At 41.4% G+C, this 72,089-nt stretch overlaps 3 protein-coding genes across 3 annotated transcripts in view; 1 reads left to right on the forward strand and 2 right to left on the reverse strand.

The window, feature by feature from the left end:
- rab33a (RAB33A, member RAS oncogene family) overlaps positions 1-5,067 on the reverse strand; it is a 14,672-nt gene extending 9,605 nt beyond the window's left edge. Inside the window, exons 1-2 of the mRNA XM_034689298.1 lie at positions 4,487-5,067; positions 1,477-1,617 (exon numbers count right to left, since the gene is read on the reverse strand). Of these exons, the coding sequence (XP_034545189.1) occupies positions 1,477-1,617; positions 4,487-4,891 (546 nt within the window). The 5' untranslated portion in view covers positions 4,892-5,067. The remainder of the gene's footprint in view (positions 1-1,476; positions 1,618-4,486) is intronic.
- A 7,937-nt stretch (positions 5,068-13,004) lies between these two features.
- Positions 13,005-39,908, reverse strand: si:ch211-159i8.4 (matrix-remodeling-associated protein 5). Its single transcript, XM_034690494.1, has 16 exons — positions 39,822-39,908; positions 39,524-39,660; positions 32,987-33,116; positions 28,855-29,093; positions 28,554-28,705; positions 23,518-26,523; positions 23,134-23,423; positions 19,738-20,020; positions 19,447-19,644; positions 18,758-19,276; positions 18,507-18,678; positions 16,520-16,783; positions 16,282-16,408; positions 16,056-16,136; positions 14,708-15,854; positions 13,005-14,155 (listed from the first exon to the last, which is right to left on the reverse strand). The coding sequence occupies exons 1-16, from the start codon at positions 39,906-39,908 to the stop codon at positions 13,602-13,604; spliced, it is 7,386 nt and encodes a 2,461-aa protein (XP_034546385.1). The 3' UTR covers positions 13,005-13,601.
- A 29,069-nt stretch (positions 39,909-68,977) lies between these two features.
- hdac3 (histone deacetylase 3) overlaps positions 68,978-72,089 on the forward strand; it is an 11,703-nt gene continuing 8,591 nt past the window's right edge. The window contains exons 1-3 of the mRNA XM_034690110.1: positions 68,978-69,211; positions 69,908-69,990; positions 70,082-70,224. Of these exons, the coding sequence (XP_034546001.1) occupies positions 69,157-69,211; positions 69,908-69,990; positions 70,082-70,224 (281 nt within the window). The 5' untranslated portion in view covers positions 68,978-69,156. The remainder of the gene's footprint in view (positions 69,212-69,907; positions 69,991-70,081; positions 70,225-72,089) is intronic.

Below are 72,089 nucleotides of genomic sequence, written 5' to 3' on the forward strand. Positions count from 1 at the left end.
TAGATTGTTTAGTATGTAGTATAAATCTGAATATAAATCTGTAAATAAACGAGAAATCAGCTGTGAACAGCGTCTACCCGGAAGGGCATGAGGTGTCTCATCAGGCGCACCTGGTGCAGGTCAGAGCGCGCACTGGAGAGCAGCGGGCAGAAGCGCTGCACTTTAAAACAGACTGCTGTATGGAGTAGATCGGTGGTGCAGAGGACAATCTAAAGAAACCGAAGAGGCAGCCGGTAGGAGCTGGTTTTTGAATGTGTGTTTGTCAGCTGATGATCGCTGCTGCTGCGGTGCCGGCTCGGGCACGCGCTTCATCTGCGCGCTGCTGAAATGTTTGTTTAGTTAAAGTGTGTATTAAAAGATTATAAATACTGGGACTGTTAAAAACACACATGATTCATGAATAAATAACTGACTTATTTCATATGAGATGATAAAATATATTTATTTGAATAACTTCGTTTTGGCAGGTCTCCTGAAAGTTGAATTGATTTATTATTTATATTAATTGTGATAAAAAGCAATGAGGCAGTTGTTTAAGTTACATTGAATCAGATGCTGCTTTTTGGTTTCTTGCTCTGTGATTATGTTGCATTTGCATGTGTTTTGATGCAGGTATTTCTTTTGTCTTTTTTATTCCTTTATTTAAAGGTTTTTCACCTAATTAATGGGAACTGTGTCTAAAAAACTCTGGGGTGAAAGAAATCAAATAAAAGGAGGAAACAAGATACACGTTGACTAATTTGAGTGGAGTCCAGTCACTTTTGGTCTGATTGTCTGTCTGTCCTTTCAAGTTGGGATGCTGCACAAAAATTAAAGAACTTGACACTTAGAGTTCACTGCTGCAGTGCAATTTTTAACTTTCACTTTTTTGGAGCAGTTCGCAAAGTGGCACTTTGCCAGCTGTAGGACAGCTAGCTTACAGAAACGTTAGCATTAGCGTTGTGAACCGTCCTCTCCTCCATGGTAAGCTCTGCGAACTCTTTATCAAGTGTTGTTCCATTGTCAGTTTAGTAAAAGCCGAAGTGGGCCTAGACTTTAGATCTGATGGTGCATTTTTCAGGTGTTTTTCTCTGCTGCTAATCCTGCGCCTTGCATCATTTTATTTTTCTTCTTCTTTTTATTTCCTTTCAAAGAGTACTCTACCGCAGCACCCACTCTTATTCATGCTAAGCGCCATCATGTGGAGGCTTGAAGTAGTGACTGTAAATCAAAATTGTAGCAGGCTTTTGTGAGAGAATCTGTTCAGAACGGCTGAAGGTTTATTGTTTAAATATCGATATTTGGCGCCAGTGTATCGATGACGTATGGCACGACAAAATATCGCGATATATCGTAGTATCTATGTTTTGGCACACCCCTATTGAAAACATAGGACGAATCAATTTGTTGCATATGGTCCTCCTTACTTCAGTAGGCCATAAAGTTTCATAACCAGTATAAACTCCTCCTTGCAGGAGCTTTGTGCCAGTTACCAACCTCTATCCATGTCTGCAGGTTGCGGAAGGAAGCCATCTTGGTGACGTCGTATACAAACACCACTGCATGGACATTGCGGTAATAGTGTTCAACCATGGACTTGCGAAAGCGCTCCTGGCCCGCTGTGTCCCAAACCTGCACCTGTAAAAATATTCAAGCAGTGATTATGTTTGAATTTGAACACAGTCGCACATTTTCACTTTTCTTAGGATCCAAAGTTCCATCAAATCTTTGCATCTGCCCTAGTCTTTGAGCTTCTCTACAGCAGTCATAATCCATAATTGCAGCTTTTGATGATTCAGATGAAACCACACAGAATAGAGGAAGTAAGCCTAATTTCCTTCACATGCAACAGAGGTACTGATATTGATTTCACCACAAAACTCAGTCCTGGAGGCATGTCATCAGAAAGCAGGAAGTGACCCATGTCTTGTGCTGTGTCAGTGATTCTTTGTTTTGTGTTCAGATTGTCTGCATGGTGAAAGTCTCAATAGCTTGTGTAATGAGGAGCACTTACAAAGACGCCATCAGACACTACAGTGTATCGTCTGTAGAAAGGACAGTCCCAGGTATCGCCAGAGGGGACTGTGCTCTGTGCCTCTTATGACATGAGAGCCTGGACCTCATTGAACACTGTTACCCCTTTTCGACCAATGCGAACCTGGTTCTAGTTCCAGGCTGGTGCTTGCTCTGGTTCGGAGCTGGTTCAACTGCGGACCAACTCGGCACCAGTTTGTTTTTCCACCTGCTCGAGCCCGTGGAAGAGCCACATCATGACATCCACTACCGCTCCGGCTGAGGTCCTTTCATTGGTCCCGTAATCCTTTTTAAGCTTTTAAGTTATTTGGTCGACGCTTCTGTCAAATCCCTCTGTTGATAGCTTGTGCCGGATCTCTTCTAAAATAAATTTAGTCGTGGTCGACCCTCCAGCTTTTATGCATCTCCTGCGAGGACCAAACCGCGAGGAGACAGCTTGTTTCCTCAAACGACCACTGCTTAGCCTTGGAATCTATTAGCTTTGTTTTGTTATTTTTTCGCTGAAGGAAAATAGCAGAAACTCTTTGGTTTGTCTTTTTGGTCACAGCAATCCCCGCCCCTCGCCCCTGACGTAAGCGGTTAGTGGTTCTAGACCAGAAAAGAGTTGGTGCTGCTCTGGAACCTGTTTTCCTGGCTGGGAGCAGGTTCTCTCTTACCCCTTTTCGAGCAAGGCAGTTTCAGGACCGATTCAGAGCCGGCGCTCAATTGAGAACCGCTTTTTCTTGTTTCAACTGTGAGTGAACCGACTCCCGGCCAGGAAAACCGGTTCCAGAGTGGCTCCAACTCTTTTCTGGTCTAGAACCGCGAACCGCTTACATCAGGGGCCAGGGGCGTGGTTGCCGTGATCAATAACACAATCCAAATGTGTCACCACTGTCCTGCAGCGAAAAAATAGAGGAAGACTAATGGATTCCAGGGCAAAGCAGTGGTTGGAGGAGACAAGCTGCTGTTGTCCGCCATCGTTGTTGTTGTGAGGGAAAGTACGCGCTAGCACTGCTAAGAAAAGCGGTCACGTAAATCTGACGTCATGACGTGCCTCAGAACAAACGCGAGCACCAGCCCGGAAATAGAACCCGATTCGCGCTAGCCAAAAAGAGGTATCTGAGTTGAAACACAAAGAACTGGCTCTGAATTGAGCACCGGCTCTGAACCGGCCCTAAAACTGCCTCGGTTTGAAAAGGTGTATGTGTGACTTGGGATTTAACCGTTTGTTGATCAAACTGCTAATGCACAAAATAATTCTCACTAAAATGCTAAACAAGGCTTCGATAGACTTCATAAAACAAATACAGGAAAAAATAATCTCTGCATGTGGGCAGAATTCTGCATATAAACTGCGAAAAACACAAACATCTTATTAACATCTTGTTAGTACCCTAGTGAAGGCGCTCCACTCTATTCATCTATATTTAGATGTAGCCTGCAGCTTTCACTCCTTCTTGTTGCCAATCATTGAGCTGCTTTTATCCACCTGCTACAGGACTGGAGAGCAAAGGAGACATAATACGAACATACTCAGATAAACTAGATAAATATGTAACTATGTATAAGCTATACTCTCATCCTGCTCCCATAAAGTGTGAGTATATATTAGAGTACTATAGATTCTCTTCATGTGTCCATTCTAGAGGGTACCTTTATCTTTAACTGTGTTTATTACACATGAGTGTTTTGGCAGAATAGCAGCACCCTTCAGACAGATCTACAGACAGGTGTTGTATCAAAAAGATTACCTCTAGAAATAGAAAGATAAAATGCTTGCAGCAGCAGAGCTCAAGGGTAAATTATTTGGCACAGTCATGTTCACAAAATCCAAAGGACGTTGTAATTATTCAGGCATGCTGACGTTATAAGATGTAAATGTGTTTGTGAGTCAGCACTGGGAGGCTTGTTATTCTACTGTCAACAAATGTATTTCAGTCTCAAAGGGTGAATGATAACATTACATCATATTCAGCAATTACATGGACATCTTTACTAGAACTTACAGCTTAATGCTGTGAGTTAAATTTGTTGTGGCAGACATGTAACAGGCTACACACCTTTCCTATAATGAACTAGATTTCACTCCTGGTTTGAGAAGAAGGAAAATAAAGACAGATAAGTACAGCTATATTTAAGTCAGGGTCGATTTTTGATGTGTTAATTTAAAACCTGCAAACACTGCCAGGGCTTTGTTGTCGTTGTAGTTGTCTGACCATCAATGTAAACATAAATGTAGGCACAATATATTTAGCTTACCAGGAGAAAAGCAGTCCATGCTAAGAATTAATCAATTAGATTTAAATGTCATGTTGTCCTTTAAGGATGTGAAATAAACTCATTATATTTCTTCAGTTTTTAAATAAATAATATCTCTAATGAGAAAATAGGGCCTGTGTGATCCACCAGACTGAGCTGCATGAAAACAAGGAGAGAGGGAGAAAGGGGGGAGGAGGAGAGACAGAGTGATCAACATCTCTGTTGCGTTTACCTTGATGGTCTCTCCTTCAATCTCCACCGCCTTCTCTCTGAAATCCACGCCGATAGTGGCTTCAGTCTTTTCAGGGAAGCTTCCTCCGGTGAAGCGGAAGGTGAGGCAAGTCTTCCCCACGTTAGAGTCCCCGATGACGATGATCTTAAAGATCCGAGTCTGGATGCTCAGCTCCAGGGAGGAGGTGCTCAGATCCACAGAGGATGTAAAGCTAGGGACGGACTCGTTACCGATACTCGCTCGACCCCGGCTGGCTCGTTGTAAGTCCATGGAGGATGTTAGGATGGTGACATTGTCGTCCTCTCGGTTCCTTCTCACGATTCCTTTTCCTCCTCCTCCACCTCCTCCTCCTCCGCCTCCGCCGCTCAGAGCCAGGGTGTCCCCCTCCGGAGAATCGTTGGTCATATTGCCGGAGGAGGCGATGCTCAATTCGGCGTGTGTTAAAGGAGAGGAGAGGGAGACTGGGTGGATGTATAATTGATGGGAGGGCAAAGCAGGAGGAAGGAAGTGGGAGACCGGGGATGCAACAATACCAGCGATGTTTTCTCTCAGCACGGTGTCGTCTTAAAGGGAGAGTATGTCTGAGAGACAACACAATCACAGTTAAACCTCCAGCCCACAATAACACCATTTCACTTTGATAATGCATGCAGATGTTTAAATGTAATAACAATAATAATAATAATAATAATAATAATAATAATAATAATAATAATAACAACAGTAATAATAATAGTAATAATAATAATAACAGTAATAATAATAGTAATAATAATAATAATAATAATAATAATCACAATAATAATAATCAACATCACAATCATAATCATAATAATAATAATAATAATAATAATAATAATAATAATAATAATCACAATAATAATAATAATCACAATAATAATAATAATAATAATAATAATAATAATAATAATAATAATAAAGTAATGGATTAAGTATCAGAAAAAATTATATGCAGAATGAAGCTGTGATAAAAGAGTGCACAATGTATTAGGATCATTTTAATCTCATATTATGGATACTACAAGAGTACAAAAATAATATTTATATTTATATGAAATAAGAACCCATCATGCATAACAAGGTTACTGCTTGAGCACAGAGTTCTACAACCAGAGGAGAGCAGACAGACTACTGTCTGAGTAGGCTAGGCTAAATCTGTCAATGATTATGCTACATTATTCATCTACTTTAATTTATTCCTGATTGAACATGTGTTTTATATAGGCCCACTCTTTGGCTGTCTGTTATTTTCAGAGTAAGATTTACTTTAAATTGTTGGAAACATGCTGCTCATCTTGGCCAGGATTTTAATCTCAATGAGGTTTTCATGGTAAATACACTACCAGTCAAAAGTTCTGAAACACGTTCACTGTAGACACTGTAGATTAATATCAAAGACATCAAAACTATGAAAGAACATATATGGAATTATTTAATTAACAAAAAAGTATTAAAAAAAGCAGAATCTGTTTTATATTTTAGATTCTTTAAAGTAGCCCCCTTTTTCCTTCATGACAGCTTTGCACACTCTTGGTATTCTCTCAGTCTGCTTCATGAAGTGGTCTCCTGGAATGGTTTCTAATGAACATGAGCCTTGTCAAGAGTTCATTTGTAAAATGACTTGCCTTCTTAATGTGTTTGAGACCATCAGTTGTGTTGTTCAGAGGTAGGGTTAGTACACAATGGATAGCACTATTTGACTACTGTTGTAATCCAGATTATGGTAAAACCAGATTATTTTATAGTTTTGATGTCTTCAGTATTAATCTACAATGTTGAAAATAGTTAAATAAATAAAAAACATTAAATGAGAAGGCGTGTCCAGACTTTTGACTTGTAGTGTATATTTAAAACAATAAATACATAAATAAATTTGAGGGTTTTTATATACAAGGCAATATGGGAGGTAGAGCCTTCAGTTATCAGGCCCCTCCGCTTTGGAATCATCTACAAGTCAGGGTCCGGGAGGCAGACACCCTCTCTACTTTTAAGAGCAGGCTTCAAACTTTCCTTTTTGATAAAACTTATAGTTAGAGCTGGATCGGGCTTGGACCAGCTCTTAGTTATGCTGCTTAGTTATAGGCTTAGACTGTCGGGGGGAACTGACACACTGGGATCCTATCTCACCCCCTTCCCTCTAACCCCCCCTTACTTTAACTCTCCTTGTCCCATTAAAGTTACTAACCATAGACCTTTCTGGAGTCCCTGAGCTCCATAGTCTCATAGGTTCCTCTAAGCTGCCGTATAGATGTCCTCCTGCTGTGGACGTTCCAGACTCAAACTGGACTCTTATTCTCCTCTATCCCTCTCTCCAACATGGTCTCAGCAGATGTGTGTCTAACATGAGTCTGGTCCTGCTGGAGGTTTCTGCCTGTTAAAGGAAGTTTGTCCTCGCCGCTGCAACTATAGCTAAATACTGCAAAGTGCTCTGCTCATGGTGGATTAAGATGAGATAAGATTGAGTCTTATCCTGTCTTGATGTTGTAAACAATATAACATAGAGTATGTTCTAGACCTGCTATGTTTGTAGCGTTTGTTGTGAATAAAGATTGATTGATTGATTCATAACCGTTCTAGAATTTTAAGCCCTTAAAGACAGTTCATGTTGGGATCCTTGTGTCATTTCAGAGAAAAGTTGATCATTCTTTACTGCCTCACCATCATTTCACATTTCATTCAACTTTAGCCACCTACAGCATTAATATTAGAAAAATACAGAATTGTTTGTCTTTAGTATCATCTCAGAGAATCTTGTTACGGGTCAGTTTCATGCTGAATGATCAAACAAACATTAATGTTTGGTCCCTAACTTGTGGTTTTGAAGGTTCTTAAGTTGCTACTTAATATCACTATTTTTCTATTTTTGCATTTCTGTATACTTAATAAACAATCAGAATGCTCCAATGAGGGCGTAGAGTTAGCCCAATGGTTAAGTTGCACGCCCATGTGGGTGTGGTCCGACTTTGAATCCAGCCTGCAGCTATCATCTCTCTCTCTCTCTCTCTCTCTCTCTCTCTCTCTCTCTCTCTCTCTCTCTCTCTCTCTCTCTCAATTTTTCAATTCAAATTTGCTTTATTGGCATGAACAACAAGATGTTATTGCCAAAGCACATAAATTCATACAGTACATTATATATATTCACAACACATTACACTCACCATATATACATTAATCACACACCATATTCATTACATATTATATTCATCACATACATATCAACCATATATTACATATTTTATATGCATTAATGAACGATGGTGTCACCTATACAGCATATCTCAATGTCCTCACACGATGAGGCACGCTCACAAAACCTCCACCCAAAATCAAACCCCATGGGATGGTGCGTCCCATGGGCTCTCTCTCTCTCTCTCTCTCTCTCTCTCCTCTCTCTCTCTCTCTCTCTCTCTCTCTCTCTCTCCTCTCTCTCTCTCTCTCTCTCTCTCTCTCTCTCTCTCTCTCTCTCTCTCTCTCTCTCTCTCTCTCTCTCTCTCTCTCTCTCTCTCTCTCTCTCTCTCTCTCTCTCTCTCTCTCTCTCTTCATGTCCTTCTATCCCTCTCTCCAACACGGTCTCAGCAGATGTGTGTCTAACATGAGTCTGGTCCTGCATGGATAGATGGGACTGGGTCTTATCCTGTCTTGATGTTGGGGTCTTTGTTAATAATAGAACATAGAGTACGGTCTAGAACGGCTCTGTTTGGAAAGAGTCTGAGGAGAACATTTGTTGGGATTTCGCGCTATATAAATAAAGATTGATTGATTGATTGATTGATTGATTGATTGATTGATTGATTGATTGATTGATTGATTGATTGATTGATTGATTGATTGATTGATTGATTGGTACCAGCCTCTTATGGTGATGCAAGGTGCTTCAAATAAACCATAAACACTTCCTGTCACATTAAGCATGCTGTAAGAAGTTAGAGGAAGACCTCTGTAGGTCTGTTTTATTTATTGTTGTACAGGCAGCATAGCTTTCATTAAAATTGTACTTAGATGTATATCTCAATGTGCAGAGGTAGCTCTGTATTCCCTCCAGCATTTTAGTATCATCAATATTATATTTCAGATATTTTATTAGTTTGGCTCCAAAAACTCAAACTTTGATTTTATATCACGATATCTTTAGTCAAACAAACACTTGTTTGGTTAGAGAGAAGTAACACAACTCCTTTTATCACTGAAAATAAAACTGACCACCAATTCTCATTGCATCTCATCCAATAAGAGTCCAAATTAAAAGTAAATATCAGCCCGAAAGCTCCCTGATGAGTGGAGGGGTACGAGGATCACCAAGGTCATCAGAAGTGATCCACAAATATCAGTACAACATTTTTCACATAAGCTGTAAATTACAGCCTGACTTTGGATTACACCCATGGCAATTAAGAGTCTTCCACCATCTTTGTAGTTTTTTGCAGCAAACCTAACCAACTGCATGTTTCTTAAAGTCATGCTCACATTATGTCCCATTCTTTCTCGGGTAAAACAAAAAAAGGAATAAAAACACATCAGTGTCACTCACCATAAGTAGCCGTGTGTAGCTGTGCCGTGTGGTTGAGCCGCTACGCTTCCATTTTGACTTGCATGAGAAAAACAACACAACAATCTCTGTTTGTTTTCATCAGACTGAAATGCAGACATAAATACACAAACACCAAGAGATGCTTCCCTCTCTCAGTCAGTGTTCCTCACAGACGCACAAAATAAGAGTCACACATAAAGGCTCAGCACTCAGTGTGGGGAACAATCCCTCATACACCGACACAATTCCTTCCTCGGAGACATACACTCTCTATCTCAAAGAGACACACATAATCTCCTTCTCATACACATGCACAACAAACACACACACACACACACACACACACACACACACACACACACACACACACACACACACACTAACAGAGACTCGCTGTGTCAAACAATCCCAATGCTTGTGTCTGACAAAGCCGCCTTTTCTTCTCTGAATGGCCTGTTTGTCTTGAGGCGAGCCTCAGTGAGACATTTTAGTGAACACAAACCATCAGTAAAATATAACATCCATTTACACACATCAACACATGGCTGCACGCGTACACGTTGAAACAAACAGCCGCACAAAAACTATCCGAGGGGGTTGTGATACAATGAGGTTAATGAAGTGTGAAATAAATACAGCGGCAGAGACAAGAATGGGGCAACGCCTGAGATCACTGATCTATAGGCTGCTTTGACTCAGAGACATCAGAGACTGTTGACAGACATGACTTCATACTTCCGTTATGTATGGATGACCTGACCCTGCAGCAGCTGCCAGTCAAAAAAAAAATCCTTATATGATAACATATTCCTATACACTACCAGTCAAAAGTTTGGACATACCATCTCATTCAACATTGTAGATTAATAATGAAGACATCAAAACTATGAAATAATCTGGTTTTGCCATAATCTGGATTACAACAGTAGTCAAATAGGACTATTGTGTACTAACCCTACCTCTGAACAACACAACTGATGGTCTCAAACACATTAAGAAGGCAAGTCATTCTACAAATGAACTCTTGACAAGGCTCATGTTAATTAGAAACCATTCCAGGAGACCACTTCATGAAGCAGACTGAGAGAATACCAAGAGTGTGCAAAGCTGTCATGAAGGAAAAAGGGGGCTACTTTACAGAATCTAAAATATAAAACGGATTCTGCTTTGTTTAACACTTTGTTGTTCATTCAATAATTCCATATATGTTCTTTCATAGTTTTGATGTATTCAGTATTAATCTACAGTGTTTACAATCATTACAATAAACACAAACCCTTGAATGAGAAGGTGTTTCCAAACCTCTGACTTGAAGTGTTTCTGATATAATATGATAGGAGAGCAAATCCGTTTGTATATATTTCAATAAAAGAGAACATTAAGCAGTATCTCACATGTGATGTTAGCTGTAATGTCGGTAACATCACACTGAGGCTGAGTCAGTCATGTTGGCTGCAGGCTGCAGATCAATATGCTGGTGTTCAGAGCTTGATCTCAAGTGTGATATTACTTTTATACAGCATACCCACAGCCAGCATCCAGGACTGAGCAGGGATTAGTAAAAACTGTTCATTATTTAAATTGTTTCTTATTTATGTCATTGATTATTCCTTTAGCTCCGCCTACACAATGACTACTGGAACTGGACTGGAACCAGACTTTGGCCATGCAGCATCCAAACATTTCCTTGAACACCAGAAACCTCACCTTTAAGGCCCTCCATATACTCGCTCCTTCATACCTCTCTGAACTTCTCCACATCAACACACCCAGCCGCACTCTCAGGTCTTCTTCTTCCATTCACATCACTACACCACCCGCCCGCTTAACCACCATGCGGGTGAGAGCCTTCAGCTGGTCTGCCCCCCGCCTCTGGAACTCCCTCACCAGACATCCGTGACATCAACTCTCTTTCCATTTTCAAGTCATATCTCAAAACATATCTTTTCAATCTGTCATTCACACTGATTAAACCTCTTCACTTCATCTTATTCTGTTCATTTTATTTATTTATATTTATTATTCACACTGCATCATACCTTGTAATTTTTACATTGTTCTTTTTAAAACCAAGCCCTGTTTGGTGATCTTGAGTGCTGAGAAAGGCGCCTTTAAATAATAATTATTATTATTATTAGAAACCATTTCTTCATAAACGCTGGTTCATTTTCACCAAAAAGTCCCAAACTGGGGTCCTTCTTCTCATGTCTTTTCTTCCTTTCTATCATAAGGTGGTCTGAAATCAGTTGTTTAGTGTTCTCTCTCCTTCCCCATTTCATGAAGTATCAGCACCGTCACTGCAGTTTGCTTTCAGTCAGCACAAATGTATTAGTCAGAGTTTACTGATGTTGAACACATCATGAAAAGTTTGTGCAGGTTTCAAACTTTGAGAGTGTCGTAAACCTGAAATCCTGGAGTGAACAGGGCTTAACAGCTGCTTAAAAAAAGCAACACATTCATCACACATCATGCCAGTATTCATAATAAAATAACTTTATGTTATGATACAGATGATTGAGGTAAAAAAAAAACAAAAGTATAAATTATTTGCGAACAGTTTTTGTTGTGTGCACCTTTGATTTGTTTTGATCCCTTTACTGTTGATGAGTACAGAAAGTTTACATCCAAACTAATAATAAGAAATAACTTTATGACATAGATATATGAAACTAATACATACAGTAATTTGTTCACTTGTGCACACGGTTAAGAGGCAATACAGGATGTTTGGATTGAAACAAGAGAATGGTGAAAACATGGCAGAAAGACACAAGTAGAAAGGGAGATGAATAACCCACATGCATTCATGATGACACATCTCATCGCTGCTGCTCTTTGAAGGTTCTTGATTGAGTGCCTATTATGTAGATGTTTGTAATGTCCAGGGCCGGTATGCACATCCAGCCATAATATAAACGGGACCATTAGTCTTAACGTACCGTTATGGAACAACTGCAAATAATTGGCCAATTAACTAATTGCACCATGAAAGTGAAGCTGGCGCAAAACATCATATGTCCAGGGAACCTCCTGGAAAACCCCTATCCAACAAATTCCAATTGTACATGCCTACTACGCATAAACAACGATAAACATGGCGAGCGGTACCACTGTGACTGAGAGAACATCAAGAAAAACTGACATTTTATTAGAAGAATACAGAATGAACAAACAACTGTTATCAGCAAGTCAATCATCAAAGATAACAAACAAGGAGAAAGGGAAAGTTTGGCTTCAGATCTTGAACCGGGTAAATGTGTGTGGTGTTTCTGATCGCACAGTAGAAGACCTACAAAATAAAATAAGCAACATGAAAACAGCTTTGTGCAACAAGCACGGCCACCAACATGGTCCAGGTGGAGGACCACCTGTCCCCCCATTGAAGGATGAGGACTTGTTAACGGAGTTGTTTGGGGAGGATTCACTTCACAGTATTGCTGGTAGGTTACCTAAGAATTATGTTCTGATTCATTCATGTGAAATAATCCCTTGTCTTCGCATATTTCATCTTAAACGGTAACACATAAGCACGATGTCCTCCATCCTTTAAACAGCCCAACAGGTGTGGTAATCCTGCTGTTAGCACCTGTAATGGTGGGGTCTACCTCCATTAAATGTAATGCTTTGTTGGGGCGTTAACCTGGCTCATGCAGACCGCTAATCCATTCTTTTTGTTTCAACATCAACATTAGTACAAACGGACCGTTTTCATCGCTAATGGCTGGACGTTCATTCGGGCCCTGGTGTTATCACTGTTAACTGTGATTTTACAGGAACACAGATAATAATAATCCTTTATGTGGTACCTCTTACATTCAGATAGTCAGTACCAAAAAGAAGAAAGAGAGACAGTTTTATAAAGTTGTGACATAAAAGTGAACACACTTTTATGTTGCAAAAAATAAGACCAGAGGCAGAACTTTAGAAAGAAGATAGAATGCATTTTAAGGTGAGACGTGAAATGTAGAATTTAAAAGAATGTAAACATCTTTAATCACCATCCATACAATATCTATACCACTGATCATGACTGAGGAAACAGGAGGCAAGAGTCATCACCAGCTGTCACTTGGTGAGAGTCAGGATACACCTGGACAGGTTAGCTGTCAATCACAGGGCTTAAATGTAGAGACGGACAATCTTTTTCTCTCAGTTAACCTCTGGAGCATGTGTTTGGAGCGTGGGAGAAAGCACCCAAAGAGAGCCCACACATGCACAGTGAGACCCAGAGAGGCCGCTGTCTGGGATGTGGACTACAGGAACCTTCTTGCTGTTAGTTGATAGCGCTAACTGCTGCACCACAGAGCAGCCATCATTCAAACCATAAAACAAAAGACTGCATTAAAGAAGAAAAAAAGGCTTGAATATAAAATCCACATCTGTAACTCTGAAACACTGTTCAGTGGATGTTTCTTTCCAGGGTAAACTAATCCAAGCCGGCATTCAGGCAGTTTTTAAATTCTGTGATGTATGTGAGTACGTTTCCTGTGCTGTAAATTAAATCCTTACAAAAACAAAGTCCTCAACATGTTGTCCTTTTTCTGGTATTATACTAAAAACTGTCTTTCAGACCACTTGTAGGTACGTGGATTTAAAGTCTGTTCCGAGTGCGTTTTTAGCGTTGCATTTGTAAATGCCAGAGTTCATGAGCACAGGGTTCTGAATGACCAGGTTGCCCTCCTCTGTCATGTGAATCCCTCCTTGAACAGTGAACCGGTTATGTGGCACCAGGGTTGTGCGTCCAGGTAACGTCCATGAAATATCAGGCTTGGGGATACCTGAGGCGACACACTTCAAAGTCACCGGTGATCCTCTGCTGACTCTGGTGATGGAGGTCAGGGTGTTGGTGATGAGTGGGGGGAACACCATCACTGTGACTGGGAGGGAGAGCGTCGACGAACCAAAAGAGTTGAGGGCTCTGCATGTGTATGTTCCTTTGTCGAACGTGGACACCTGCCTGAGGAGGAGGGTCCCGTTGGAGAGGAAGGTCACCCGGCCCAGGGTTTGAGGTTTGTCCATAACAAGCCCGTTAGGTAGAGTCCATGTGATTGTTGCCTGAGGCCAGCCGTCCACAGCGCAGGGCAGGTTCAGATTCAGACCGTAATTGATCTTGATTGCCCCTGGAAGCACAAATAACACAGTCAGTGAATTCTGACTTAATTTAAGATACAAGTACAAAATTACAGACAGACCTTCTATCTGTTCTTTTTATTCTGTAAAAGCTTTTCAAACATGAGTTTTTTGGGGACTGCATTGAACTCTGGTTCTCTGGTTTTGGGAAACCTCTATATTGTACAAAGACCAACAAGATCTTCATAAGGGTTTAAGTCTGATCATAAAACAATTCTGAACCATTTCACCTGAGTTAAAATGGAGCGACCTCAGTCAAACTCAATATCAAGATGAATCATGCCTGCGGTTCTTTAGGGCGCTTTGCAAATCTGGATGCTAGGTAGCAAAATGTGTAGCTCAAAACAAATCAGGGCTGAGAAGCAGCAAAGTATGTCGCTCTCTTGGAGAGATAAGACCTTTTTCAGGACCTCTTACCTGACTTTGCCATCCAATTAAAGGATTTGGAAGAGCCAACAACCCCCCCTTGTGTCATAAAACACCTTGAGTCTTTCAATTGGCTGAACTTTAGACAATTCAAAGTTTCCAATGCAGAAACATACCTGTAGATCCTCTGATCACTGGCTTCCTGCCCGTCTCCAGTGCGTAACGTTTCTCCGCCTGCCCTGCCACATTTTTTGCAAGACAACGGTACACTCCCTTGTCGCTTGCAACCGCATGAGAGATCTGGAGGGATCCATTTCCAAGATGATGTGTGAAACGCTGGAGTCGAACACCGGGCGTTAACACAGTCCCGTTCGGTAGAATCCAGGCAAACTCAGGCTTTGGTTTGCCCCGAGCAGGGCAGTCTAGGATCAGTGCACCACTATCCTGCTTTAATGGTAGGATTTCAATATTGGGGACAGCAAAACTTGGTTTCTCAGCCAGTGGCACCACGTCTAGTTCAACTAAAAGTGAAGCTTCACCGAGACTGTTTCTGGCCTGACACATGTACCTCCCTTCATCTGTTTTCCTCACGCCCCTCAGCTCCAGGCTTCCATTCAGGTGCACCTGGAAGCGACCGCCCAGGTAAGGTGTTGGTAGAGAGTGGCCGTGAGGAGAAACCCACCAGAATCTTGGTTTGGGTTTCCCATCCACTCTGCAGTCCAGAAGCACAGTTTGGTAAGAAACAGCCAGAACCCTGGAGGTGCTCCTCCCCTTCATCCTGTTGATGAAGGGTTCCTGTGGTTCTACTTCAAGCTTCATATTTTTAACATCATCCCCCGCCATGTTTCGTGCTACACAAGAGTATTTACCTTCATCAGCCAGGGTTATTTTTCTCACTTCTAGCATCCCATCATCCATGATCTGAAATTTATCTGATGGCATTGTTATCACATCGTTGCTGGGTGAGACCCACATGATCCTCGGTGTGGGTTCACCCGTCGCCTGGCAGCTCAACCTGGCTGATTCTCCTAACTTCACCGTCACCAGAGATTGTACTTTTGATCTAATCTTTGGAGCACTGGGTCCCACTTTGACACTGACTTTCTTTTCGTCCTTCCCTAGTTTGTTCTTGGCGTAGCACGTATAGTCGCCCTCGTCTTTTTTGCCCATCTGCTGGAGAAGTAACGTCCCATTGCCAAAAATGATATAGCGTCGGTTGCGATGGCCGCTGTCGTCGGACTGAAGTGCGTTGTTTATTAAAGTTCCATCAGGAAGACTCCAAGACACATCTGGATCAGGGAGGCCTGTGGCAACACAGTCCACCTATGAGGGACAGGAAGTGGCAGAGAAATACGTGTTTAAAGGGACGCAAACTCATCTCTGAACCTCATTCATTCTTTCGATGAAAATGTGTTGAACTTTGACCCTTTGAGTGACATAAACATAAAAAGGTGACATGATAAAATCCTTTGCGTGGCTGCGGGTCTATTATGCTCAGTGTGTGTGAGGTCTCCCAAATGTTACCTGGAAATTTTCTCCAAAGGTGACGCTGGTCTGTGCAGTCCTCACGTGTTCGATTCTAGGAGGGGTCATTATCACCTCCACCTGACAGAGCAAAGACATCAGGAATCAAGGTGAACACTTAAAGGCATATGAAGTAACACAGACACAGACTTCTGTCAGGTCAGGTATTGATGTTTGTGTGTCAAAGGCTAACAGAGATGTGAACCAGCCGTGATCCGGTTCATACTTGAAAGAGCTCGATTTCCTCTCCATTGGGCCGCTGGAAGACGCACTGATAGTTTCCACCATCCACCTCTGTCAGCTGGAGAATCCTTAACGTGCCATTGCGGAAAACTTTAATTGGCCTCTCTGGACTGCAGGTAGAAGATCAAGATAAAGGCGCTCAGTTGGGTGTGTTGAACCTTTGAATGTGTTTATAAAATTGTCAGCCTTGCATTGATTCATGACATCATAAGGTGAGGTACCTGTACTGATGTTCCATCATGGTCTTGGAGGGTAGTTGCCAGATCGTTCCCCTCGTGGAGCCAGTCGACTCTGGGCAGTGGAGGTAGACGGCAGAGCCGTACATTGCTGAGACGGAGTGTTGGCGGGATGGAGCACCATGGTGGCGGGAGTGTGGGATAGGAAGAGGACGAGGAGGCTCGAGGAAGGGCGGGGAATCTACCCTAACCACCAGCTGGACGGTTCTTTTTGCAGTGCCCACAGCATTCGTAGCCAGACACTCGTACCTGTGGAGGGACCGACAGAAACATCATGAGCTTTTTTAAAGAGCTTGGTATTGTTTTAGTTCAGACATGAATACTTTGTCTGATGGTTTACAAATTCCAACACCACATCTAGTATCCCTCCCTGTGTTTAATTATTGTTGTAATAAGAAAGCAGGACTCCTCTGCTCTGCATTAAGAGTGTCTGTGCAGTATGTCACTGATTTATTGAAATATTCCAGTGTTAGCTGACTAACAGACCATCTTGTTAAAACTGCAGTAAAAGTTGCCATAAAGACAACTTCATGCTGATATAACTTGGGTTAAGAAAGCTTTGAGTACCTATAATGTCTGCATATAACGTATGAAAAACATTCAATGCCTTTTAGTTTTGATTTAAGGCATATTTGCAGACGTTTCATCGTCACACTTCCCTAAGATTAACAGAGTTTCTCTCTCTTGCATTCTGAGACAGAGTCTGTCCCTCCACCTCGGTCTCTGTGTTCGTTGGCCAAGTCTCCCCTCTGTGCTGCTTTTGCAACAAGCTCATCAACACAGCCGGCCTGCAGCTAAGATACACTTCTCTGACCTGGCTCTAATTTCCTGAACCTGAACCCGTTTATAGCAAAAACACTCTTAACCCACATTCCATCTGCTTTAAGGTCTGCACTTGTGATTCCTCTGCTGTGTGACTGAAATAAATAACACATACCTAACTGAAAATACACTGCAGTTTTTAACTAATGGTGAAATGGTGTCATTGTTATTCTGACGCCTCTTTATGACCCATTGAATAAAACAAGATTATAAGCAACAACATTGATTACTGACTCAATCACAGACACACCAAAGTGTCTCTGTTTGGAGCTCTGCTGGTAAAGTTTGTCAGAGAGAAGTAAGTTATCAATCAGGGGGAGTTTTTCCTCTTTAGATACTTTTCTAGATACATGATGTTTTGTCCTCATGTCTGATTCTGGAGCAGGATTATCAAACAGACGTACGTTTCCTGTTTCAGACAGAGAAACTCTACAACCAGTGCTCTGCTAGCTACAAGAGCTAAATGTCTATGAACAGGATTTATGTTTATGTGTGAATGCTCCACTTCTCTTTGAGAACTGAACTGTGTGCATGTTTACATTATTCAGACATTTATTGGGACACCGGAGCTCACATCATGACACCGGGGCTGTGACAGTAACATTAAACCGGTACGTCTGCTCAATTTTTGTAAGCTAGCTAATGGTAATAAATCAGAGTTAATAAAGTTTAGTCGTTGTTATGTTATAGTTCATAATCTGATGTAGCCATAAATCAACACATGACCTCATCACTCTCTTTCCTGTAAAAAGTTGCCTTGGACAGAGATAAGTAATATTGAAAAGCTCTGTATTCATTAATATGCTTCCACAACAAATGCACACTTTGACATGAGCCACATTGTTACAACAGTGTGTGATGGCACTAATGAGAAGAGTAGCCTTCATCTTAAAAAACATCACAGATTTCATCCAAGGAGGCCACCAGAATCTACACAGTTTGAAACATCCTCACTCTCCTTAGTTTAGGTTTGATGTCCCTCTGTAGCTTCATGTCAGATGAATTCAGAGAATTCATGGACAAGGTGATCAGGAAACATACTTATTAAACTCAGTGAACCAACTAAAACCAAAAACATTACTTCAGTAGCACACAGTGGATAGAAAACAGACTAAATCATAGGAAAATATGGAAACAGAATCACAAATACCTTCCAGCATCAACAGGTGAAATGCTCTTCATAAACAGTGTCCCATTGGGAAAGACAAAAAGCCGGCGCCCAAGAAACTGTGATGGTTTGACACTGACTCCTGTAGGAAGCATCCACTTCAGAGCAGGCACTGGTTCCCCAATCACAGAGCAGTGGACGTACACACTCCGCCCTGTGAAATGAAAGTTTTTAGATCACTTAGTTTCTACTGCAGGATGTTTGATGTGTGATTCTGAATTCTTGTACCGTACCTGGCTGGATGATCACAGTATCCGTTCCTCCTTCACTGATGGTTGGCGGCAGTGCTGCCACATGAAGGTGATACGTTATGGTGTCAGCACCTGCTGCATTGCTCGCTATACATTTATAATCCCCTTTGCTTGAAAAATTGGAAGAATGAATTTGCAGGGTTCCATTTTGAAGCAGAGACATTGGAGACAGGAGAGTGTGCACAGTCCCGACTTCACGGACAAACACCCTGTCAGGTAGAATCCAGGAGATCTGGGGAGGTGGTTTTCCAGAAGCAAAGCAGTGAAAAGACACAGTTTTACCTAAATACACAGCTATCTGTGTTGACTTCTGGGGCTGGATCTTGGGTGCTTCAGTCTGGATAGCTAAGGTGATGACCATACGGTCTGATCCAAACCTGTTCTGGGCCGTGCAGAGGTACTGGCCTCGATCCTGAAGCTGGATGTTTCTGATAACAAAAGATCCATCTTTCAATACTTCAAAACGAGAACCATGTTTGGTGTTGGCTGGGATGGTGGCGCCTGAGAGGGACCAGAAAGGGTAAAATCAGAGAGTGGATCCAAATCTGAGCTTGAGTGCTGTGACTGATTATACTGTCTAATTATTTCCTTCATTTCCCAGCATTCAATAACTTTCCTTCTGTCTTCACACTTCCCCCGCCTCTCTCTTTTGTTTTATCTCTGCCTCTTACCAGTAGAAACTTTAGTCCAGGCAATGTTGGGCTCAGGATTCCCTGTTGCTTCACAAGGTAGGAGCACATCACTCTCTGCCAGTACTGACACACTGGCTCTGGCTACAGTGGTAATTTGTGCTTTACCCCCACCACCTTTTGCTCCCAGCACCCACGGAAAAGGAGGAGCAGCTGTGGGCCTCCGAGAGCTGATTCGTCCTGGAACGTAGTTTAACATTTGAAAAAACGATTAAATCAAAGACACTATATTACTCTAATTCACATTACATGGAATATGTTGTTCATCTTTACCTCCAACAGGCCACTGACCTCCGTACGGTACCCCGTGGGTGGTGGGGCTGTAGGGACGAGGGGTCGGGATGAAACCAGAGAATGGTGATGATGAGGGTTTAGCTGACTTTGGAGGTCTCAGGGTGTAGGAGTAAGAAGCTGTGGCTGCTGGTTTGGGGATGTAGGGTCTTTGTGGATATGGATAGTTGGTCTTTGGTGTGATGGAGGATGGGGGATTATGGAAGATATAAGGAGGTCTGGGTGTCACCATCCTCCCTAGCTGAGCAAGGCGATCTAGCTGTGCCTGAAATGTTGAAATGATCAATTAGAGGAGGGGTCAGGGCTCCCTGGGGAATCACGAAACACTGATAGGGAGGTCAAAAAATGTCTTGCAGAAACAAAAAATTATAGATAAAAAATACAGAATATAAATGAAAATAGTGGTTAAATTGTGAATAAAACCATGCAAATAAAAATGTTTTTTATCAGTTTTCCACTGATCTTTGTTGCCGCATGACCTCTGAGGTGACTGACAGAAACACGTTGGTATCAGAGTCAGCAGGTTAATTTACAGCAGCTCAGGAAACACAGCAACACGAGCACATAGGTAGTCTTATTGACTACCTAACATCTAAATGAAGTACCTTAGGCCTTTTGTTTTCATTTGTGGAATTGCCTATTAGTGTACTCCCACAGCAGTGAGGAACATTTAACCACCGCAGTGGACACTGGGGGTCTCCTGCCCCACTTTTTTGGAGTCACTGAAAAGTTTTAGTCAGAGAAACTAACTGATTTACCTGGAACAGTATCTCATCTCTGGGACTGTTCTTATCCTCATTGACATTAGTGCAGTTTTGTTGCAAGCAGAGTTGAGTAGAGACACACAACAATCTGCTAAAACATCATTAATCAGTTCAGGAAGGATAGCCATTTTAAAAAGAGAAGACACTTGAACACTGAGCAGCATTCAACAAAAAATAAAGCTACTCCTGCCCCACAGATCCTTCACTGGAATAAATATGATATATATGTGTTTTGCAACATACATGGCATGCTTTAACCCTGCAATCCAAAACATCTGGCTTTCAATTCCTCTTTTCTTTCTCCGCCCTCTTAATATATGTACTGAAAACAGCCCTAGTATTTGTAAAGCTCCACAGACATCCAAGACTTCCAAATCTGACATCACATTCTCCACGAGAGACTGGGTTTGAAACTTGATTCTGAGAAATGACAAAGTAAGTCTGAACAGATGCAGCACTGTGTAACACTGCAAAGAAATACAGGTTCATTGAGGTGATATGTCAGAAGAAAAAATACATTTCATGAAAACTAAAAAAAATGGGAACACAAACACACACACACACACACACACACACACACACACACACACACACTCACACACACACTCACAGGACTGAGAAGTGGTATGGGGGTAATTTGTTTTGACTTTATTTGCAGCTAACGTAGTAAATATAAATAGATACAAATTAAATTTTCAAATCATCGAGATGATCTCTGAGCCCAAACTCAGACAACCTTTGAGCTAAGAAGGAGTCCATTTCTCTTGATATCACACATGTCCTCTTCTGTTTTGCTCTGTGGTTTCCAGGTGAGAGAATCTTATCACTGTCTGAATCTGAATTCTGAAGCTTAAAAAAGCTCAGATAACATTATAAAACTATATATATACTTTCTATAGCAATTTAGTGTTTATAGATTAGAATAATTAACTATCATGTCACCACACTGCCATCTATTGACCATAATAGACTTTTTTACTCCTTGTTCTATATGCTTCTATATGCTCCCGAGACGGAGCTGAGACGCGCCGCAGCCATAGACTGTAAATAAAAATGGACAGCGTTGCTCCGCCTCTTCCCGTTGTACGGTTCTGAAGCCAAAAAAATCCCCCTCCTGGGGAAAGCCATTGTGCAGCCAGAGCCTGTGAAGCCACTGTAACAAGCTCCGCCCTACAGCGTACAGCCGCAAGACGCTGTGTGTCCTTTGAAGTTTCCCTCTACGGCGGCTGTGAATCAAAGGAAACCTGGAAGTAAAATCCTGTTTTTTAACCTCTAATAACCAAGCGTGCCGGATACGGCCCTGGTGGTGAGGCTTTCAGCAGAGTGTCTGCCCCCTGGTGGCTGGCTGCAGTATAGGTCAAAAAATCCGTCTCCCACATTCATTTGAATGGGGGAGCAGTCAAACTTTAAAAAATAAATACACATCGTACGAATGTTTCTCCCCTCCATATGCTGTGGTTATATGTAGTTAGTATTTGACTGTTTTATGTCCAAGGCCTCTTGTTTCTGAAAAGTTCCTTTTTAGTTATTAGAGTTTAAAAAACGGGGTTTTACTTCCGGGTTTCCTTTGATTCACAGACGCCGTAGAACGAAACTTCAAAGGACACACAGAGTCTTGTGACGTCACGCTGTAGGGCGGAGCTTATTACAAAGGCTTCACAGGCTCTGGCTGCACAATGGCTGCACCCAGGAGAGGGATTTTTTGGCTTCAGAACCGTACAACGGGAAGAGGCGGAGCAACGCTGTCCATTTTTATTTACAGTCTATGCTAGTATCTAACCAAAAAGAAACTTTTCAGAAAAAAGAGGCCTTGGACACAAAACAGTCAAATACTAACTACATATCACCACAGCATACGGATGTGAGAAACACGTATGACGTGTATTTATTTTTTAAAGTTTGACTGCTCCCCCATTCAAATGAATGGGGGAGATGGATTTTTTGACCTATACTGCAGCCAGCCACCAGGGGGCAGACACACTGCTGAAAGCTTCACCACCAGGGGAGCATCCGGCTCCCTTGGCTGCAGCGAGCCCTGTGGACCTAAGAGCATTGACTAGAATGGTAACGTATCGGCTCTGCAGTGCGCGGCGCACCCATAACACAACACAACGCATCCTGTGGACTTTGGGCTTCAGGCACGCAGTCAGTGACATCTTTAAAATCTCTTCTTAAAAAACATTTTTACAGACTTGCTTTAATGTGACTTCATCCTTCTAACTGCTTTCACTTCTATTTTATTATTATTTTTAATTTTTATCCAATTAATCTATTGTTTTAAAGTGTATTTGATTATTTTATTTGATTATTTATTGTTTACTTTTTTTTTTTTAATTTTTAATGTTCCTAATTCATCCTTTCACTTTTTCTAATTTTCTTGGTGTGATGTCGTCCTCTCATTCTGAAAACCTCTTCTATTGTCCTTTTAGTACTTTTATTTACTTATCCATTCTTATTTATTGATTTATTTTCATTTATTTATTTATTTCTGAAAAAACTCTTAAATAATGATTTATTGGTCTATTGTCACACCACTTCATTCTGTTTAATTTACGTGGAAAACTGTACTTCTTACTGTTTGTGCTTTTGTCTGTACAGCCGGACGTCATCATACCTGTCTGTATCTGTTCCTCAGCCTTGATAGAAACATTTGATCTCTGGTTTGGGTCCTGGTGTCCACATGATGATTGTGATGATTGTGATGATTGTGATGATTGCGATGATGATGCGACGGTTGTGGATGAGAGATTTTCAGTTTGGAGTTTACGGTGGTTCCAGGAGAGGGAGATGTGGGCCTCACTGTCTCAGCTGTGATTTCTGGTCTGTTGGTAACAACTGGATCCTTAATCCAGGGGTGGGGGAGAGGCCAGGGTTGGTGCGTGGGCACAATTCTCTGCACAGGGCCTAGATAGGAAGAGCAACTGTTCATTTAACCTGCAGACTGACAGGGATCATACTTCACAACATGAAACCAACACGTTACTGATTAGATGTTTACCTTGCCTTGGATGAGTGAATGTCCTTTGACCTGGCCGGGAGGGGTAGAAGGGGTAGTAGTGATGCTGATGATGATGGTAAGAAGGCCAGCGGGAGGTCGGGGGGACACTGGGAGGCTGGGGATGCCTGCTTGAACTCCCTCCCCCTTGTCTGTGTGTGTTTCTGTCTTGGTTTGCATTTGTTGATCCAGAGGTAGAGATCACTTTCCCCTGATTGCTCTGATGGAGCCAGGGATGAACCGGCTCCATCACAGGGAAACTGTGGGTCTCTTTCTTTGGTTCTGGTTTGTAAACCTCTCGGTCCTCCCCCTCTGTTCTGCCTCGTGTTGAATGTGAGGGAGCAAGAGTACATGTTTGAGTTGGTGTGTGTTGTTCTTGTGAAGGTGTGGCTTTAGTTGTTTGTCTATCTGGGCTTTTGTTGCTCTTACCCCAATCACTTTCTTTGGAGTCTTTCTTGTTGCTTTTGTGTTTTTCTTGCTCTTTCCCTGCAGTTATTACCTCCCTCTCTCTGTCTCCTGCTTTGTTGTCTCTTTCTTTGTCTTTGGTTTGCGTTCTGATCTCAAACCTTGTTAGTTTCTTTTTGCTAACACTATCTCTCTCATTTTCTTTAAACGCTTCATCAGTTGGATGGGGGGTACTATCTAGCTTTGGAGTAAAATTTAAGTTTGGATGAGGTAAATGATGTTTGCTCTGAGAGCTTCCTTCATATGAATCTTGTTCTGGTGGAAATGTTGTGGTTTGACTGTTTAAATCTCCCCTAGAATCCAAACCAATCATAGGCTTGTTATCGTATCCCTCACTGTATTCATCTTCATCCTCAGTCTCTGCTGAAAAGGTTTCATATGTTTCCCCTATGGTTGAATCAGGTGTGGTAGTAGTAGTAGAAGTAGTAGTAGTAGTAGTAGTAGTGGTCATAGGTGTTGTCGGTGTGGCGGTGGTTGTTGCAGGAGTCGTTCTGTGAGGTTTGTTTGGACGATGGAACGGGTGGACCCTCCTCAGTGGTGGTTTCCTTCGTCTGTAAGGTGGCCGTCTCCTTTGTGACGGAGGAATGGGGGTGTATTTCCTTCTCCCCTCTCCTGAGTGCTTGTTTTCTGACTGTCCGACAGAGGGATGAGTTCTAACACCGGAGGAGTTAGTGACTGTCTCTGCCTTTTCTGTGGTTTCACCAACAAAGTGTGGCGTTGATTCTGGAAATGGATGTTGTGAAACCTGTGATGGACTTTCTGACGTCGGGTCTTTTTCACTTCCTCTTGTTTTCACTGTAGAGTAGATGATACTCACTGCGTCTGTGTTTGTGGGTGCATTTGTTTGCTCTATACTTGTATCAGGAGGGGTTACGGTAGGGTCTGGGTTATGATGATGAGAAGCTGCTGTAGTTGCAGGTTTGGATGTACCTGTGTGGAAGGAAACAGTGCTTGGCTCTGGTAGTGACGGCTCTGTGGACAGAGGAACGCTCGGTTCAGCCTTACCTTTAGCAGGTATCTCTTCCCACTCATTCAGCTCTGATTCTTTAACAGATTTATCTGGTTTTCTTTTCAGATCTTTGGTTCTTCCTTTTGGAAGACCATTGGGATTTCTTGGCTGTGCTGCTGGTTTCTTCGGGAACTGCGTAGCAAAAGGACGTATTATTTCCTGGTAATCTCCCCCTGAACCCTCTCCTTCCTCCACATGTAATGGCAGGAGTTGCTGTTTTTTGGATTGCTCAGAGGCATTTTTTCCTGTGACTTCCACCATGTGTGACAGCATGTCAACTCCATAGAGATTTGAAGCTACGCAGCTGTATTCCCCTGCATCTTCTTGTGTCAACCTTTTCACCACCAGAGTCCCATTTTCCATCACTTCCGCCCGTCTGGTCCGCTGTGTGGGGAGAAGAATCTGGTTTTTCGGCAGGTACCATATTGTTTGACTGGGCAGGACTGAGGTGACTTCACACGGGAGAGAAAAAGAGCGTCCTTTTTCTGATACAATCTTCTGTCCGTTGAATGAAGTGGGTCCGAGTGAGCGTTCCTTTATAGTGAGCCTCAGAGGCATCAAGTCCACACCGGCCCTGGTTCTGACCATACAGTGGTAAAGACCTGAGTCTGACAGCGTAGCGTTCAAAATCTCGAGCTCTCCTCTTACAGAAATATCTATTTTATCAGTTGTTTCTTCAGCGATGGACAAATCTGGAAGGATCCACTCTATGTTAACCTCTGGATCTGAGGCGACAACACGGCACTCCAGCTTAACCTTTGAACCATAGAGAGCCGTCTGGACCCGCCCTGCTGTCCTTCTGTGAATCAGAGCCCACGTCAGGGAGAGGTTATTGTCATCGTCCCTCCCTTCATAACTGTTCATGTGCCTGGTGATCACTGCAGTGAAATCCATAACCAGCTTCTTGGTTGTTGTCTGCTGTCTGTTGAGCCTCAACGTGACTCTTGGTTGAAGCAGCCAAGAGGGTTCTGCCGACAGATATCCTTTTAAATCTGTGAAATAAGGGGAGTTTTCATTCACTACCTGTGAGTACTGATACGTAACTCCGCTTGCATTCCCTCTTAGTTGTCCTCTCTCCAAAATAGCAGGGCTTTCATAGTAGTATGCGACCAATTGCCACAGATTTTGCAACGTCTCCCGATCAATCTCACATTCGAGGACGGTCACGAGTGACACATTCACAGATAATCCCCCGGGGGAAAGTGGATTCATGGTCCAAGCCATCGGTGAGCTGTCTCCAGGCTGACGCACATCACACGGCAGGTGAGCGTTGTTCCCGTGGCTGTCCGATAGAACTAAGATCAGACGCCCTAAAGGCTTCTCAAAGTCACGGATGTACGGTAGGTCGGGCTCTGTTTCCGATTCAGCCCACACAGGACTGTCCCACTGTTTGAGAGGAGAGCGAAGAGCTGGGGGTGCACAGGTAAGCTTCTCTGCAGGTAATCCGAGCAACAGAGTCCCATTGAGAGGCTGAGGAGAAGAGCACTGGGGGCAAACCTCACTGGAGCCACGGTCCTTCTTGCACTTAATTACACCTGGGAGAAAGAGGAGGGGAGAGACATTAGATTGAAACGAACAGCTGGAGGGAGGAGGAAGGATGTAGAGGATGAACAGAAGGCGGAGAAGGGAAGGAGTTAAGGGTGAGGGGAAAAAAGGGTGAGACAAAGAAATGTGGACAGTAGGTATTAGGGAGAATGCTATGACAATGCTTTATGAGTGTGAGTTCAGTGAAGGTTCATGCATCCACTCATAAAGATCTGGCAGTCACAGTACTTTCTTCAGCAGAGGCCGTAAACATGATTTATGACAAACGTCTCTGTTGATCCAAACAATCAGCATGTGGGAATGATTTAAGATTATCTCTGAACGTTCGACAAAACAAAGAAAAAAACACCTAATGAGGACAAAGAATAGCTAGTAAACAATTTAATCCGTTTTATTCCCTGCATATGGATCAAATATGATTTACTGAGACTGTTTGTGTCCTTCAGATGTTGTGCAGAAAGCTGACGGCAGACATGAAACAGTTGCTGCCAAAACTATGTGAATCTTTTGGTCAAAAACTCTTTCAGTAAAAAATTGAGTCTATGCTAATAAGATGACTCTTCTGTTCTATTTTCATATACCTCACTACATCTATCTGAAATTTGACTTTGAAGATGCACGATCTTGTCATAAGTTTTACATTTGCTGGAGCTGTCAGCTGGAAGCCGTTAACCAGATTAACCCACGTCTTGTTTCTGAAGCTTCATTGGAGCTAATGTTGGTTCTCAAGCTGTTTCTGGTGTTTTAGAGGCTTTAATCCATTCTTGTTATCTGTGCTTCATCAATAGATGCCCTTTAATGACATTTGATTGCAATTTGCATACTAGGGTGAACTGGGTAGTGTAGTTTTTCATACATGCTAGTGTTTTTTCCCCACAAGTTTTAGCATAGTTTTGTTTCTTTTTGTTGTTTACATAATTGTTTCTTTTGTTTGCATGCTTTAATGTTCATTTTGGCCAAATCAGTCAATTCTGTTTGCAAAGGTGATTACACTGTTAGCCTGTACTGAATGCTGCTAAAACATAAATTCATTCATATGCTGTGATACCTTGCCAAAAGGGATTTGTGCAATAACTATTGAAAGTAGATGTCTGTGTTTTTTTTGTGGTTTTTTTGTGGTTTATTTTAGCACATACTTTCTATTTTAATAACTCAGAAACATCTTGCACTTAAATATGATTGCATGTAATGTTGTTGTACCTGTTACAATGACAATAGAGATATTCTATTCTATGTTCTACTCTGAGTGTTCCTTTCTGTCACTGCAAGCAAGTTTCATGGTCTTCGACAGGACTCTGCAGATCGATGGTAATTGGATTCTCAATCCACTCCAGATGACTACAGAGGAGAAGAGTCAAGCTTAAGTGCATAACTGTTTGCCAACATATTTGCAAGACAAACTGAGTAAAGTGAAAATGTGGCTCCTAATGTTGAATCTGGTGATCCTTGCAGCAGGTCTAGACCGTACTCTATGTTCTATTATTAACAAAATATGATCAAAACAGGAAACAACCCAAACAAGCACAGATTTACGGCTGTAAGGAAATAGGTCAAAATAACGGCAAATCCCAACAAACATTATCTTCAGACTCTTTCCAAACAGAGCAGGTCTAGACCGTACTCTATGTTATATTATTAACAAAGACCCAACATTAAGACAGGATCAGATCCAGTCCCAACTTACAGACAGGACTCAGTCTGATCTCATCTTAATCCACCATGAGCAGAGCACTTTGCAGCATTTAGCAAGTTACAGTGGCAAGGACAAACTTCCTTTAACAGGCAGAAACCTCCAGCAGGACCAGACTCATGTTAGACACACATCTGCTGAGACCGTGTTGGAGAGAGGGATAGAGGGAGATGAAGAGAGAGAGAGATGATAGTGGTGAGTAGTAGTTGTAGCAGCTGGAGTCTGGCATGTCCACAGCAGCAGGCCGTCTATGGCAGAGATCCAGTTAAGGAATTGTGTGAAGTTTCATTTTAAGTGCTGGAGCATTAGACCCTTTCTTTGTGTCCTTGCCTTCATGAGAGGAGCTCCACTCTACCAGCCACCGGAGCTGACAGTCACAGGTCCAGGGATTACCATGTAGAGTGAGAAGTTCCAGCCTGGGAGCAGTCTTCAGGGCTGCAGCAGGAAGCTGCTCCATGAGATTGTCTGACAGATGTAAATGTCTGAGACAACAGAAATACATTTAGTGCGTCGAATTCATTCATCTGAAGGTTGACAGGGAAACTGGGTTCACCCTTGAATGCATTGTGAGCAGGACAAATGCAAATGAAAAATGAAAGTAAAAGTAATATCCATTGATTTTATTTCTTACTTGAGTCCAGATGTCCAAAATGTCCCAAGCAGTGACACCGTTATAAAGGTATGAGGGTGGACCTCTTGAAGAAGGTTTCCTTCAAGCTGCAGGAGTTTTAAGGAGGTCAGTCCAGAGAAGGAGTACGGCTCTACGAACTTGATGAGGTTGTGGTCCAGATGGAGACGAATCAAACCAACAAGACCCTCAAACAGGCCGGGGCTCACCGATGTTAGCTTGTTGTAACTTAACTTCAAAATCTAGATGAGAGAACACAGACTGTAAACACATTTATCAGACATCAAAGCTACATGTATTCATTATCCAATAAGGAGACATGGTGTTCAAAACTAAGACACACTGCTGTTAGCAGTTCTTGATAGAATGAGCAAAGTGTGACGACTAGCTTCAAAACATGCAGAGCTGCAGAGAAGGAAGCTCTTTCATGGTCTACATAAAGACATTTAATGTCCAGCCTTCATTCAGTAATTCTAACTTTTTAAAGGTTCACTGTGTTTTTATTTCCTTTCAGAAACTTGGGCCTAACTTTATCAGCCCACTTTAGAAACTGAGACTCCACCAGAAAAGGGAATCCTATCCTAGTTTAAGATTTAGGATTAAGGAGGTGACTTAGGTACTTGATACGATTCTGTGCATGGGACCAATGGTTCATCAGGTTGTGATGTAGACATCTGGACCCCACACTACTTCATGCCTCTGCGGTCAAGCCTTCGGTGAGCTATGTTATGATTAAATGATATCAGGTTATGGGTGATCTCCCTCTCTGAACACAGTCATTTTGGTCTGTGTGTGTAAATGAAACTTTTTAAGATAAGAAGGATTCTTGTCTGATCAGGCCAACCCTGAAAGCATCAATGGATATGGTGAGTGATTCATTTTAATAACAAAACAATATCAGGTTATTGAAGATATTTCTTCCAGTGCAGTCTCTCTTTCCCTCCGTCCTCCTCCCCTTTTGTCCTCCTGCACACAGCGAGTTAAATATGTAAATGAGGGACTGTTTCTAAAGTTCATAAGCTTATTTTCTAACCCTGGAAAAAGTCCTGTGTGGCCTGTTCAGTGAAAAGTGACGTCACTTGCAGCAGCCGTCAAGCAGCCAACGCTCAGTGGATCTGAAACAGCTGTGAGACAGACCAAGTGTTGTTCAGTTTGGCACGGAGATAAGTCATTTTCACTTTCTTGTCTGTCTAATATATTCTGAAAAATACATGCCACGCTAAGAAGAGTCACATTTTTCTGTCCCATATACAGTGGTGAACAGTAACAAAGTAAATTTACTTAAGTACATGTTTGGAGTATCTGTACATTACTTGAGTATTATTGTTTGGGGAACATATTACTTTTACTCCACAACATTAAGAAGACAGTTATTGTACTTTATACTCCACTACATTTCTATCAGTGCTCTAGTTACTCACTAATTAAGCTTTGAAGTCAGCTCATGAATGTCCTTCTCTTTTCTGAAATCTGATCCTAAGACAGTAAACTGTGTTTGTGTAGTTCTGTTTGTCTCAGTGGTTTTAGTCGTACCTGTATATCAAACACAGAGCAGATTTCACTCAGATCAGGCAGTTCGTGTAGAGGTGGTAATGATGGCTTTAATTCTCCACCTGAGCACCCATGGTCATATCTTCAGCCCATGTTAGAGGTTTTTGAAATGAAGAATGATACGTATGGTTTGAAATGTTCTCCCTGTTTCCCACTCTACCCAAACAAACAAACATTCACTGTCCAACCTGAGAGAGCGTGTTGAGCTACGTCACATTTGTTTCATTCCAGGTGAACATTTCAAACTAAGGTGTCTGTGCTTGGAGTAACTTAGTCTCTGTTTTTATTCCATGGTGTAGTGTTTAGAGATTTCAAGTTTCTAAATAAACAATGTAACAGAATGTACTCCTATGTATTCTTGACTGCCATCATGCTTTGTGAAAATACAACATTTTGAGATATTTTAAGAAGTACTTTGAATACTTGAGTATTTTTTAAAAGAAAGTACTTCTGTAGTTTAACTCAAGTAATAATCTGACAGAGCAACTTTCACTTGTATTGGAGTTATATTTGACCAGGAGGATATATTGTCTGACTTAAGTAATGAAGCTTTGTACTTTGTCCACCACTGCCTATATATAATGGAGGTACGCTCTTAGCTATCATCATGTTTGCAACAACATTAGAGACAGCTTGAGGAAAACATTAGACGCAAAAACCAAAGAGAGTTTGACACACACTGGATCACATCTGCTGGGATAAATATTAAACCTCTTGGCTTCTTGGTCACACTCCTTGGCGTACTTCTCTTACAAACAAGGGATCCTTTTCGTACAGATGAACTGAGTAGCATCTGCTTTCTGTTAGTCTAACACGTGTTGACATGGAACGATCTGTTTGGTTAGGTGGACGCACAAAAACAACATTACCCAGATCGGCAAAAACCTCATGAATCACTCGGCACATTAACCAATCCATTTTAGTGTGTTTCACTTACAGGAGCTGCTCAGACCTTATTTAACTACCCCATATTTATCTACATCTGAGGGAGCTAAAAGTTGACTAGGGGGTCTCATGCAGACGATCAGGGGGTTTGTATAAAACACAGATCCAATAAGTCTTTGGTGATAACAAGAATTAAGAATTCCATCTGTTTTATTCAGTTGAAGGTGCAGCTTCGCATGCTTCCAGGCTCATTATAGAGGTGTGAAAAAATATCGATACAGCAATATATCGCGATACTATGACCTCCGATATAATATCGATATTTCAACTCTTCATATTTTATCCGAGTTGGAACTAAAATACAACTTCAGTCTTTCAAAAACAGTAAAGTGGAAAAGTTGTTTTCAATCAAATAGTTTTGCCTTTCAATTTTGAGTAATATAGTGTGATATACATTTACACCATCTCTACTTTTTCTTAGTTAACTGTGTAGAATGTAGCAAAATGACACAATATTGTGATATTGTGATACGTATGGTTTCGTGAGGTTCTTGCCAATACTCACCCGTAGTCCATTAGGGGTGCACATACACAGAAAAAAACGCCCCTCCAAAAACAAGAAAATCAATTATTTCAAGGTACTTTTACCTTGAAATAATTCTGCCAATCTGCCAATAGAACAAGTTAAAATTTGCTTGGTAAGATTTCTTAAAATAAGACGTAATATTCAGAAAACTGTGATCTTAAAATTAGCAGGGAAAACTTATTTTAAGTAATATTTGACCAGTGTTTTAAAGCTTAGTGTCTCAGAATAAGACAGGAATGATAACAATTAATATTTCTTCACTCATAAAAAGATTTCTGCACAAATACATTTCATGCAACTTCTTAATTTGAGATATATTCACCTTAATTTGAGTTAAATTATAGTGGCCCTTCTCTAGGTTTAAGACCATCTTGAACTTGAAATAAGATGACAAAGTTTAATTTGAGCATTTTGAGATATAATGTCTTCTCATAGTGAGCTGGATATACTAATATTCAGTCATGATGTTTTTTAAGGATAAGCCACCCATTCTCTGAAGTAGGTGTTTCATTGTGTGCATGTAGTTTGAGGATGGATATTTTGATCTGATTTAGAAGAAACAGTGTCTGAAAACTGAAACCCATCCTTAAAAACAAACAACTTCTCTTTCTTTCTTTCTTTCTTTCTTTCTTTCTTTCTTTCTTTCTTTCTTTCTTTCTTTCTTTCTTTCTTTCTTTCTTTTATCAATGGAGCTGTTTTCTGATAGATTCTCCAATAACATGCATTTACTTAAATCAAGTGAAGTGTTTGTTTTAAATCAAGATTATCTGTCCTCTATAAATAAGATCTCAGCTTGAAAAATGTAAAATAAACCTTGTTTTTTGTAAATTACAACTCAAAACAAGATCATTTCAAGATTGTCTGACTTAACAAGATATTAATCATGTCTTAAAACAAGTTCCTCTATCTTGCTCAAATCTTACCTATTAAGTAAATGTATCTTAAATCAAGTGGGAGAAGACATTTTGATTAAAAATGAGACAATTTCACTCGGTAAGATTTTGAGTTTTTGCAGTGTACAAACACACACACACACACACACACACACACACACACACACACACACACACACACACACACACACACACACACACACACACACACAAACTCTACCTGTAGCGATCTCAGGCTGTAAAACGCTCCAGGGTGGACTGTGCTAATGTCATTGCCATGCAGCATGAGCATTTCCAGTTGCCGCAGTGACCTGAACTCTGACCCCTCCACCTCTGTCAGGCTGTTGTACCTGTAACAGAGAGAACATAAACAGAGCCAGTCACAGGGGTGAAAGAGGAACCAAGGGTTAAAAATAGGGGCAGGTTCTGTTGCAAGTGTGTTTTTCACATTGTGGTCTTTCTTAGTGAAGGGAAAACAAAAGCTGGAAGAATGGATGGAAAAAGGAAAGAGGGATCATAAAGCACCTCAGATGACCTTTGACCCCCAGAGTTTATCATCTCATTACCTCAAAGGCAGAGAAAAGGTGCACACATACCAAGACTTACTACCACTACATCTTATTTTCAATCTTCTTGGGGTATGCAATGTCTCGGCATAAAACTGTAAATCAAGCACTGCAAAGGTCTTTTGATTTCCATATTGCCTCGTCGTAGCAGCACCAACATAGCGTGTAGGAGTTTGAGATCTCCGTCCAGGCCCTGAGTAACTATATGAGATATATATAGCTCATATAGCTGACAGGACTGCTGAACAAGCTTTCCTAGAGTCTTCATGTTTTAGCACATGAGAAAAAAAAACATCTGTCAAATACTCAAACTGAAAGATAAAACAACACGCTGCAGAGCCAACGTGAACACAACAGATCATGTTTGGCAAGCACCGACAGCATTAATAGATTTCAGTGCTTGAGGATAGTTAGGCCTTCTAACAACATGAATAAGCCCCATAATGTCTGGCAGAGTCTCCTGCCTGGTTGTGAGTTCCTGTTAACATTCCCTGTGTGCAGTTACCCCTACCCAATTGAACACATATGGGAGATCCTGCATTTTTCCACTGACATCAATAAAACAGCCAGCTCACAGTATATCATCCTGGCCTTTCAGTAGAATAATGCTCTTATTTTTAGAGTCAGTTTCCTCTCTGGGAACTCAAACCCTGGCAGTGTTTCTTCTTCGCTCACACACTCTTACAGGAGTTGTTGCCTTCCTTTAGTTTATTGGATTTAAAAGTGTTTGCAGAAAACACGATCAGCAAACTAAAGCTGATTCAAGACTTCAGTCTTTGATTTTCTGTCAGGCTAAAATCACTGGACAGTCTGAATGCTCTTCCTCGCAATGAAACTTTGGTTTGCATCAGCAACAGTGCACTGATTTTGATGCACTTCATTTGTTGTCCATCTTGACATTCTTGATTTTAGGGATCAAATCTCTTGATGTTAGATGATTTCTGTGTGGACTATCAGTGCTGAATGTCTCCTGCCTTACATTGTATGAATACAAATAACAGCTTACTGATTAAAACACATTTACCTGTGGAGAGGGGACATTCGCCAGAGAAGCAGAATCCTTAAAGCTACGTTTTAAGTTAAATAGTGACTTATTTGTTGATACATGTGATTTAAAATGTGGTTAAACAGTTTGAAGCAAATCAATCAAGTTTAAACCTTTACATTATGCTATATTTTCTTTGTTATCTCTCAATCTAAAATGATTAAAAGTGATTTCTGCACCAACATGTTGCATGCACTCAAAATGCATCTTCAGTCCCCATAAAATCTAGACTAGAATTTAAAATCCCTCTTCTGACCGACAAAGCTCTTAATGATCAGACACCTTTGTATCTTAAAGAGCTCATGGCGCCCTATTACCCCTCTAGAACACTACGCTCCCAACATGCAGGCCTGCTCATCGCACCTAAAGTCTCTAAAAGTAGTATGGGAGGTAGAACCTTCAGTTATCAGGCCCCTCTCCTTTTGAATCATCTACCAGTCAGGGTCCAGGAGGCAGACACCCTCTCTACTTTTAAGAGTAGGCTTCAAACTTTCCTTTTTGATAAAGCTTATAGTTAGAGCTGGATCAGGCTTGGACCAGCTCTTAGTTATGCTGCTACAGGCTTAAACTGACACAGTGTGATCCTGTCTTTCCCTCTCTCTCCTCTCTTTGCCTGTCTCTTACTTTAACTCTCCCTGTCTAATTAAAGTTACTAACCATAGACCTTTCTGGAGTCCCTGAGCTCCCTTGTCTCGTAGGTTCCTCTGGATCTCTGCTGCTGTGGATGTGCCAGACTCCAGCTGCTACAACTACTACTATCCTTCTCATCACTATCATCTCTCTCTCTCTTCATCTCCCTCTATCCCTCTCTCCAACACGGTCTCAGCAGATGTGTGTCTAACATGAGTCTGGTCCTGCTGGAGGTTTCTGCCTGTTAAAGGAAGTTTGTCCTTGCCACTGTAACTTGCTAAATGCTGCAAAGTGCTCTGCTCATGGTGGATTAAGATGAGATCAGACCGAGTCCTGTCTGTAAGAGGGGACTGGATCTGATCCAGTCTGGATGTTGGGTCTTTGTTAATAATAGAACATAGAGTATGGTCTAGACCTGCTCTGTTTGGAAAGAGTCTGAAGATAATGTTTGTTGGGATTTGGCGTTATTTTGACCTATTTCTTTACAGCCGTAAATCCGTGCTTGTTTGGGTTGTTTCCTTTTTTGATCATATTTCTGATAATTCAGCACAAGACAAACTCTAACTAAGAAACAACAAGAAATTTAACCCCCCTCCAAAAAAATCTGCAGGCTTGATAATTTCCTTCCTACTTTTAGTAAAGCTCTATGTCACACATGAAGAAACAACAGTGAGAGGTGAACTTGAAATCAGGATGAAAAGAAGAAAAGAAAAAAGTGGTTTTCAGGAGACTGAACCCTGAAACACCTGACCTACTGTATCATGTTTCATTGTTTCAGCTCCCTCTAAGTTTCTGACAGGACTTTTTAGTGTTAGCTCAACATCTGTGATCTCGATATGAGATGAGTGAGGACTTTAGTGAAGTGTGAGTGACGTGTAACAGCCATTCATGTTACCCGATCCTATCTTAACGAATCTAGCGCACTGTTAGTGTCACAGTACCATTTCTTGACTCGGTATCATATTTCAATTCAATGTTCCTGCCATTATGAAACTTAGAATAAGAGTTACAAACACTACTTTAAAGATGAACAGAACAGTGTGCCTCTCTGTTTAATGTGAAGTAGTTGTTCATTTCACTGCTTGCTTCTTTTCTTTCTTTCAGTCCCATCAACCAGACATTGTCATGTTTGTTTTGTTTTCCTGATCCTTAGCTCCACACCAAAGTTGTTCAATTTGTTTGGTAAATGCTTTGTTTGGAAGCTCTCTGTGCTTTAGTTGTACCAGCTGTGCGATACCACCTTCCAACTCTGACGTGTAGTAAACTTGTTATATTCTTCAGCTCTGCAGTGTCAATGGAGTTTTTATTTATTAATATATCTTCTTTTTTAAAAAGAGGTCCTCAATGTTTGCTTTCTGGCGAGCTTCTAGAACAGCACAGTTAGGTTTCATGATGACGGAGGTGAGTCTGCACACTTTGTTTAGCTGTGGCCTGAATAAACGATGGCTCAAGACACAGCCGGTCTGTAATCACTAATGTGTATCTATTGCTGTCTCTCTTTCCATATGTGTGTGTGTGTGTGTGCATGTGTGTTTAATGTATGCATTTTTACTTGTGTGATATTCTGATATGTTGGTCCATGTTTAGGTGGTTCAACTCAGGACATATCTCTCGATTATGCTGAACGGCACTTCAATGTGTTTACTTGCACTGTTGTATAACTTATATATGCTCTTGTGATGTATTGTTTTCTTTGTCATATCTACATTGATGCAACGCTGAAATGTTCATTAATATGCACTGTCCCTTTAAATAAATGAATAAAATAAATAAATAAGTTTGCACAACTTTTAAATGATTGAGTCCCAAAATAAGTTAATAAACCTGTGACCACTGGTTGGAAATACCTATCACAGTTTAGATATAAGTTGTCAGCAGAGGTCTGGAGTTCATTCCCTACAGGTCTTCCTACAGGACTCCTCCAGTTCAAGACGTAGATTCACTGAAAGACACACATTGTACAAAAGGAAGTCACATCTGAAGTGATTACCTGCTGCATGCAGAGCTAGACTGTGTCTGTTCATGGCGCACGCACAGACGGAGTATGCATGTGTGTTTGAGAACCGTAGTCATATAACTGAAAAGTTAGTTTAATAACCCTAACAATCCTGTTTGTGGACTTCAGCTCTGCGTTCAACACCATCATACCAGACATCCTGCACCAGAAACTCACCCAGCTCACAGTGCCGGCCTCCATCTGTCAGTGGATCACCAACTTCCTGACAGACAGGAGACAGCAGGTGAGGCTGGGGAGCATCAAATCCAGCACCCGGACCATCAGCACTGGCGCCCCACAGGGATGTGTTCTCTCCCCACTGCTCTTCTCCCTCTACACCAATGACTGCACCTCAGGAGACCCCTCGGTGAAACTCCTGAAGTTCGCAGACGACACCACCGTCATCGGTCTCATCCAGGACGGAGACGAGTCTGCTTACAGACAGGAGGTGGAACAGCTGGCTCTCTGGTGTAGTCAGAACCATCTGGAGCTGAACCCGCTCAAGACGGTAGAGATGACAGTGGACTTCAGGAGAAGCCCCCCCCCCCCCCCCCCCCCCCCCCCCCCCCTCACCATCCTGAACAGCCCTGTGTCTACTGTGGACTCTTTCAGGTTCCTGGGATCCACTATTTCCCGGGACCTGAGGTGGACCTCCCACATAGACACAATCAGAAAAAAGGCCCAGCAGAGGATGTACTTCCTGCGTCAGCTCAGGAAGTTCAACCTGCCTCAGGAGCTGCTGATCATGTTCTACACCTCCATCATCCAGTCTGTTCTGTGCACCTCCATCACTGTCTGGTTTGGCTCTGCAACCAAACTAGACAAACACAGACTGCAACGGACTATAAGGACTGCAGAAAAAATCATCGGTGTCGACCTGCCCCCCATCCAGGACTTGTACCGGTCCCGGGCCAGGAAACGGGCAGGGAGCATTACCGCTGACCCCTCACACCCTGGACACAAATTCTTCAAACTCCTCCCCTCCGGCAGGCGCTACAGATCACTGTGCGCCAAAACAACCCGCCATAAGAACAGTTTCTTCCCCCAGGCTGTCACTCTGATGAACACTAAACCATAACAGTGTCATACCTGTCAGATAAATACTCTCTGTAAATATACATGTAGATATACAATGCAACAATTCTCAAGCAGAATTCCATATTTCTATTTTTTGTACTATTTAACTTCTATATTTTATAATGTAAAAACTACCTCTGCAACTCACCACTGCACTTTATCATATTATTTTAGCCTGTACATATTAGTCAAGCTATTTGTTGTTTCTTTGTATTTATAGCTAAGGTTATTGTTATTATATTTTCATTTTATTTTTTATTGTAGTTCTTATTCTTATTCCTATTCTTATGCCTTGTACAAAGAGAGCACAGTTTACCAAAGTCAAATTCCTTGTGTGTTCAAGCATACTTGGCGAATAAAGCTGATTCTGATTCTGATTCTGATTCAAAGTCTCAGCAGATGTGTGTCTAACATGAGTCTGGTCCTGCTGGAGGTTTCTGCCTGTTAAAGGAAGTTTGTCCTTGCCACTGTAACTTGCTGAATGCTGCAAAGTGCTCTGCTCATGGTGGATTAAGATGAGATCAGACTGAGTCCTGTCTGTAAGAGGGGACTGGATCTTATCCTGTCTTGATGTTGGGTCTTTGTTAATAAAGGAACATAGAGTACAGTCTAGACCTGCTCTGTCTGGAAAGAGTCTGAGGATAACGTGTTGTTATTTGGAGCTTTATAAATAAAGATTGATTGATTGATTGATTGACTGAAGTTATTTCTTTATGTTTTTGGGGCTTTATTTTTTGCTTTGTTAAATAGAATAAGTAGTAAATCCTGTGGTTAGCTTGATGCACATAGCTTCAATGATGGTCAGACCGTTACCCATATTTCTGTTTGAGTGTTAAATGCTCTGCCACATTCAAACATTCGTAAAGAGCTGCAGAGCGTCGCTGTAAACACAAACTTTGTAGACCTGAAGTGCTGTAATAACTGTTCCCATAACAGATCCCTATACGTGCATCAGAACATGTAGCTCTGGCTGATGTGCTCTCATTTGTCATGTAAATGGTTGTGAGCCAATTAACATACAGGGCTTAAAGCAGGAGCTGTAAGCTTCTCTCTGCTGTGCCTTGGGGTACAAAAGCCCATTTCACAAAACACAGCCCCACATGGAAGTGATTATTGTTCCCCTCAGATGTAAGTTCAGTGCGATACCATGTGCAACCCTCATCTTTTCAGCTTAAAGCAGATGTTGCTCAATGAATGCAGTAAAATGCTTTATTATTCCTCTTTTTATGCCAAGTCAGATCTCAGTTAGATCCACTGCGTAAAAAGGGAGTTAAATAAATGACATCACTAATGATGAAAATAGCCGTCACGTCGAAATTCAGTTCGAGAGTTGTCCACTTCACTCCACACGGCTCCTGCTGAGTGTTTGTATTCCCCCCTTCGGGTGTATTGTTATAAATGCTCCTGTTTCATGTGTGTGTTCAGGCTCAGTGACACACTCACCCCAGGTTGAGCCTCTCCGTGTCTTTTGGAAATGTTTGTGGGACAGTGGTGAGGTGTCTGAAAGTACAGTGGACCTCTTTAACTCCTGGGCAGCTGCAGCTCTGTGGGCAGGATGGGCTGGCATGTGTGGGGGAGATCTGCAGACAGAAGCAAGTGAAGATAAGATAACAGGAACGGATAAACTAAGAAATCACAAAGAGATGCAGCAACTTTAATATAATTTCATTCTAGCTGCAGTGATGTAGACTGAAACCTCTGACTTGCATACATTTCAAAAGCTTCTGCAATGAAGATTTACCGTTTGCAGCAGCAGTGATGAGAAGAGCAGAGGGAACCACGCTGCAGTCAACCTGCAGAAGATGTTTGCACACCACCACAGCAGCATGACTGGATGGCTGTCTGAGCGCTCACGTCATTAAAGCACCTGCAGCGAGGGATGAAGAGATCAACATCAACGCAAACAAACAGTAGAACACATCACAGGATTTATCGCATCGCTGCTCATGTAGACTTTGTTTTGATAAACTGTAAACTCATACAGTGATGTAACTCTACATCTGTGTGCATAACAGATATGATGGAATGACTCTGGACAGAATAACTACATATTCACACAGCCTGCCTGATCTGCATGTGATAGCTGCCATGCTAAGTTGCTGCTGCTGCTGCTGCTGCTGCTTACAACATTCTGATGTTTAATGATGTTTAATGCTGTCTCAGCTGCAACGCTGCTGATGTCATTGAAAAGAAATCAGAAGTAGATTGAAGCAGTTTAGAGTTACAACAAAGAAAATGTATCTTTTATTAGTCCATTACTTTTACACCAATAAAGACATTCAAAGTGCAGGTAAAGGTGTAGTATTCCTGGTATAATGTTAATATCGCCACATTTCATTTCCATGTTCTGTTTTGGCCGTGAATCGTGCGCGAACAGTAAAAATAGCCTCGCCTGCTCTCTCTAAGGCAGTGTGAATGCTCTAATCAGTTATCATGCATGCTTGGATGAACGCTCTGTGCCCAACACTAATGTGTGAATGCATCAGCAGTTACAAGATCGGACAAAGTGAAAACTATTCTTTGGTTGTTATATCACAGTTTTTGACAATTACTGAAACACTAAACCCTTTTTTCTCTGTATTACAGTGGTTCCCAAAGTGTGGGTTGGGAGTGGGACCCCCTGGGGAGTCGTGAGGCACTATAGCCTGATTTACACTTCTGCGTTGATCGACGGCGTACCTACGCAGAGGCCTACGCACCTAGCTGACGTGCACCTCCTCCATAATGTAACTATGCGTCCAATCAAAGCGCACCGCAAGCCCTGTGATTGGTCGGCTCAGCAGTATTGTATTTCCCGCATTAGCAGCACTTCCAGGATCCCGGTCATGGGACGCACATCGGCCGTGTATTTCATCTCCTCCTCTCTGTCCTTCATGTAATCATGTCTGTATGATAAACAGTATGTGGTGCTCATGGCCGCGTCGACCACTGCTGTGCAGGCGCAACGCAGGAGTATAACCAGCCTTAATGGGGGGTCGTGAGATGTCTTCCAGATTGTTTGGATTTTTTAATAATCCAAAACTGCATATTTAACAGAATATATCAACTAAAACAAAAGTTACATTTGAAATAAAACCTTGCAAATGAAAATGTTCCATTGGTTTTCTTCCTCTCTGTGTTGCCAGATGACTCCTGAGGTCAGGTTTAGGGTTAAAGCATCAGTAGCAGCATGTTAATTCTCAGCAGCACAGAAAACACAGCCACATGTGCATGTAGGGCTAATTTTCTGCAGACCAGCTAAATGAAGCAACATTTAATCACCTCGAGGGACCGCGGGGGTCTGAGTCTTTGGCACCTTTATTTTGGGGGGCCGTGGGCTGAAAAGTTTGTGAACTCCTGCTGTACTATTTGGCTGATGGTCTGAACCCATGTTTCAAATCAATGACACATTCATCAAATCTGAAACACATCCCTGCTCTCTAAAACACAACTCAACATGTCATTCAGGTTACTGGACTGGGCACGGAGAAAGAAGCAACAGTTCCAGTCTTTGTAGGATTCACAGCTTTCTTCAGTGTTGCTTTTCTAAACAAAATTGTTTCAGTGCAACACTGTAAGGGTCAAAGGTCAATCATTTCAGCATGTGCAAGTAAGTGTACGCTTAAACATTCCCTTATGAGGAAAGCATTTAACAGTACAACACTATACTACTGCTGTCATACAGGACTTTGTTGTGCTGTATATCAAACCTCTTTTCAACATGTGTTTCATGTAGACAAAGCTTTATAATCAAATCCAATATGTTGGCACGAGTAGCCAACGTATCACTGGGGGTCCTGTGAGCGCGTCAGAAACCTGACCCTTTGTGTAGCCATGAGAACGTGTGGGGTTCTGCAGTGTCACGCCTCCTCAGGGACACATAATACAAACATTTTCTAGCGTTACAGAGCGGCTTCAATGTTTTGTTTCAGTCTCAGCAGCACGAGCTGGGCATCCTGTTTATGTCACGGTTCAGCACAGGGCCCGTTTCTCTCATATTTTCCAGATGCAGGTGTTGTTGAACTATTACCTGTGTCTATCTGCACTATAATCTTCTTTCCTGAACATTAAAGAGTTTAATCTTTGTTTAGACGCAGTGTTAGGTCTATGAACAAAACCACTACATCGTGGAAAAGCTCAACAGTGGGCATGTTCATGTGGAGGTCTGCAGGACTCAGTGAGTGGATCATTTCTGGGTTTTACTTGTACTCATTCATCTAAACTTTGTGATACAGCCAGTGTAGATGCAGAGCATACACCAAGTACATACAGCATCTGTGTCTCCACATTTAGAAGTGCCCATTTCTGCACAGAGCAGCACAGTTACATAACTTCATAGACTGTTTATATGAAGTTAAAAGAACCTGCAGTTGATAAGTTATTAGGCCGTCTGTCTCAGTTCAACAACAACCACATGTAACGACTACAGTGACATCCAAATCCTTCTACTAAATGACAAGTCTGATAATTAGAAAATACTTTACTTTAGCCCACACAGTTCTCTGACTGCTTGTGAGCAATGGGGATTCATTACAGAGGAAGTGCTTCACCTCACAGTCTCAGTTTGGTAGCTCCAAAAAAAAACAGAATTCCTTGCTTAAGAATCAGTTGTGGAAAATAACCACAACGATTTCCGTTTGGTTTGCTGCCGTGCAAGGAGCTGTTGTTGTGCTGGAATAGAGGTTTAAATTGACTCAATACATCTACATCTACTGAAAAATAACACCCCACCACCTCAAAACAAAGCCATACATAAAGGAAGAGAAAAGGGAGGAGATAAACGGAAGCATTTCACAGGTAGAACCACGAAACACAGATACACAGATACATATCTGAAGTCATCAGAGGCCAGTTTGGGGTTTCTGGCTTCCACTTTTGTTCCTGAGCTCTCTCCCCATAGGAAGACTAATTCACTTAACAGCTGCTAATGTGTGTGTGTGTGTGTGTGTGTGTGTGTGTGTGTGTGTGTGTGTGTGTGTGTGTGTGTGTGTGTGTGTGTGTGTGTGTGTGTGAGTGAGTGATAGGAAGTGCCCTAGATTCTGACCTGGACTGTGTGTTGTTTATACTATTAGAGGATCAGGTATTCTTTCTTCCTCTCTTCTGTCTGTCAACAGCTGTTAAGTGAATTAGTGATGCCTTCACGAGCTGTCTCACTATAATGAGTTCAATTAGATAATCACTAAAAAGACACTTCAGCTGAGGATGAACAGAGTTGGTTATGGCTGTAGGGTTAGATAAGAAAGTAAACAGTCTAATAATAACAAAATAACAACAACAACAACAATAATAATAATAATAATAATAATAATAATAATAATAATAATAATTAGAATAATAATAATAATAATACTTTTATTTGTATAGCACTTTTCAATACAAGTAACACAGTGCTTCATAAAAACAGTAAATAGACAATGAAAGCAGAGGTAAAACGTTAGAAATTAGAATAAAGTCACAAAATAAAAGTTTTATTATAAAGGTATGTCTTGAGTGGAAAAATAAAATCAATCACTGATTCTGCAATTCTGATCTCCTCTGACTGACAAGCATTGTTCCTGACGCTCTATGTACTGAAGACTGTGCAGAAGTGAGAGGCGTTGGGCTCTCAGTGAGGTTGCATCCAGTCCAGCAATAAGAGAGACCTGCACAAGAGCCAGAGTTTGGTTTGTTCATACTGGGCTACATGAAAAATGAAGATTCCACTATATGATGTAAGAAACAGGTAAACATAGCCACATCACCCATGTATGCCTCATGTGCAGCGTGCTGGCTGCTGCCTTCTAAAGGCTGGTATATACTTCTGCGTCGCCCCTATGCAGCAGGACCTGACGAGGACATGAGCACCGCAAACTTGTGCGTTGATGTGTCCGTGTCGAGCAGCAATTCTCCTCCGAAACGCTTGAGGGTACACTTACTTGCACATGCTGAAATGATTGACCTTTGACCCTTACAGTGTTGCACTGAAAAAGTTTTGTTTAGAAAAGCAACAATGAAGAAAGCTGTGAATCCTACAAAGACTGGAACCGTTGCTTCTTTCTCCGTGCCCAGTCCAGTAACCTGAATGACATGTTGAGTTGTGTTTTAGAGAGCAGGGATGTGTTTCAGATTTGATGAATGTGTCATTGATTTGAAACATGGGTTCAGACCATCAGCCAAATAGTACAGCAGGAGTTCACAAACTTTTCAGCCCACGGCCCCCCAAAATAAAGGTGCCAAAGACTCAGACCCCCGCGGTCCCTCGAGGTGATTAAATGTTGCTTCATTTAGCTGGTCTGCAGAAAATTAGCCCTACATGCACATGTGGCTGTGTTTCCTGTGCTGCTGAGAATTAACATGCTGCTACTGATGCTTTAACCCTAAACCTGACCTCAGGAGTCATCTGGCAACACAGAGAGGAAGAAAACCAATGGAACATTTGCATTTGCAAGGTTTTATTTCAAATGTAACTTTTGTTTTAGTTGATATATTCTGTTAAATATGCAGTTTTAGATTATTAAAAAATCCAAACAATCTGGAAGACATCTCACGACCCCCCATTAAGGCTGGTTTATACTCCTGCGTTGCGCCTGCACAGCAGGGGCTGACGCAGACATGAGCACCACATAGTTGTGTCTCGATGTGTCCGTGTCGCACAGCAATTCTCCTCTGAAATGCTTGAGGGCAGTGTGGTCTCTCTGATAGCCGGTCGCCTGCTTCCGGCCCCGCTACCATCTCTGTTTACTTTTCCACAGAGATTCAGAGCGTGTTCTGTTAATCTACAGCTGATACATGTTGCTGTTTATCATACAGACATGATTACATGAAGAATAGAGAGGAGGAGATCAAATATATAGCCGGTCTGCGGGGATCCTGGGAGTGCTGTAAATGCAGGAAATACAATGCCGCCGAGCGGACCAATCACAGGGCTTGCTGTCCGCGTTGATTGAGCTACGAGTGTAAGTCGATCTTTACAGCAGAAATAAACATGTTTACAGCCTGGTACAAAAAACGAGTGTAGTCTGGATAGCTCATTTCTCGATCAGCACACACTGTACGTGGATGATTTTTTTTCTAACACGGCAATTGCGAAGATATTAAACTTATGAGTTTCCCATTATCAGAGGCACAGCTGACTTGATTGACAGGCGGGAACACTGGAGGCTCAAAGCCCGACTCTTTACTAGTGATGGGAATTCCGGCTCTTTTTAGAGAGCTGGTTCTTTTGGATCGGCTCATTACAAAGAGCCGGCTCTTTTGGCTCCCAAGTGGCTCCTCAGATTTTTTCTTGTTTAAATTAATGTGTGACCTAAAATAATGTAAAATTATATTTAAAATGAGTAACTAATGTAAAAACATACATTATATCAAATGTGTATTATTTATGAGGCTTTATTTATATACTCAACATGGAGCAGTGTGCTACAAAAATGTATTATAAAGTACAAAAACAAGACTCATCACAATTAGACAAAAAGGTCCAATCTCTGATTGCATGTATATTATTTATAATTTTAAACACCTTCATTAACAGCAGGTTCCCTTCACTGTCTTTATTCTTCACTTCTTGCACTGATGGATAAACAGTTCTAATGTCCATGACCTGGATGACTGAGATCCTAGACACTTCTAATGTGCCTTTGCAGGTTCTTTGTGGACCCTGATTGATGACACTTTCACCTTGCACAGTCCACACTCTGCCTTTTAATAGTCTATGCTGTTTCAATGTGTCTAAAGTTTACTGTGTTTCCTGCAGTCACTCGTTTTCTCACCTTTCCAGTGTGTTCTCTGTGTCGCGCACGTTCTCCCTCTCGTCTCCCTTCTGTTGGTGTTCTCACTGTGCTGTGTTTCTGTAACCCCTCCCCTCCCCGTTCTGCTCAATGTAGACACGTGAGACTTTAACAGAAAAAGAAGAGAAAAGTTAAAAAAAACGGCTCTCAGTCAGGAGCCGGCTCCCGTAGTTCACTTCAAAGAGCCGGCTCTTAGAGCCAGATCGTTCGCGACCGACACATCACTAGTCTTTACCTCGACAGAAGTTATGTTGCCTTCAGCATTTCCAATATGGCTCCCTTCGCAATCGGCTTCAAAACAACGCGTCAGAAACAGGTGGGTGACGTCACGGATACTACATCCATTATTTATACTTACCTATTTATACTATACCTATACCTATACTTATTTATACTTATCAGTCTATGGTAGGTACGGGAGTTACGCGGACCTCCGGCGTAGGCTATGCCGTCGATTTGACGCAGAAGTATAAATCAGGTTAAGTTTGTGGTATAAGGAGTGATTGTATTCGGAGAATAAGATGGATGCAACATTTGACATCTGTTCCCTTCTTGTCACTGCAACGATAGTGACGTGTCGTTCACGCTTTAAAGCAGGGGTGTCCAAAGTACGGCCCGGGGGCCAATTGCGGCCCAAGGTCCATTTATTGATGGCCCCAAGCTTCCATCTTAAAACGTGTTATTTATAGCACAGATATTAATCACATTCTGAATCATCTGTACATTTGCAGTTTCTTTCAAGCGCACAAAAAGACCAAAGTCAATCCAGAAACGTCTCAAAAAGCTTCATATGGACTACTTGTGTAAAGCCAATGCACTTGGAACTCTGCAAGACGGCAATAAAGAAGAAACACAAGAACTCTTAAAGTTGAAAGGTTTTCAAATGAATGTTTTTATCACGATGTGAAAATGTTCTTGACACAAAAGAGGACACAAGACAAGATCAAAATTATGAAATTGTGCAGAAAAGGCAAAATTTGGTGAATAAAAATAGTTTAGAACTCAGGAAAATAATTATTTAGTTCTTAAATTGTTGTCTGCTTGTCAGAAAAGTCTTAAAAACAACATGAAAAAGAAGTGTGGTGAAATCCAGATCATGACCATTATTTACAAAACTTATATCATCATATGGAAGACACCATAAAATTAGCACTTAAGGTAGCAAACCAAAATAACTAAAACATGGACGTGTTTTCTCCCACTCCTCATATGTTTAGACTTATTCTGTTGCCTTTAAGAACCTTTAGAGCTGCTAACCATTCTGATATACACATGTGATCCACTCCCTCTGAACATACAACAAGCTTATTATTAGAAAACAATGACACATCTATCCTCATTTCATGGGATTTTACACCTTACTCACTCTCTGTTCCCCTAGGCTCACTCGTGACCTCCATTTGTGCCACGATCATAAACATGTATTCTGATCACATGTCAGGAAGTCAGTGTTTGACATGACCGCTCAAAAGAGACACTAACTCTTGGGGTTACTCTGTATCCATATTTTCCTCATGGCCTCTGAACATTTGTCCATCAGTCCAATAATAGACGACATGTTTAAAAGATCTTCCACAGTCGTTCAATCACCCTCACTCGACACAGCTGATTTTACTGAGCAATAAAGGTGTCCCTCAGTCAGCGGTCAGGACTGAGGGTCATGATGATCACAGGTAAACACTGTCAGCCTGCTAGTGCTCTGTTTCTTTCCACCTCTAATGGCTTTAGCAGACTGACTGTGTTCACACTTTGGAGATGTAAAGAAAGAGGAGGGGTGAAGTAGGAATAAGAGAAAAGGGAAAATATTAGGAGATGAATAGATGAAAAACCACCTAAACAACCCTCCTACATCTTCACCTACCACACATTAGCTGATGTACTTCAACCAGTATCACACTTAACCTCCTCCTTTTTCTTAACCCTACAGAAATGCATCCTCCTTTTCTTTGTTTCTTGTCATGCAGGCTTCTTCAGGATATGAGTGAAGACATACCTTGTGTTTGGGGCTCTTAAGGTTTCAGAAAAAGCCTTTTAGAAACGTAAATGCTTCGTCTTCATTCATGAAAAATCACTCATTAGTACTTTCACTGCCAAAATAATCATAATCAGATTTAACCATGAAGTAAAACTCTGGGTTCAACTTGGAACGACCTTACAATCTCCTCTGTGTCTTTTCTGCTTTTGTACACAGGCGTTCCCAAACCATGCTGTACCAAAGCTCTGCAGCTTCCTTTATACTCTCACACCAAGCCAGACAAAGCAGTCCTGACATCTACACCTCTGTTACCCTCAGAGAAGTCTTGTGCCCATCATCTGTGCTGTGCTTTGTGAAGATTGCTGTGAGTGTTAATGTTACTGCTAATATCTGACACAGCAACCAAAAGCTAACTGTAACCTTTACTTATAGTTATCAATACCTGTTATCAGTTACTGCTGCATTGTACTGCTGCAGCCAGCTCAGTTTAATAAAGTCTGGTGTAGGGCTGGGCGATAATCGATAACAATAAAAATTGTGATACAGTTTTTCTTAATATAAATAAGACAAACGTGCGATAGAAATTCGATAAATTTGTGCCTGTAATTACACCCTCTAACCACTGGAAATGGAGGGGATGCTACAGTGCCTTAAACACGGGTTACCACCCAGCATTCAACAGAAGAAGAAGACAGCATTTAACAGCCAATCATGATGCAGGGTGAGAGGTAGGCAGGGCTTAAAGACGTATGCAGCAGAATGTAAACACGGCTAACGAGCGAAAGCACCACTGAAGAAAACTCAAGAAAACTCAAAAACTACCAGCTCAAAGCAGAGTCGTTAGTCTGACACTGAGTCGACTCTGCATTAACTATTAACTTATTCCAAGATACTTTCAGGATGTGGGTAAAGGAAGAGCACAGAGGCAACTTCTGCTGTGCATTTCAAACACGTTTAATGTCCACTGTGATCGAAAGACAACTGAACACTGAATAAGTGATGCATTCACTGCACTGCAAAATAAAACTTCACAAAAATCTCATCTTACACAAAAGACCTGCTTCCTGTTTGCACTGTAAAAAATGATGGATTCAAGACGCTGATCACAGAACTAAATCCAGATACAAGCTAACAAACCATCCAGTTTCTTCAACTTTTCCTCAGGACCAAAAATCTGCATTTAGATTTAAATGAAATAATGATCTCATATTGATTGTGATAATTTTATTGATATCGACTGATATGAAAAATGTTTGCATGATAACTCCTTTTTCAATATGGCCCAGCTCTAGTCTGGTGTAACTGTCTGAAGAGGCACAGTGATCTCTTTGAAACACGGTACACTCTTTAAAGAATGTTTGAGTGAGTCCAATACATCTTTATATCAAAAGCATTAGGCTGACTGCCAGCCCAGTCACAGCTGCTCACTTCAAGATAACACATGTCATGAGAAGAGTACAATATCACTCCCACATGTTTTCCTGGCTTGTCTGTTCGATCACATGCTGCCCATATATCCTCATTCAGAAATGCATGTTCAGTGTAAATGTGTTTGCAGCTCAGTCTGAATGTGTGTGCAGTTCAGTCTGTGTGTGTGTGTGTGTGTGTGTGTGTGTGTGTGTGTGTGTGTGTGTGTGTGTGTTTGTGTGTGTGTGTGCGTGTGTGTGCAGTTCAGTCTGTGTGTGTGTGCAGTTTAGCCTGTGTGTGTGTGCAGTTCAGTCTGTGTGTGTGTGTGTGTGTGTGTGTGTGTGTGTGTGTGTGTGTGTGTGTGTGTGTGTGTGTGTGTGTGTGTGTGTGTGTGCAGTTCAGTCTGTATGTGTGCAGTTCAGTCTGTATGTGTGCAGTTTAGTCTGTGTGCAGTTTAGTCTGCATGTGTGTGCGGTTTAGTCTGTGTGTGTGTGTGCGGTTTAGTCTGTGTGAGCGGCTCAGTCTGCATGTGTGTGCGGTTCAGTCTGTGTGTGTTTGCGGTTCAATCTGCATGTGTGTGCGGTTCAGTGTGTGGAGTTCAGTCTGCATGTGTGTGTGCAGCTCAGTGTGTATGAGGTTATTAAAGAGTTGAAAGGGTGTGTTGCATGGTTGGCATTCACCACCTCATAGAGAGTCATGTGATACAGTTATTAACATTAGCTCTGCTCATCTTACCGTTGTGATTGAACTTTTTCAACTTTAGAGACATCTGCAGGTTTAAAGAGTGGACTCTGGATTATTTATTGATGTCATAAAGCATGTCAGTCCAGGGACAGAGCATGGAACACATTCTCCTTTCTTTTTGTGTCATAAAGAAAAGCTTTTGACAAAGTTCATAGTCAGATTCCTTCTCTTTGTCCTGTTCCAAGTATCTGCTGGTAACCTGTCAGTCTGTGAACGGCTGTCTTGTGTTGTAAAAACAAAGCTGCATGCATCTAAGGATTCAATATTTAGCGTCTGTTTGCCTGAAGAGTTCATTGGAACCATGATGTCTTTAATGCACATTGCTGAAGGAGCTGGTCGTAGTAAACAAACTCACCCAGCAGCAGTCTGTGTTTGCATACAGAATATCAAGCATAAATATTTGTCATTTCAGATTCTCTTTGAACATAACTTCTTTGGGAACTCATGCTCATTTTCTTTTATTGTGCACAGGTCAAGGTCACATCGAGGTCAGAAAAGAAGACAGGTAAGATGGGCTGTGTGAATAAATGACCCCGGTGTGTTGTCTGCTGTCACATTCACTCAGATGAAGACATCAAGAAATGATTTACTTCCACACTAACACATCAGTCAGTGCACAACTGTGAGCAACAAGTTCAACATCAAGGTGACACAGCCTCTCAAAGCTACAAAGACAAACTAGAACTGTCACCTTTACAACAGCTCACTGTTCATTTCACTGTAAATAAGGAGAGTAACACTTAGCTTCTGCAAATGTTTGAAATGCTAGTTAAACACTTATTAATGAGAGTCTCCACAATAAAGACAGAAAAAGCAGCCTGTTAAAGTTGACATCAGAACATATGAGAGCTCTTAACAAGCTCTCAGAGTAAACACCACAAAGACTCACCTGGAAGTTTCTCCAGAAGAGAAAAAAAGTTCAGCCAAAGGAAAAATAATACCCCAAACTAGTCCTTCAGGCTGGACCGCAGGCTGGATGGACAGATTTTAACCAGAGAAACATTTAAAAAAAAGTATCCAGATGGTGTTTAAGTCCAGTCGTTGTTTGGAGTCTGTAAATCCACTGAGGTCTGCAGGAGAAGGAGCCGGATTGAGAGCTGTGTGTGTGTTTGTGTAGACAAGTCCGGCCGCCTGTTGGTCCTTAAAGCATCTGGATTTCAGATTAACTTCTTTCTTCTTCCGTTCTGTAACTGTGCAGTCAGGAATGCTGCTTCTCCATCCCCTCCTACACCTACGCTCCCTTCTTCACCTCCTACATTCATCCCCTCTCCCTCTCTAACCTCTTTGTGCTGTGCAGTGTTTCCCACCTCTTGCTGTCCTCTGATTCTCTACTTCCATTTCACACACGCTGGTGGAGTCATCCTCACTTTCCCGTCTTCTCTCAGTTTATTCTTTCTTTCTTGTCCCAGCTGTTTACCGCTCCTCTCACTCTCTGCTTCTTTCTGTTTTACCACTTTGCCTGTTTTTTCTCTCTCTCTCTACACAGTCTCATATTTCCAACTCTTCACCTCCCTCTTCCTTTCTTTTCAGCCTCTTGAGGTACATTACAGCTTTGGAATACAGATTAGCCAATTATAATGATCTTTCTATAGATGTCAAGCCTGTGCCGGCGGCTACACACACTGACACATACTTTGCCAATGTTGGCAGGCAGTCTGTATTACTAATGTGATCAGGCCAGAAATATTTACAGTGAATCAACTAGGATGAGAGGGTTTTGACAGTACAATTGCCCTGAAAGCTCTGATACTGTATGTAATACCTGCAGCCCTCCAACACAAAATCTTGGCTTTATTGACAAAGCAGCTTGCAGGCTTGAAGTTCTTTATTTCATGCAGGAATGTAAAGTCTGGGCTATTCACTACACATAACAGCTTCAAATGAGCATGTTGGCGATGTTTGTTTGATCTTGTTACCCTGCAGAAACACTTTACTTTACTCACCTGCACATTTATTTCCAGATTGAAAACAAATCTAAAGAAAAGATCTTTTGTCGGCTCAGAGCTCTTTTGTTCACGTGACCTGATTTTTCCTGTTCTTTCAGATTACATCCCTCAGGAATGAGAGAGTTAAAGCTATTAATGTGTGGTCCTGCAAGCTGAAGCTTGAGAAACCTTAGGAAGAGACACTAAATGAACCTTGAGGTTGCTTTTTTGTTCCCTGAAATCAAGTCACTTATCATTGCAGCCTGTTTCAAGACCTCAGAATCACACCTCCTGTTCCAGAGATTCAGATTAATCTGCTGATGGGCTTATTGACAACTGCATAAATAAATGAAGCATCTCTGTGAAACTCTCAGTGTTTCATATCTAAAAATGAAAAAACAGACATGACTATGTAGTGGAAATCACTGCATTAAAAACAGACATGACTCTTTAGTGGAAGTCACTGCATTAAAAACAGACATGACTCTGCAGTGGAAGTCACTGCATTAAAAACAGACATGACTCTGTAGTGGAAGCCACTGCATTAAAAACAGACATGACTCTGTAGTGGAAGCCACTGCATTAAAAACAAACATGACTCTGTAGTGGAAGTCACTGCATTAAAAACAGACATGACTCTGTAGTGGAAGTCACTGCATAAAAAACAAACATGACTCTGTAGTGAAGATCACTGCATTAAAAACAGGCATGACTCTGTAGTGGAGATCACTGCATTAGAAACAGACATGACTCTGTAGTGGAGGTCACTGCATTAAAAACAGACATGACTCTGTAGTGGAAGTCACTGCATTAAAAACAGACATGACTCTAGTGGAAATCACTGCATTAGAAACAGACATGACTCTGTAGTGGAAATCACTGCATTAGAAACAGACATGACTCTGTAGTGGAGATTACTGCATTAAAAACAGGCATGACTCTGTAGTGGAGATCACTGCATTAAAAACAGACATAACTCTGTAGTGGAGATCACTGCATTAGAAACAGACATGACTCTGTAGTGGAAATCACTGCATTAGAAACAGACATGACTCTGTAGTGGAAGTCACTGCATTAGAAACAGACATGACTCTGTATTGGAAGTCACTGCATTAGAAACAGACATGACTCTGTAGTGGAAGTCACTACATTAAAAACAGGCATGACTCTGTAGTGGAAATCACTGCATTAAAAACAGACATGACTCTGTAGTGGAAATTACTGCATTAAAAACAGACATGACTCTGTAGTGGAGATCACTGCATTAGAAACAGACATGACTCTGTAGTGGAGGTCACTGCATTAAAAACAGACATGACTCTGTAGTGGAGATCACTGCATTAAAAACAGACATGACTCTGTAGTGGAGATCACTGCATTAGAAACAGACATGACTCTGTAGTGGAGGTCACTGCATTAAAAACAGACATGACTCTGTAGTGGAAGTCACTGCATTAAAAACAGACATGACTCTAGTGGAAATCACTGCATTAGAAACAGACATGACTCTGTAGTGGAAATCACTGCATTAGAAACAGACATGACTCTGTAGTGGAGATCACTGCATTAAAAACAGGCATGACTCTGTAGTGGAGGTCACTGCATTAAAAACAGACATGACTCTGTAGTGGAGGTCACTGCATTAAACACAGACATGACTCTGTAGTGGAAGTCACTGCATTAAAAACAGACATGACTCTGTAGTGGAAGTCACTGCATTAAACACAGACATGACTCTGTAGTGGAAATCACTGCATTAGAAACAGACATGACTCTGTAGTGGAAGTCACTGCATTAAAAACAGACATGACTCTGTAGTGGAAGTCACTGCATTAGAAACAGACATGACTCTGTAGTGGAAGTCACTGCATTAAAAACAGACATGACTCTGTAGTGGAAGTCACTGCATTAGAAACAGACATGACTCTGTAGTGGAAGTCACTGCATTAGAAACAGACATGACTCTGTAGTGGAAGTCACTGCATTAAAAACAGACATGACTCTGTAGTGGAAGTCACTGCATTAGAAACAGACATGACTCTGTAGTGGAAGTCACTGCATTAAAAACAGACATGACTCTGTAGTGGAAGTCACTGCATTAAAAACAGACATGACTCTGCAGTGGAAGTCACTGCATTAAAAACAGACATGACTCTGTAGTGGAAGTCACTGCATTAAAAACAGACATGACTCTGTAGTGGAAGTCACTGCATTAGAAACAGACATGACTCTGTAGTGGAGATCACTGCATGGGCTTAAAAAAATCACCTCTTAATTGAAACCAGTTTTCATGAACACAGTCCATTGCTGCATCCACAAAATCAGTTTAAAACTGAACCCTGTAAAAAGGAAACCATATATAAACCTGATCCAGAAACACAGGGTCTTATCTGAACCTGAGCCCTTAAAGATGGACTGAGGTGAAGTGGAAAACTGTCCTGTGGTCTGATGGATCAAAATCTGACATTCTTTTTGGAAATCATTGACGCTGTGTCCTCCGCTCTAAAGAGAAGAGGGTCTGCCCGGATTGTTATCAGCTCACAGTTCAAAGCCAGCATCCCTGATGGTATGGGGATCATCAGAGTTCATGGCATGGGTAGCTTCCACATCTGTGAAGGCTCCATTAATGCTGAACTATATATACAGGTTTAGGAGCAACATATGCTGCCATCCAGACAATGCCTTTCTTTGAAGTACATACAACAATGGAATGGTTTTCTGCCTGTGGGATGACATATTCCCACAAACATTGTCAGAATGAAGATCAAAATCTAGCCGTGAATTTACACCAGTGAAGTAATGCTACATGTGATATCTTTTCAGAGTTTCCTGAAGCTGCCTGTTTGAGTTTATGGCTTAATCTGCAGCTTAGAAAGAAGAGACAGGGATCTGCCTGATTTCAAAGCATAAATTGCCACGTATCAGTTTCAACAACAATCCCTGCACAAAGGAAAGGGGAACTGGTAGACACACCTGCCGAGTTTGAGACTAGTCATGGAAACAGAAGCTGACAGGGAAGAAGGGCAAACAGAAACCATGAAAAGGAAAGCAGGAAGAGAAAACATTAGCCAAACACATCAAGTAGCACTGTGTCCTGTAGCTGCTTCAAATGAATAATTATCATTTAACTAGAGTCTGTTTAAGAAGGTTCCTGTTCTCACTCTTTAAATCATTTTAAACTGATTTTGAAATACTCTTGTGAATGCTTCTCTGCTTTTTGAGGACTAAAGAGTTAAACCGTGCGCATATTTATGTTATCTAGACATTTATTGGGACGGTGCTCATGGGAAATGTGTCTTCATCCTGCAAAGACACTACCCACTTTAGGGGATTCGGGAGTTTATATATTATTTTTCACACAGAAAGTGAGACAAACTATGCCTAAGAAAGGAATAAACTGTTTGTGCTTCCTCATGGCACTTTAATCTGCCTGCCTGAAGGTTTTCATTTATTCTTAAGGTTTTTTGACCCTCATCTGAAAGTTCAGCCTACGGGTCTATTGATCTGTCAAACTCTAAGTACAGTTTTCTACGGATCTCTTTCTTCCAGTTGTTCAAGGTAATGTTTCTTTATCCTCTTGATCTCACAAACTCTTCAGTGCTTTGTCATTGTCCCTTTGTGTCTACTGTTTCATATTTCTATAAACTGCATGGTTTCTCTTTGTTTCTTTGCAGATTTAAAAGCCCTTTCAAAAAGAAAGCATCTTGTTTATTGGACGTTGCTGGAGTGAAGGGGAGGATAACTTTAATACCGTACTTTTGTAGATTGGACAGTTGTGGACAGTAGCTCAACTAATGTCTTCATCGTAAACAGGCGGAGTAATGAAGAGGATGCTTTTAGACAAGGATGAAAGGTGAGCAACATAAAAGTTAAATATATTTATCCCTACTCACGGCCAAATTCCACCAGATCCATGTCCGGTCCGTCTCTAATCCATCATGGCACCAGATCTGATAGGTTTCTATTCTAGTCAATGTGTTAACTTCCACTGGAACCGCTCTGTTGTGTTCCGGCTGCGTCTCTGATCCAACAGGTCGGAACACAACGGATCAGATACACAAGACTTCTATTTTTGCCGTATGCCGAAGCAGGACGCATCAATCTCAACAGAGCAGATGGAGCGGGACAGGAAGTCAGGCATCAAAACAAAATGAAAACATCTGGTTAATTTTCAGATTAAAACACTATGGGCCCAATCTACTAAAGGTTTGCGTGTATAAAAACACATGCAAACTTGATAGCGCATGCAAAGCTGACGTACTAACCGGGGAGCACCGAGGATTGCATTTGTCAAATGAGCAAAGTAGCACTCGCTATCCATTTAGCGCGTTTGCCTTCATGAATATGCAGAACACATGTAGATCATCAGAATGCGCAAAATACTGGGAGGAGGAGATGCAAATGTAATCATTTAGCACACGCAATGTGATTTATCGAACCTGAAGCAGATAGCGGGCAGTGTTTTTGCGTCTATATTTAGCACGTTTGAAAGGCAGGTGCAAACTGGCACAGCGTTTCGCCAATTTGGCTGCGGGCACTGTGGCGATAAGGAGGCATAGGTCCAATGACAGATGATGGAGAGAGAGAATCCTCCATGTGTGTGTCAAGATGTTTGGACTGTCAGAAATAAAAATAGTAGAGACATACTGTATCGTCTATCCAGCAATGCCATTTTTTAGCTCCTTGCAACACTGCATTTTCATGCATCTGGATCATTCCAGCGCACCATCGCAGTTAGTGCCGGCGTGTCCCAGTGTCTACCTGTGCATAATGAACGTTCATCTCCTGTGCTCGCCCCTCCCTCTTCATTTCCCAGCGGCTCAGTTGAAGGACTGCCGCTGAATGACCTCCCGACTGTTGCCAAGGCATTGACGGCCATTGTCAGCCCAGACAGCACTGACCAGCTGCCTCGTGTGCCCAACGATGGTCCGAGTGTCACGGAGGAGGGCATGCGCCACATTGGACACAGCTCTTGTCTCCTGATCAATGGCCTGTAACCCATCCGTCTGATTTCTTTGTTGCTGCAGCAACTCCTGATCAATGTCATCATAACAATCTGGACGCCTGCGTGGCTCTGCTGAGGTGTCTTCAGGTCTGAGCTGATTTGAGGTGTGCGGCGGGGATTGTCAGAAACCTGATAAAGATTCTCCATTTAAGAAAAAAAAAGATTTTTATTTTTTTACAGTCATGACGGACAATTTACAAAAACATTTTTCAAATAATGAAATCCTTTTTTTTCCATTCTCCCAAATCCCATTTCTTCTGGCAACGCTGAGATGTCTCTGCTGGAGTTCATCGATGTGTTTATTTGCCTCCGCCACCAAGACCTCCAACTCCATGACTTCAAACTTCATTTTTCGTTTCTGGGTACTCTGCTCTCTCAAACTCTCTATGGTGACAGCCGGTAGCACACGCAAAATCCTCATTTCAGGGCGGTCCGCACCACTTTTGCACCTGTTATCAATTGCGCACGCAGTCTTAGTAGATCACCCGCAATACGCCCACTGATAGCACGAGCAATTGTTTTGTTTCCACATGCAATTTAGCTCTCGTTATTTAGATCAGGCCCTCTGTGTTATAACAACACAGACGACAACAACTAACCCTCATGATGAGGTGGTACGACATTTCAAATTGATAAAGGATGGTATATAACAATCAAAACAATCCAATTTAAAAACAAAAATGAAGTCAATAATGGCTCTGGGATGAACAATGGCTGAACACAATTAATAAAACAAACCATCTCTCTTTACAAACTAAATCCCAATGAATAAAAAGACATTCATTGAACCTCACAACCCAACTGAACACAAACAGGAGAACATGCGGACAAAAGAAAAAGGCAGCTCACTCCTTCTGGAACTACCCAAAACAACCACACAGATAAACCCTTATAAATAAGAAACACACTAGATATAAGTTTTTACATAATGTTTAGAGGCTGAGGAGAGGATTGAACTGCTGCTGTCAGGTGGGATGCCAATGAATGTCTGCAAGCCCGGTCTTTTCAAAAAGAAGGAGAAGCTGACGAATTCAGCAACCCCCTCCCAGCTGACGTCAGCCAATCACTAATCCCCACCTGCCTGACTCACAACAAAGATACGCACACTGACAAAGCACTCACTCTCACACAGTGATGCTCTTCCCCTCTTGGATTAGAGGGCTTCAGTTTCAGGACTTCTTCCTGCAGGCGGAGAAACACCCCTATGAGTCGCATCTGTAAATAGTGGTTGAAGAAAGAGACTTTTGGACAGCAGAGGAAAATTATGACTTTTTTTTTTGATAAAGCATACACTTACACTGATATTAAAGATGACATATTATGCTCTTTTCATCTAAATATATTGGTCTAAGAGGCCCCAAAACATGTCTTTAAAGTTTATACTTTAAAATATACTTTGAAATCAGATTTTGGTCTGCCTGTAAACCCCTCTTTTTCAGCCCTGCTCAGAACAGGCTGTTTTCTGTGTCTGTGCCTTTAAATGAGAATGAGCTCTCTGACCACGCCCCCTCAGGAAGTGGATGTGCCCTCAGCTCTCCAGCATGTTGATCTAATGTTTACATGTTGGCTGAATATACACGGCTGCTCTCAGACCCACGTTACTTCAACCCTCTGAATCTGATCCAGAATCTGATCCTGATGGAGAGGTGCCTGCAGCAGGACCTTTCTGAACCATTGGTCACAGATTTAGTGTTTCTTGTTGTTCTATTTGTCAGTATGTTCGACGTGTGTCTTGGTACACAGCGACGAACATGTAGCTATGTGGCTATGCTAACTAGCGCTAGCACTTATCCATGGTAAATAAAAATCATCCACTAGATCTTCAAATCTGCAGACGTGGGGAGTAAAACCGACGTTTGTGTTTATTAAGACAGCCTACAACTAGCATGCCTCCCTCCTAAGCTCCTTGTTAGCACACATGTGTGCAGGGAATGAAAAACGGAGGAGGGATTCAGTATTATTTTATACAGTCTATGGGCTGAACAAGCTCCGAGCTCCGACTCCGTTACAGACAGATGTCGTTGTGACGTATAAAAAACACTGAAATCTTAAACGGCTCGTTTCACACACATTTACAGAAAGGTGGAGAAATCAGAACAGGGGCAGAATGGATTTTTTTTTCATTTTCGGGGGGTTTGTAGACATAGCATGATATGTCACCTTTAATATTTGAGTTGGACTTCTTTGAAATCAACTAAATTATATGTTAAAATTGTCCACAGTGGTTGATAACTCTAACTTTGAGGTCAGTTCTCTGCCTGGTTTCTTAATAAGAGGGGTCGAGCTGTTTGTAATATACTTACATATGACAAATATTCATACCACTCCATTTCACTACAACCAAACTATCATTTCAAACTGTGAAAGCCATCATTGAGGAGCTATTTGACATTACCAAGACAGTAATACAATAGAATAACACCAGAGAAACAGGCTTTACATATTTATTTTTAAGTTGACTGTGACATGAGGAACTACTATTATTATTATTATTATTATTATTATTATTATTATTATTATTATTATTATTATTAGTGATTTTCGTGATTGACAAATATGCAAAACAACAGTTAACAAAGTTGTACACAGCACATGACACGGAACAGCGAAAAAACTAATAGAAAGTATACTGGTAGAGAGTTGAAGACAATTCTGCCCCATTTACAATTAATATAAATACAAAAATGAAGCTGGGACAGACACACCAGCTTTATTAAGATTCTTCTTGGTGGGGAATTCATGAACATAACTTCAGGTTTCCAACGTTTCCTTTAAAAGCTTCAACCATAGAATACCTCATCTTTCTTTAAGAGCGCCCAAAGAAATGTAAGTCTCCTCTCGTTCCAGAGTTATTTTATGTGGTATCTCTTGTGTCCATTTTCCTCTCTTTACTCTCACTGATATATGAATCCCAGCTGTGTTGATCTGTAAGTGATGGGATGGGAGGAAACCGAAGCACCTGTGTGTCTTTCATCAATCTCTCTCACCGGCTCTTGTCACGCATTCTCTGTCTCTTCCTCCCTTACTGCTTTAGAGAGCCAAGAATCCATCAACTGAAGACTAAAAAAGTACATCTATATCTATCTATATTTATATATATAACGTTAATTATGTCCTGTGAAATATCCTTCTTTCTTTCAAACCTGCACTCAGACATGACGGCCAAGTTTCTTGCCTGTCACAACAGGTTTCATGAAGCCTGATGTTACTCATGCTCGGGGTATTTTCAAAGTATTAACAGTTTGTTTTCATTTCATTTCCTTTGTGCCTCTCTATCAAATACCAACCATACTGTTTTAAAATTCATGCTACATCTCCTGGTTTGTTCTTTGCTTTCCCCTGAACAGCAGTCAGTGAACAGTTTCTTAGTTAACTCCTGTGCTGAGAGCTGATATCAACGTTTTGTTAACATGACAAAATTACGACAGGCCCTTCACTTCCTCCTGATTTTGCTTTAAGTTATATTTCTCACATAGCAGAGCTATGCAGCACTACGAGCAATGCTAGACAAGATATGTTGTTTCATGGTCGAAATGTATAAAATCATGAGACGGACAAGAAGACAGACAGAGCGCATCAAATCAGAAACATCCCTGAACACATCTGTGTTTGTTTGCGTCAAACTGTTGTCATGATGTTAGAGATCATCAATCAGTAAATACATGACTCTGAGTCTTGTGCTGCTGTTACAGTAAGTTTAACTGTCTATCCACGGGGTGATTTGTAGCTTGAGTGGTAGGTGATGTTACTGGCTCAACAGTGGTGGACAGTAACAAAGTAAATTTACTCAAGTGCATTTTTTGAGTATCTGTACTGTACTTGAGTATTACTTTTTGGGGATACTTCTTACTTTTACTCCACTATATTCAGAAGACAGTTATTGTACTTTGACTCCACTACATTTCTATCAGTGCTCTAATTACTCACTACTTTAGCTTTGAAGTCAGCTCATGAATGTCCTTCTCTTTTCTGAAATCTGATCCTAAGACAGTAAACTGTGTTTGTGTAGTTCTGTTTGTCTCAGTGGTTTAGTCGTACCTGTATACCGTGCGTCTCCACGCTTGAACGTGGAGCAAACACAGAGCAGATTTCACTCAGATCAGGCAGTTCATGTAGAGGTGGTAATGATGGCTATAATTCTCCACCTGAGCACCCATGACCATATCTTCAGCCCGTGTTAGAGATTTTTGAAATGAAGAATGATACGTATCGTTTGAAATGTTCTCCCTGTTTTCCACTCTGACCAAACATACAAACATTCACTGTCCAACCTGAGAAAGTGTGTTGAGCTACGTAACGTTTGTTTCATTCCAGGTGAACATTTCAAACTAAGTTGTCTGTGCTTGGAGTAACTTAGTTTCTGTTTTTATTTCATGGTATAGTTTTTAGAGATTTCAAGTAATGGTTTCTAAATAAACAATGTAACAGAATGTACTCCTATGTATTCTTGACTGCACTCATGCTTTGTGAAAATACGTTTTGAGATATTTAAAAAAGTACTTTGAATACTTCAGTATTTTTAATAACAAGAACTCCAGAACTTTAAAGGTGACATATCATGCTTTTTTCATCAATATATATTGGTCTAAGAGGTCCCCAAAACATGTCTTTAAAGTTTATGCTCAAAAAAACACTTTGAAATCAGATTTTGACATGCCTGAAAAGCACTCTTCTTCAGTCCTCCTCAGAACACTCTGTTTTCTCTCTGACCACGCCCCCTCAGGAAGTGGATGTGCCTCGGCTCTCCAGCACATTGATCTAATGTTTACATGTTGGCTGAATATACACGGCTGCTCAGAGATCGCGTTACTTCAACCCTCTGAATCTGATCCAGAATCTGATCCTGATGGAGAGGCGCCTGTAGCAGGACCTTTCTGAACCATTGGTCACAGATTTAGTGTTTCTTGTTGTTTTATTTATCAGTATGTAGACGTGTGTCTTGGTACACAGCTACGAACATGTAGCTATGTGGCTATGCTAACTAGCGCTAGCACTTATCCATGATAAATAAAAATCATCCACTAGATCTTCAAATCTGCAGACGTGGGGAGTAAAACCGACCTCTGCCAGAAAGGCAGCGGGACCTTTCTGAAGGATTGGTCACAGATTTAGTGTTTCTTGTTGTTTTATTTGTCAGTATGTCGACGTGTGTCTTGGTACACAGCTACAGCTACAGCTATGAACATGTAGCTATGTGGCTATGCTAATTAGCGCTAGCACTTATCCATGATAAATAAAAATCATCCACTAGATCTTCAAATCTGCAGACGTGGGGAGTAAAACCGACCTTTGTGTTTATTAAGACAGCCTACAACTAGCATGCCTCCCTCCTAAGCTCCTTGTTAGCACACATTTGTGCAGGTAATGAAAAACGGAGGAGGGATTCAGTATTATTTTATACAGTCTATGGGCTGAACAAACTCCGAGCTCTGACTCCGTGACAGACCGGATATTGTTGTTACGTAACAAAAACACGGAAGTCTGAAACGGCTCGTTTCACACACATTTACAGAAAGGTGGAGAAATCAGAACAGGGGCAGAATGGATTTTTTTCATTCTCGGGGGGTTTGTAGACATGCCAGGGAAACATATTTCAGGTGGAGAACCATTAAAAAGTCCATTTTGCATGATATGTCACCTTTAACCCAAGTCATAATTTGACAGAGCAACTTTCACTTATATTGTATTTCACTGGAGTATCTTTACTTTGACTTAAGAAATGCACCTGTGTACTTTGTCCACGGCTCAGCAGCTGAAAATATCACAGCAGAAATGACTCTGCTTTTTTGCTCAAATTACTCTAAAACTTGTCCATCATTTCCATCCATACATTTCACCCTTCAGTTAGCTTTGCAAGAGCTCTGATCTAATCAATTAGGATTAAACCTGCAAAACTGACATCACCTCGAACAGCCTCAAGTGTTGTCACTTTTGGTGTTAAAAGTCAAACTATTTGTGTTGTTTTCTTTATTTTTCAATCCCAGAGAAGTATTTGTGGAGTAGAAAATGAAAAATAGTAGAGTTGTTAACCCCTCTTTTGGATTTTTTGAGCTTTTTTGTGAGCTCACTGATTTGGAGGAGGTTATCCTTAACCAAATCTTAATGAAAAAAGCTGGACCATACAGGATATCAGAATCAGAATCAGAATCAGAATCAGCTTTATTCGCCAAGTATGCTTGAACACACAAGGAATTTGACTTTAGTAAACTGTGCTCTCTTTGTACAAGGCATAAGAATAGGAATAAGAACTACAATAAGAAATAAAATAAAAATATAATAACAATAACATCAGCTATAAATACAAAGAAACAACAAATAGGCATGACTAATATGTACAGGCTAAAATAATATGATAAAGTGCAGTGGTGAGTTGCAGAGGTAGTTTTACATTATAAAATAGTAGTTAAATAATACAAAAAATAGAAATATGGAATTCTGCTTGAGAATTGTTGCATTGTGTATCTACATGTATATTTACAGATTGACAGCTTGGGGGGAAGAAACTGTTCTTATGGCGGGTTGTTTTGGCGCACAGTGATCTGTAGCGCCTGCCGGAGGGGAGGAGTTTGAAGAATTTATATCATTTGCTAATCAGCACAAAACTTGAAGTAGGTTTTGATTGTGGGAACACAGCAGAATGAATGTTGAAGTGTGGGTGTCCTTCTAGTTAACTGGGCACTTTAGATTTGACTGATGAGCAGGTTATTCTTCATTGTTTTCATAAGAATGCCCCAGACCAGACCAGTCCAGCAGAGCTGCCAGTGACTTCATTCAACATTAGAATCCAGAGTCACTCAGGCTACACATCTGTGTTCTCATATCAAATGTACACCCACAGCGCTAACTCTCATGTTAGTGCTGTCTTGCGCATGTTTACGTTTCATATCCTGTTCATCAGTTCACACCATGATCATACACAGAGGCTGCTATAAAGCAGTTTCCAGCTTGCGGATCTTACATGTGGATAGCAGGACTCAGGATTGAACCTGGGCCTTTGTTTTGGGACCACAGACTAACATCGAGTCTGGTGTGGTCAGGATGCTGACAGAACATGCTGATATAGCAGAGTAACACTTTAGACCAGGAACACATCATTGATTTACAGTGGTGTACTCAGGGGAGGCCGACCCCCCCCGGTGCCATCATGTCCGAAAGAAACGCGCTAAAGTGCCCTCTAGGACTCCACTTTAGTCGATAAAACATTTAGAATTGACTTCTCTGTTGCCCTTTCAGAGGAAAATGCATGAAAAAGTGCCCTTTAGATGTCCCTCATTTGTATAATACACAAAAAAGTGCCGTCTGTAATATCAATAATATAGAAATGAATACTTTTGTGTTTTCCTTTTTCATAATTCAATTTCCAGCACAAATGGTCATATAATTATTGATCAGAATCCAGGAAATTAAGTGTTAGCTGCTCAAAATGTCCTGGGGGAAGACCCTCAGACCCCCCTCTTGTTAACGTTGCCTCAATACATTTAAATTCACCCTAAACCAGGGGTTTGAAAGGAGGTGCCCTTGTTTTTTTGTTTTCGCCCCTGCCCCTGAAACAGCCTGAGTACTCCACTGTTGATTTATGTCTTTAGTTTAGACTTTGAGCTTTATTGCAGTGCTGTATTTATGGGTACAAGCTTAACTACATGATGCTCTTAATTACAAAATACAAGCTGACTGAGGAGTGTGAGCAGTATTTAAAATTAAATAAATGATATTAAAAAGTTCTTCAACAATTTGAGGTTAAAATTACATCTTTAATTAAAGGTTGTGTGTGTGTGTGTGTGTGTGTGTGTGTGTGTGTGTGTGTGTGTGTGTGTGTGTGTGTACCACTTACCACTTAAAGATGCGTGTCATTATTAATACCTCAGTCTGTATAGTGTATATATCTCCATGGCAATGTCATACAGGAACAAGTTGGTGAGGGCTTAGTGTATGTGTGTGCGTGTGTGTGTGTGTGTGTGTGTGTGTGTGTGTGTGTGTGTGTGTGTGTGTGTGTGTGTGTGTGTGTGTGTGTGAGTGAGTGTGAGGGAGTGAGTGTGTTCCAACAAACAGGCAGAGACAGATGCTCAGGCCCTAGGGCCAAAACAAGCTGTCTCGGGCAGGGATGAGGCCCTGGCACATGTGCACGCTCACACACACATGCACAGACTGGTTTCATAGCTATGCAGATGAAGAAGGAGACAGTATCTAATATTTTTCATCAAATATGTTGACTATTATTTCTCCTCAGAGAGCAGACACAACGTCTCTGAAAGTGTGCAAGAGTAATGACACGTAAGGATGTAACTGACAGAAGAGAGCACTGCTTGATTCAATAAGACCGTGTGAGACTTGACTCTGAGGTCATCGATATAATCACTGTTAGTTAGCTCACAGACAGTGACGGAGTCAGGCCCAGCTTTGTCTGATAAACTGGGTAAAAAATGAGCTTCCACCATTAATGTTTAACAATTTTCTGAGTAAAGACTAAAAGATGAGGTGAGCTGATGAACTGGTGATGGATTCTTATCTTCCTGTTGCGGTGGATTGAACATGAAACTGTCCTCATTCAGCTCTCCTTCTTCTCTGAGCTCTGTGGTTCACACACCTTTAAAAAGAAACTAATGTCACAACTTTGAACCCTGCTGCTATCATCACCACCGCTCATGGTTTAACTTTCTTTGTAGAGATCACTAACCTAAAGTTTCTCTCACCTGCTCCACTCCTTCATCATATTGATGGACAGGATCCAAGATGAAAATGTCTGTAGCCTGCAGATTTAGCATGCTAACTGAAACTAGAGTTTTAACCACATTGTTTTAATGTGATTAGAAGCTAATGGTTTTACCCATAGACTGTATAAATAATGGATGTAGTATCCATGACGTCACCCATCTGTTTCTGAAGTGCTGTTTTGAGGCCAATCGTTGGCGGGAGCCATATTGGAAATGTTGAACTCAACATAACATCTGTCGAGCAAGTATGACGTAAAGAGGCGGGCTTTGAGCCTCCTAGCCAACAACTACAGAGTTCCCACCTGTCAATCAAGTCAGCTGTGCCTCTCATTGGAAGACTTGTAATCTAAATATCTTCAAAATTACCACGTTATGAAAAAATTCCCCCCATACAGTGTGAGCCAATCGATAAATGAGCTATCCAGTCTACACTCGTTTTTTGTACCAGGCTGTAAACATGTTTATTTCTGCTGTAAAGATCGGCTTCTTTGAATTGGTGTTTATGTGGTTTCCTGTACCTCCGGAGCCAGCCTCTAGTGCACACTCAATGAACTGCAGTTTTTAACACTTCCACATTGGCTTCAATTCTCGCGGCCATCACCTTATGGTCTATGGTGTCAACAAGCAGAAGCTAAATGTGTCTGAACTCTTTTCTGTGGATTGATTTGACATGACGTGTGATCAGTTTGTCTCTGGTGTTGCTCATGTTAGTGAAAGTTAATAACCATTGCCAAGGGGTTTGACCAATCAGAATTTAGCTTCTTACACAACCAGAAGATCAGTAAGAGAGCCGGGTAATAAATATATATATATAGATGTATTATTATGGCACACACTCACTCTGACACAATCCATTCCTACTGCTTCCCCGCTGAACTAAAAGCAACCTTCAGGAATACATCACCACTCAACCCATGTAAGCTCTGCCATTTAGCTGCAGGCAGAGAGACATGGTGTGGGGGTGTGGTCGTGGAGGGGCGGAGGGGTCAGGTGAGAAGAAGCAAATAAGCAGGAGATGAAAGGTTAAATGTACATTCAGACATTCCAAAGCAAACAGCCGACAAGCCATCACACATACTGTCGTGAGGATGAGCCAGTGTTGCTCTTTAAAGGATGAATGCCAGCTTTTCATTACACTTTCTAAACTCATGGAGGGATTGTTGTCTCATTGAGCTCTTCTGGAAACTGCTTAGAGTCGCCAAACTGTACTAATAACAAATGATAGTTCACACACACACACACACACACACATGCACACACACACACACACACACACACACACACACACACACACACACACATATACACACACACACACACACACACCAATTACAAGCTTTAACAGTAAGTTAAAAAATCTAGCGTTTGTCTGATTCCAGTGAAAAAGCCTGCAGCGACCTTCTCGTGTCTGTATCATCTGCTTTCACTCATTTAATAATCTGGAAGATCTCCATCAGTTTCTTGTCCAGACAGTTTTTAATGAACAGGTGTTCAAACACAGTTCCACTCAGGTAACTCTTTGGTGCTGTTTTAAATTCATATTCGAGCTCTTTATGACTTGGCTTGTGGAGACATGTTTTTCAACCTGAAATCACCAGAAGCTGTCAAAATCAACAGTTTAATGAAATATTTAATCTGTTTCTGCCTTAATCCAGTACTCACTCTGTCATTATAACTGAACTGAAGAGTGGACCACACCTGAGGGACAGGACAGGTTGGATAGCCACACGTGAAAGAGTTAAACAAATGTTTACGTCACATCATACTTTGAGTCTCTCTGCCCTCAGTCACTGGAGCAACAATGCGTCTTGCTCCCTGCACATACCACACTCTTCCCCTGGCTGTTTCCCACACACACAAAGCTTCAGCTTCACCTGAGACCCAGAACATGGTGGCTGTTTGATGCAGTTCTTTCTCAATTCCCACAATAACTCAGCCATCCTCTTAGTCAGCAGGGAGCTTGATGTGCTCTACACAAAGTCTGTCTTTTTTAAACCTGAAAGACCACATCCAGGGCATACTATTTTATTGCGTAGGGATGATTCAGTATCACATTAGACTTACCCTTGAGGTGTTTTGGAAAGCCAAGCTGAAAAATTATTCACTGAATAAGTGTGAACATATCAGCTTTGTTTTCCCACCCTTTTACAGCAAATTTAGATGTGAACCAAGCGGCAACCTCCAGACTAAAAGTGCTATAAACTGCAGTTCATCTAGGATCTGCTTGACGATCTTTACAAAAGAAATAAACATGTTTACAGCCTGGTACAAAAGACGAGTGTAGTCTGGATAGCTCATTTCTCGATCGGCACACACTGTACGGGGGATTGAATTTTTCTCTAACACAGCAATTTCAACGATTTTTAGATTACAAATCTTCCAATGAGAGGCACAGCTGACTTGATTGACAGGTGGGAACACTGTAGCTGTTGGCTAGGAGGCTCAAAGCCCACCTCCTTACGTCACAATTGCTCGACAGCAGCAATATTCCGCCGACGATTGGCCTAAAAACAGCGCTTCAGAAACAGATGGGTGATGTCACGGACACTACATCCATATTTTATACAGTCTATATGGTTCAAAGCAGCCTTTAGAACATACTGGGATTACTCACAAATAACAACCTTACAATTTTGTCACTCAATATATTATCAATAATGACTTAATTTTTTAACTTTCATTATAAGCATAGAAAAAATAGATTCATAGCATCTAGTCTGGTAGCATGAAGGTTGTTTGTGTTGAACATTTTATTTGCATTAAAAAAAAATATTTCAACACACACAATAGTATATTTCAATCAATCAATCAATCAATCAATCAATCAATCTTTATTTGTATAGCGCCAAATCACAACAAACATTATCTCAAGACACTTTTACAAACATAGGAGGTCTAGACGTATTTCAACCTCCATATAGATTTATCATAGCCTAATCAATTTCTCATAAAATTACATCTTAATTCTCAAAAAACACCACGACTTCGTCTTTATTTTCTTACAGCTTTAATCTTGAAACCTAATTTATTTTCTTTCTTAATAAGACCCTAATCCTCCGTCGTACTCATACGGAAGAAGATTAAGGCCACTGGAAAAATACAAAAAAATTAAGGTCAATTTTTTTTTTAATATTATTATTATTATGAGATTAAAGTAGGAATTCTGAGAAAAAAGTTAGACTTTAATCTTAGAATTCTGACTTTTTTCTCATAATAATAATATTAATAATAATATTTTAATGTATATATATATATATATATATATATAATTCAGTGGCCCTTATCTTCCGTGTACTCATTATATATGGGCTGCAGTCTTTATTTTACATCAGATCTACCTAATGAAGCACTGTCAGCTGAAAACAACACACCAGCTCACCGTCGGCTCCACTCTCTTGACTCCTCCCATTTCCGCCCTCCTCCCCTCTCCCTCGGTCGACGTTTGATGACGTAGTCGACGCGGTGTTTTTACCATGGCGGCTAGCTGCTAACTGCGATAAAATTGTTGTCTTTACAGCTTAGAGAGACTTTTATACGAAAACAGTGAAACACATTTCATTTAGAATGAATAACAGGACGTCTTACTTTTACGACCCGGACGTGGGGAACTTTCATTACGGTGAGTTTGTCCTCCGGAGTCAACAGGCTCTGAGAGGCAGATGGAGCGGTGTTAGCTAGCTTTGTGCTTCTACTCTGGAGATGTGTTGATTTATTTATTCTTGTTTATGTGATTCATTGCACTTCACGTTCACCTAAATGAAACAAGGGTCATATTATTATCATTAACTTTAGTGAAACTTCCTCACAGCTTCTCTGTTATATTGATATTGAATGAAAACCCTGTCGGTCCCTGTTTAGCCGCTAGCTGCCTGGTTTGGCATTTACTCATATTCATGTATGAGTACATCAGGAATAATTCAATCTGTATTTGTAAACATAAGTTATCAATAAATATAAGTTTGCTTACAATGAAGATCACTGTATTTAGACTGTCTACATAAATACTGCAGATTTTGTGTTATTGCCCGACAGTAGCACGATGCACTATGACCACTGCGACGTCTGCAGAGTGATATCAATGACTATGACTTCATATTCAAATATCAGATCTTAACGTTATTCAGAATATTCATTCAACATGCACATGAGTGTTAACTTTCCTGATCGCACAGAAGGAGACAATCTACATGCATGTTCTTGCACACTTCATGCAAACATTTATCTTATACAGCATTTCAGACTTCACTCACTCATTCCAGTACCTCTGCAGTTTGTCTGATACTTGATTGATGAACACTGTCTCTCTCTCTGTCAGGTGCGGGCCACCCGATGAAGCCTCACCGCCTGTCCCTCACACACAGTCTGGTGCTGCACTATGGACTCTACAAGAAAATGATGGTGAGCCGTGCAGAAGGATGGTACCACTCATTAAACATGTCAAAAGATAACAATACTCACACAGCGTTTCTCTTTCTTTTACTTTTACAAGGTGTTCAAGCCCTACAAAGCATCTCAGCACGACATGTGCAGGTTCCACTCTGAAGACTACATAGACTTCCTCCAGAAGGTCAGTCCCAACAACATGCAGGGCTTCACCAAGAGCCTCAACACCTTCAACGTCGGAGACGACTGGTGAGTATGACAGCGGCCTGTTTTAGAAAATGTGATTTAGACATATTAATAATAATAATAATAATAATAATAATAATAATAATAATACATTTTATTTAAATGTACCTTTCTCAAGGTACAGGGCAGAGTTTAAAAAAGAACAATGTAAAAATGAGGCTGATAAAATCGACAACACATGATGCAGTGTAATTACTAGGGGTGTAACAATTGATTCTGAATGAACCAATATCGTCCTTTAAAGCTGGGGTTGGTAATCAGATTGAGATACACTTTTTGTCATACTGGTTAAAATGATCTTTATGTCCTTTATGGCAATCAATACATAATGTGCTCTTAAAAAATAATGAAAAAAAGCTGCTATCTACAGCCGGAGTAAACCTGGGAAAACACTAACCAATCACCGTGTTTTGGCTCCCCAAATTTTAAACCATTCAAATCCCGTCCTGCCGTCCTGCCCTCCTCCTGCGCGTACATTTCCCCGGCGTGAACTCCGAGTCCCTGTCCCCTGCCTCTACTTCCCCTGACTCTATTTACTGCCCCTCTCGCTCGTCCTCGGGCCTGTCCCCTCTGACCAGATGAGGTGCTTTGCTCAGGACTGTAGTCCGGATCAGAGTCTAAAAAGCTCTCACCAACAAGCAGAAAAATTAATGACGTTCAGTAAGTCCTACAGAAAATATAGATTTATTGTAGCGTCCGTCCGGACGCTGTAGTGATGACGAGCCGATTCGTGAACACGTTGAGTTTTAATAACCGGTCACTGTCGGCCGTGATCACGCCAACCAACAAAACAACAATCAATGTTTGAATGAATGAAGAACTTCTCCTCTTGTCTCTCCTCTCTCCCACTCGCACTCTCTACATCTCTCCTGATGCCTTCACTGACCGTCAACACTGTAGGAATTAAGAACATCTACACTGAACACGTTTAACAAACAGTAGAGTTGTTACAGTATTATATATGTGTTATAACTTTTCTCCTGATATCGTGTCACCAGTACAACTGGATAATGCTAGCATGACAGTTGTGAGTGCTAACAGCAGCCATGTTTGTTTGTGTTTTTAACTTTCACTATGAGAATGTTTTGGTGAGGACCGGTTTTGAATCAGTCACCATCATATGGTCGAGAATCAGCGGCGCTCGTGCATGTGAGCAGGGGCGCGTCGTTTTGGAGGAGCTCCAAGGGAGATGGGGAGGGGTTAGACGGAGTGATGAGGAAAAGCTACATTCAAATTCATGCTGGTTTTCCGAGACTACCAACCCTAGCTTTAATCCTATCGACAACCACAAATCATGATACGAATCAAATCGTTGTTGAAAAGAATCGTTACACCCCAAATAATTAGAAATAAAAATAAAATGAACAGGATAAGATAGAGTGCAGTGTAGAGGTTTGATCAGAGTGAATATGACAGTTTAAAAAGAGCGTTGATGTCACGGATGTCTGGTGGGAGGGAGCTCCAGAGGCGGGGAGCAGACCGGCTGATGGCTCTGGACCCCATGGTGGTTAAGCAGGCGGGTGGTGTAGTGAGGTGAAAGGAAGAAGAAGACCTGAGAGTGCGGCTGGGTGTGTTGATGTGCACAGTTTGAGAGAGGTGTGGAGGAGCGAGGTCATGGAGGGCCTTAAAGGTGAGGAGCAGGATCTTGAAATTGATGCAAGTTTTGAGCGGTAACCAGTGGAGCTGCTGAAGGACGGGAGTGATGTGATTGATGGACGGGTATCTGGTGACGATACGAGCAGCAGAGTTCTGGACAAGTTGGATTTGAGAGGGAGACCAAAGAGGAGGGAATTACAATAATCGATGCGTGAAGTGACCAGGGTGTGAACGGCAGTACCGTTGGGTGTGAGGGACGGGCGAAGGCGATT

The sequence above is a fragment of the Notolabrus celidotus genome, chromosome 8 (assembly GCF_009762535.1).
Source record: "Notolabrus celidotus isolate fNotCel1 chromosome 8, fNotCel1.pri, whole genome shotgun sequence".
Classification (NCBI taxonomy): Eukaryota; Metazoa; Chordata; class Actinopteri; order Labriformes; family Labridae; genus Notolabrus; species Notolabrus celidotus.

Bases quoted from the DNA above. Each gene is read 5' to 3' on its own strand.
- si:ch211-159i8.4 (XM_034690494.1), bottom strand. From the start codon at position 39,908: ATGCTGCTGTGGTGGTGTGCAAACATCTTCTGCAGGTTGACTGCAGCG. The intron at 33,117-39,523 runs GTGAGTGTGTCA...TCTCTGTTACAG, and splicing joins ACGGAGAGGCTCAACCTGGG to GTACAACAGCCTGACAGAGG. The intron at 18,679-18,757 runs GTACGGTACAAG...TTCATTTCACAG, and splicing joins TACTGTGATCATCCAGCCAG to GGCGGAGTGTGTACGTCCAC.